Raw genomic sequence first — 72089 nt, 5'->3', positions numbered from 1 at the left:
TACCGGAATGTCCGTTTAACATTATTGATAATAGAAAAATAATAAAATTACTCAACTTCTTATCAGTGGTAAAGTAGATAAATTAATAATGATATATTTATACAAAGACTACTATACAACAATGAGAATGAATGTATTGCAACTGCTTGCGACAATATGGATGGATTTCAGAAGCATGTTTTTACATGAAACAGTGCATACTCTAGGCATCCCGTTACATATGGTTCAAAAAGTATAAAAGTAATCTATCATGATAAAAACTCAAAAAAGTATTCACTCCACGAAGGTAAAACTTTAGTGACCTAGAAGGGATCATACAAAAGGCTTTGTTGATGCTGGTAATGCTCTATTTCTTGGTCTGAGTCCTGGTTACAGGGGTAATTTTTGAATTTATCTACTTGTACAATTATCATAAATATTCTTTCTATATATTCATATATAGAGACATGTTCTTTTCTTTTTCTTTTCACATCAAGAGTATTTTCCAAAAGTAGATTGTAAGAAACTAGATTATAAGAAACTTCAGAATTCTATTATTATAAGTTTTTATCCCTCGAAATTCATTATACACAATAAAGTCCAGCATATTTTTATAAAATAAATTGTGCAACTTTCATAGAATATTTCAGTGAACAATTATTTGTTTTGCTATTAAAAAAGCAAAGATGGCTTATTCAATCCATGACCACTCTTAATATTGTTTCCAGCAACAAGGAGACTTAGTGAACCTTGTTGTCCTCGGCACCATTATTACGCACTGAAATTACTCATAATGAACCAAGGCTCAGGGCCTTCCAACTATTTTCTAAAAGAAAGAGTTTATAAGTAAACAGTTGCTTATGTAGTATTACATTTAGATTCAGTGTGGCACAAGGGAAGTTATCAGACACAGATTTTTTTTCTCACTTGCTTTTTTCTGATGTCTTAAATTCTAACTAAGTCATTTTCTTCCATGATAAAAGAAAGTCAGCTTCAATTAAATACAAATTACTTTGGGATATTAATTATCAAATTTTTAATAATAATGGAGCCACTGAGGCTCAGGTTTTAAGGAAAGTGTTGGAGGGATGTTATACCAAATTGTCTTCAGGGGAAGTCATGTTTAGGAAGCTAAATTTTGGTCTTGCCTTGACAAAGTGAAATCTTCAGAGATTTGCCAACCCTGGAGACAGAGAAGCCCCTGATGGGAAAAAGAGTTTAGAAAGGAATAAGAATAAAATGACCAAGGACAATTCCCATTCCTTCAAAGATGTATCAGAGAAGTAGATGATGGTAGGAAAGCTCTTGAGTAGCACAAATGCATTAGTGTCTTCAGTTGAATAGGTGGCAAATTATTACAATTACTTAGTTTGAGCTTTGTCTCCTTAATATCTCATGCAACCGTAAAGTATGTTTGCATGAACATCATCACACAAATAATTACAGTAAAATACATAAAGACATTGAAATATGTCTCTAAGGTGTCTCTTACCCCAAATCAAGAATATTTTAACAATTTTAGCCTAAAGTGTGTTCTAGCTTTATAGGACCCTGAAAAATCTATGTCTCTGTCTAGTTTACAGTGTGGTTTCAGAAGAAATGAATTACCTGGAATATTTGTATGTATACTCTGGTTCATACTTATCATTCAGTAAATTACTTTGTGTACACACAAGTGTTGTATTTACTTGTGTTATGGTAAAGAAACGTTAACCACCATGAGGCAGAGTGTACAGCAGGTGTACATTATTGTACTTAATCAGCAGTAAGATTCAGTGAACACATGGAAATTTGCGCTTGTCAGCATCCTGAAATGATTCATGCATTTTAAAATGTCACTCAGAACATGGCCAATACAGAGATTATCCCCAAGGCTGCCATGCTGCACTACTTCAAGGGCACCGTTCTACTTATTTTCTTGTGCTTCTAGGAATTGTGCAATACAGTCTTTAATTGAAACATGTATATATTAGAATATTGTTACCACCATATCATCAGCTAGCACCTGCTCCACATCAGATAATTAGTATTTCACTTTTGTGGTGAGAACATTTAAGATCTATTTTGTTAGCAACTTTGAAGTATATAATACATTATTGTAACTATAATCACAGTGCTGTGCATTAGATCTCCAGAACTTAGTCCTCTTATAGCTGCAAGTTTATAACCTTCAACCAACATTTCCCCAACTCCCCCACCCTGAGCCCCAGGTAACCACCATTCTACACTCTGTTTCTGTAAGTCAACTTCTTTAGATTCCACCTATAGGTGAGCTCATACAGTATGTGTCTTTCTTTGTCTTACTTATCTCACTTAGCATAATTCTCTGATGTTGCTTACACTATAGTAGGAACCTATTAAGAGCAAGTACTTTGAGTCATAAAACCATAATGCCTATGAAACTCCAGAAGTTTACTGATTACTTCTGGATCTCACTTTCACTATCTGTATAATGAGTTTGCTAGAGACAGCTCAGGAAACACAAGATAATATTTGAAATGTATGATGATATATATGGAAGAAAGTTAAATAATATAGGAAAAACATAAAACAATGGGTAAGATACCTGCAATGGTCTATATCCAAATCCCTACCTTTTGCCTCACAAATCTAGTGCTGAATGAAGAAGTTCTTAAAATGCATATTTATAGATGAGAAAGTGGAGATATTTTATGGGGCAGAATAATGAGAACACAGGATTTATCTCTCTGTCCCAATGAAGGAATGCAATCAAGGCGGGGACGAATGTGGTTGACCAAGATTCAGGGAGGTGGAGCATTATACTTGTAGCTTTACAGGAGGGACATAGGTAGACACAAAATTCACATTTCCAGTTCCTCCCAATTTCAAAGTACTACAATGAATAAAAGCACACAAAACGTACTTTGGCAATAAGCAGATCTTGGCTTTTTTCTTTTGAAAGCATTATCCCAAAACACATTTTTTTAAATAAAAGATCATTCTTGACCATATGAACTATATTAGTAGAAAAAGGCTTCAAAAGCTGTTTATTTCTACCACTTGTTCAACATCCACCAGCCTAACAACAGGAAAATATTTAAAGATACACATTTACTGAGCCATTACTCATGTATATCCTATGCTAATGATGGGAGAATGTAGAAAGACTCATATATAAATAGATGAAATACATAATTCCATAAAGAATGTAGTGGGGCTGGCCCCATGCTGAATGGTTGGGTTCGCGTGCTCCACTGCAGGCGGCCCAGTGTTTTGTTGGTTCGAATCCTGGGTGCGGACGTGGCACTGCTCATCAGACCATGCTGAGGCGGCGTCCCACATGCTACAACCAGAAGGACCCACAATGAAGAATATACAACTATGTACCAGGGGGCTTTGGGGAGAAAAAGGAAAAAAATAAAATCTTTAAAAAGAAAAAAAGAATGTAGTAGGTGTAGTAGATATTATACAGTTGAGGGAGAGCAGAATATGCCACCTTAAAATAAGCAATTTTGGCATATTGATTATTTTGAATTAAAGTTACTTAAGAAACAGTCAATGCAAGAAGGTACTCTGATCCTCCTTTGTCCCTCTAAAAGCAGGAAATAAACCTCTCATGTGAAAGTTATGCCTGCAGTACCAGGAGATATCAGGAATCTTTATCACCAGAGGTAGGGAATTTGGCGAAGAAGGCTACATAAACAAGCCTTGTTTCTCCTACGCTAATGTATTATCCCAAGCCAAAACCCCTTACTCTGGTCAATTCTTGACAAATTTACTGTCTCTTTGTCTAAAAGGTATAACAGTTGCCTGCTTTGGTCACTACTTTGAGTTTCATATTTTTTGATGGGCCTCCTGTACAAATGAAATTAAATTTTTCTCCTGTTAATCTGTCTGATTATTAAATCAGTTTAATTATTAAGGCAGTCAAAAAATCTAAAGGGAAGAAGGCAAAAGTTTTCTGCCCCTACATAGCCAACAAATTATAGAAATGAGGGTAATTGACATGTACCTGGGGAAAAAATCAGACAATGACTAATGAAAACTCAACATATAAGATTACCTTATTTCTAAATGGAAGGCAAAGGAGATGTTTCACAAATGGAAGAAACGGTATAAATCGTGAAAAAGAGATGGAAATCATTAAGTAGAGGATCTATCTGAATTTCATTAGATATCTGGTTCACTTGAAGAGGGTATTGACTCATGGTCGCCATGGAAAATAGCATTAAATAAATCCTGGTAAATTTCTGACATTTATCAATTTGGCGAATAGACCGAAGAATTAGAAGTGTAGGCTTTGTTAAAGTTGTTGTAACATTCACAGTGGAAAATACAGAATTAGAAAGCTAATTAATCATGTTCTCATAACACAGAAGACAGAAACTTTAGAGACTTCATTCCCAACAGTCACTCAGCCAAAATAAAACGGAATCTGCCTGTTGTTCCTGTACCAGAGATAAGGACAGAATGACTTGCTCTATTCAAGTAGGTCTCTAAATGGTTACATTTAAAGAATGTAATGAGGAAAAACTTTACACGTTTGGAAAATGGGAAATCAAGTACTGAGGAGTTTGTAAATGAATCATTTTGCGCTTAATTATTCAGTTAAATAAACTCTGTAATATAAGGCCCAGACATGATATTTCTTTACTAGACCTGTGTGAATTCGACTGACCTCATTTGCTGTTTGTATAAGGATAGTAAATATTTTTACTTATTAACATTTTAATTAAGACTGATAAGTAAATCATTACTTTTTTATCATTGTGCAAATGATATCATATTACACTTAAATTTAATATTTTCTTTTATCTTCTTCGAATAATAATATAGATAACACACTATAAACATCAATATATGTAAATCCAAGTGCATATGGACCACATACCACAATACTTAAGTCTAGAAAAAATAAAAATCAGACTACCACGCACATTCAAATTTTCTTGTATCAACAGACACACACACATACATAATACATATATAAATACAAGACAGGAGCCTATATCTCTTGGGAGCACTTATATTTCCTCTTCCTATTTTCATTTTAATTGCGAAGTCCATTTATAATCCTAAAATATGCAAATTTACAACTTACAGTCTGCTGTTTCCACTTATTTTCATCACTGTGTTTGGCTTGTGGAGGGAACTGTCATTTGGCAAAGATCAGTCAAACAAACAGATTATAAACACTATAGCAAACCAATGAGGAAGAGTGATAGAAGAGTTCTATAAAACGTGCTTTGTGTCTCAGTCAACACTAAAGACGCTGTATGCAAAAAGCAGTACTATGATAATTTCTATTTGTTAACTTGTACACAATATCATGTCAGTGATAAAATCAATTCTTTTTGTTTAAGGAAACAATGACTGTGATCCTTCTTTCTGATTTCCATCTTAGTGTACCAACTTTTCACTTGCTCGATGTTTCTTTTATGTATTATTTTAATTATCCTAAAAGTTATTAGTGTTTAGAATGTACCTTTTGTGTTTCTAGCTGTTTTGCATTTAATGGTGAAGCAAGTAGTTTCTTTACTCATGAATCCTATAAAGAAGTGGAAATCAGAAACATTAATTAGCTAATCCTACAAATAACTTGTCATAAATTATATATCGCCTTGAAGTAAAAGTTCAAGATACTCTAAGTTCAAGCAAAATTTCTCAATCTAGAGTGCAGAGAAGAAAAGATCCTTTGGAATTCAGTTTCAAAAATAAACGATGAATAGAGATACAAAAGATGGAGGGGAGAGGAAAGGATTCTAGACTGAAAGGCTTGGAATTAGAGATCCTGAGGTGGGCAGACAATGCATTCTTAGAGGATATGAAGTTCAACATGGGAAGGATAGAGAACAAGGAGGAAGGTTCTGGTAAAGTACATCCTTGCTCTGAAATTCTCAACCCAGTCACTTCCAGTCAGTTCTTCTCTTCTTCCCTCTTCTCAGTCCTGGTTGAATTCCATCTTTGTGGTTTGCTAATAATACTTTACTCAAGACATCATTTTATCTGTCACTCTGTTGATTAAACTGTTAACTCTAATATGAGACTGTGAGCATTTTTTTTTTTTGAGGAAGATTAGCTCTGAGCTAACTGCTGCTAGTCCTCCTCTTTTTGCTGAAGAAGACTGGCCCTGAGCTAACATCCATGCCCACCTTCCTCTACTTTGTATTTGGGACGCCTAGCACAGCATGGCATGCCAATTGGTGCCGTGTCCACACCTGGGATCCAAACCTGCGAACCCTGGGCCACCAAGCAGAACGTGCGTGCTTTACCGTTGCACCACTGGGCCAGCCCCGTGAGCATTCTTTACTCAAGGACTGCGTGTTCTATCCCTATCATTCCAGGACCTGTGTTGTTTCTGGGACACAAAAAAGAAAAACAAATAATAAAAATCAACATACTCAATAACACTTTCGAGTGTTTCTTAGACATTGGTCAAAATAAATTAAATGAGGATATGATATGTGCCTTGTATATATATTTTATAACTTTTAAGGAAGTGCATAGAATGATTGTTAATTAATGAAGTTAATTAAGCTGTAAAGACATTCATATTAATTACACAGGAAGTGAAAAGCAATCATCTGTGTACTTTGTTTTTTTTAAGATTGGCACCTGGGCTAACAACTGTTTCCAATCTTCCTTTTTTTATTTTTTTAAGGATTGGCACTTGGGCTAACAACTGTTACCAATTTTTTTTTTATGCTTTATTTCCCAAACCCCCCAGTACATAGTTGTATATCTTAGTTGCAGGTCCTTCTAGTTGTGGGATGTGGGATGCCGCCTCAACGTGGCCTGACGAGCGGTGTCATGTCCGCGCCCAGGATCTGAACCCTGGGCCGCCACAGCAGAGCACGCGAACTTAATCACTCGGCCATGGAGCCGGCCCCATCTGTGTACTTTCTTGATGTACACTAGATCATCTGGCTTTGCTCAAACTTTCTGGTGTTAAACACTGGTGAAGCTTGTTGAGAAAACTTGGATATGGCTATATATTTGAAGGACCATGCAAGATTCATTGGCATTCTTAATTATCCACTGCAATTGTACCCTTTAAGTAATTGTAAATATCTTATGTGAAAGAATTTCAGAATGGAAGTAAAAATTCAGAGGCTCCTTTGCTAGAGAAGGTGGCATTTGTGAGACCCAGTTACAGATTAGCAAAAAATGTGATGATGGAAAAAAAGATCTATGATTAATGCTTTTTTGAGGAAAAGTTTTAAGGGTTTTCCCTTTTATCATATTTTCTCAACTTACCCATATTCTTTTGTTAATCTTTCTTGACAACAGCAATATAGCAGAAAACATTGAAATATATTAAAATCCAATCAATCAGAGTCAGTGGGTTGCCACTATTCAGAAGTTATACACATGCCATCTTCTTTCCATGTGACATATGACACTAATATCATTTAAAGATTGTTTTTATCTGTATATTAGCTCCTTTAATCGTATATAAAGAGTGAAAAGTACCAAGGGAATTTTATTCTAATAAATGAGGTATCTTAAGCTCAATTAATATGTCTAAAAATGGAAGACACCTAATTGATCAATTGTTCACTTCATCTCCCTGAATTTATGCAATTTGAGTTTCAAAAATCATTTACTAGGAATATTGTATGGTAGTTTCATGGAGGGGCAAAAAAATTCACTTTATTCCTTCTAGGTTCTTTGGCACTTCTAATAATTTAATTGACATAAGACAGATTAACAGGAGAAAAAGAAATTTCATTTGTATGGGAAGCCCAAAAATGCAAGACCCAAAGAGAGGCAATTATCTATATGTGATCCAGAACTAAAGAGAAGGGGTAGGGGGGCTGGCCCCGTGGCCGAGTGGTTAGGTTTGTGCACTCCGCTGCAGGCGGCCCAGTGTTTCGTTGGTTCGAATCCTGGGCGCGGACATGGCACTGATCATCAAGCCATGCTGAAGCAGCATCCTACATGCCACAACTAGAAGGACCCACAACGAAGAATATACAACTATGTACTGGGGGGCTTTGGGGAGAAAAAAAGGAAAAAGATAAAATCTTTAAAAAAAAAAAAAGAGAAGGGGTAGGAGTCTGGGGCTTCAAAGGGGAAGAAGACAATTTACAGGGAGATGAGAAGAGGAAATGTTTAGTAAATGAACGTTTGCCATGCCATACAGAGAAGCCTTTCTGATCAATATCTTTGGTATTAGCTCTCTCGTGGTGCATAAATTCTTTTAGGCAGTTAAGTGGAAGGTCAACAGCTCTTCCTGAGTGTGTTGGGCCTTGCTTGTCATCAGGTGGAAATAATCTGCACTGCAAAGTGGTGTATTTTGGGGTCACATATTCCATTCCCCCTCATTCATGAGTAAATAGAAACTTGCGGTCAATGGCCTAAACTAACACTTCCATGTTGATATTCTACAGAAATAGAGTAAATCTTTGGTCTACCCTAACTCATCTACTTCAATCCATACCCATACCTTCCACCGTCTGCATCATTAATAACACTGTTATCACACATCCACCAGGGATGGATGGAAAATATTTTTGTTCAAATAGGATATTACCAAAGACTGCGTAAAGTGGGTAATGTTTAAGCGTATTTCTGTATCTGGACTCCCTTCCTATTGGCTTGGCACTGAAATCTCTAAAGATAATAATGACATGGTGATGGGAGATTAGGGCCATATGCCTAAATATAACAGCATGTGACACAGTGAACGGATAGATACATACTGGTGACAGGCTATATAACTGCATTTATTGGAATACAGCAGCAGCAAGCTATATAACCCAGTATATGGGAAGTTGTGTTAAAGGTAGAGGCAGAAAATTTAACCTCTCTGGAAATTCATCTGCAGAAATATGTGCTGAACCAGGCACCCAATGCAACTGTAAAGACTTTTGTGTTTCACAAACACTCTTCCTCACTAGGCCTCAGTCCCCTCCTCTCTGTAAAGGAGAGTTGCACACTACAGCGTATGTAGGTTTTTTCCAGTTGCCGCAATCCATCTCTATATATCTGTGGTTCTAATGCTGTGTAAACCTATCCCCATTTTATTGGAGATATTTACAAACAAACAAACAAAACAAAACAAAGAGTGGCTTCATCTTCATCCAAAGAACTGAATTGTATCTCTAGGCTGATTTGACCTCAATGGCAATACTGATAGCAGCTAGAGTGTGAATTGTGGAATTTCAAATACTTTTAAACACAGCTCTTTTAACTGGTCATCCATTCTGCATTCAGATTTTAACAGACACTACACAGAAATGGTTATACAGTTTATTAGGGTTCAGGAAAATAAAAATTAAAATCACAGCCCAGTACTATGACTCACCTAAAGTGCAGCTGAAATGAAAATGGTTCACAATGTTAATATCAAGTACTTGTGTGGATGTGGAACAACCACAGCTCTCACATATTGACAGTAAAAGTCAGAATTGACATTCAGCTTTGGAAAACTGTATGGCAGTATCTATTATGGCTGGTTCTAAAATTAAATTCTTAGTTTCATATACCATAGAAATGAGTGAGTATGTACACCCAAAGCTTGTGCAAAAAATCATCAATGTATTATTATTTGGAATTTGACAAATAATCTATAGTATGTTTGTTCATTGGGATACTATACAGCAAAGAAAAAGAATGAATTATCTTCACATGCAACAGAGAGGAGCAATCTCATATAGGCTGAATAAGTATCAGAGACAGGGATCATTTGATGTACAGAACTTCTCAAATCCTCTATTCCTCATCATTCTATCATTCTGTCCCAATTATATTAGCCGACCTTCCCAGGATAAGTAGCTCTAGATTCGTTCTGCAACTCTCAAACTTCACATCAGGTTGTGGATTTCCCTTCTTGCCCTCACCCTGGAGGACAGATGATGTGTTATTGAAAACTGCGTAGAAACTTCATGAATGGAATTTTGGGGGTAAAGGGCTTGGATATCCTCAAAGGCCACTGGAAAAGAGGACTCTATCTCCATTCATATCGGTCTTTCTCTGCCTGACTTATCTCACTTAGCATAATGTCCTCAAGGTCATTCCACTCTAGACGGAACCTGTTAAGAGCAAGATCTTTGGAGTCAGCAAAACATAATGCCTATGAAACTCCAGAAGTTTAATGCTTACTTTGATCTCACCTTTAATATCTCTATAATGAAGTTGCTAGAGAAGGTTTAGAAAACACAAGACAATATTAGAAATATGTTATGATATATATGGAGACAAGTTAAATAATGTAAGAAAAAGAAAAGATATTTGGTTGAACTCCACAATGCCCTCACAAATCTAGTGCTGAAAAAAGAAGTGCTTAAAATACACATTTATAGACAGAGAGCATTTTATAGGCAGAATGATGGGAAGACAGGATCTAAATTCCTGTCCCAGTGAAGGAGTCCAATCATGTCAGGGACCAACATGGTTGACCAATATTCCAGAAGGGTGGAGTATTTTCTTGGTAGCTGTATGGGAGGCATTTCAGCAAAGGCAAAATGCACCCTTTCAGTACCTTCCAATTTTTGAAGTACTACCACTAATTATAACACACAAAAGTTATTTTGGAACTAAAGAAACTTTGCCTTTTTTCTTTAAAGCATAATCTCATCACATGTTTTTAATAAAAGATCACTTTTGTACATATTACTGTATTAGTAGAAACAGCCTTCAAAGAGTGTTTACTACTCTTTGTTGAACATCCACCAGTTTAACAATGGGCAAGTATTTACCAACACAAATGTACTGAGTCATAACTCATGTAAATATTTATACTAAGAATTGTGGGAATGTAGAGTCACATACATACATAAATAAAAGGCATAATTCAATAAAGAGTGTATGAAGTGTAGTGGATGTAATTGTAGAGGAGGAAGACATTTCCTCTACCCACTCTGGGTTCTTCTGGCCACAGAATGAATTAAATTCACATGAGACAGAATAACAGGAGAAAATTAAACAAAGCTTTATAACATGTATACACGGGAGAGGCTCAGGCAACCTGAGCAACTTGACAAAATGGCTGAAGACACCACCTTAAATATCATCTTCAGCTAAAGACAAAGGAGGATATTGGGGGTGAGGGGAGTCAGTTACGGGAGATTACCGGACAAGTACAGTAAACAAGGGTTGGGTTATTATGCACATTTAAGTTCTTGCCTTCTGCGTTGATAAGAGTTTCCAGAGATAAGGTCATCCCCCTTCTACCTGTACAGAGAAGGAGACATCTTTGCAGATGGAGATTTCCTTTACAACGTAAATGTCTCTTAACAAAGGGTAAGGAAATTGTACTTTTCAGAGTTTCTTTCCTGTCTGCACTTTTTAAAAGAAACCAGCCCTAAATAATCCTCATGCCACAGAGACATATCTTTAGGGGGCCAATTCCAGTCCCCCACATAATACAGTAAAAAGAAATCATTGAAATGAGGGTGATGGACATATACTTGAAGGAAAAGAATCAGACAATTACTAATGAAAGAAGTAATACATAAGTTTACCATATTTCTTAATGGGTGATGAAGGAAACTGTTTCAGAAATGGAAGAAACAGTATGACAAACAAAAGGGGATGAAAATCATATAAATATAGGATCTTTGATTATCATTAGACATCTAGTTTTACTGGTGGAGGGTGTAGACTTGTGGTAGGCATGAAATATTGCATTGTTAACCTGAAAATAAAGAGCCAAATGAGAAGCAGAGAGGCAGTTACTTTGGAATAAAAAAATTGCAATTCAAGGAGCACAGATTCAGGTAGAAACTCAAATAATGCTCTGATTACAGGATACGTGTTCAGCGTTTTTATGGGAAGAAGGGAAGAAGATGAAGTAAGGTGTATTAAAGAAGAGTTCCTTGGAGCTAGATGAGTGAGGCTAGCCTTGTATGTCATTGATTGGTTAGCAATTTGGTCATCAGCAAAATCCAATTTGATCAGTAGTGACAAGCAGAATATTTTTGCCCTTACTGACTTCTTGGAATGTTAGGAAATTGTTCCAGTTTTGAAGATAAAGAATATAAAATGTACAAGGCAATTCCTCTGAAATTCCTGCTCAGGCTTTATTCTAATATGGTTCCACTCATTTCCTCTTTCACAGAATTATAATAAATCCTGATAAATTTCTGACGTTGATCAATTTGCTGACAAAAATGAAGAAGTAAAAGTTCAATCTTTTCTAATTTTCTGCACTGTTCACAGGAGAAAATACAGAACAAGAAATCTAACTGATGATACTCTCCTAACACAGAAGAGTGAAGGCAGGGGGTTTAAAGATTTAAGTCTCAACCATCATTAGGTAGAAATAAAATGCAATCTGCCTATTGTTCATTTACCAGAGATAAGAACAGAAAGTCTTACTCATTTCAGGTAAGTTTCCAAATGGATAAATTTAAAGAATATGGAAGGAAAGCCTTATTTTTTGGAAAAATGAGTAAATAAGTATTAAAGAATTTGGAAATGAAACATTTTATACCTGCTTACTCTGCTAAATAAACTCTGTAATCGAACAGCCAATCAATAATAGTTTTTAGACCTGCATGAAATTTACTGACCTCGTTTATCATTTGATAAGGATAAAAATTTTTCTTATTAATATTTTAGTTAAGATTTATAAGGAAATCGTTATCTTGTAACACTGTGCAAGTGATATTGTATATGTAAATTTAAGATTTGTTCTTTTCTTTTTCAAATAATAATGGAGAAAACACATTATGAAAACTAGTACATGTAAATCCAGGTCCATATGGACTACAAGCCATAATATTTAAGTCTAGAAAAAAAATCAAATCACCATCTACACTCAGATTTTCATATATCAACATACACACACACTAACATAATGCATACATAAAGAAAAGATGGAACCCTACTTATAAGGAACATTTATTTTTCCTGTTCCCATTATTATTTTAATGGAAAGGTCAACTTAAAATCCAAAGAGATGCAAATTTATGCATTATAGTCTGTTGTTTCCACTTCTTTTTATCACTTCTCTTTGACTTGTCAAAGGATTTGTCTTTTGGCAAAGGTCAGTCATACAAATGGGTTATAAATGCTCTAGCAAACAGCTGGGGAAGAGTGATAGAATAGTTTGATAAAATGTCTTTCATGTCTGCGTAAACACTAAAGATGCCATGCACCAGAAACAATACCAAAAAAAATTTTAATTTGTTAACTCACATTCAATATCATTGTCAGTGATAAAAGCAATTCTATTTCCTGAGCAATGCAACAAATGTTATCTTTTTAGTCAAACATATATTGCCCAGTATCTTCTGGCCATTTGCTGGGAGCCGTGGCTACATCATTTGATCGGCTGTTTGACAGGGTCCAGCCGATTAACGCCGAGGGGTGCAGGGTCGCCCCTTAGTGAAGAATAACCGGCCAGCCCCTCACATAGTTCTGAAACCTGTGCTGCTTCTAATTGCCCTTCATTCCTTTTCCTTTCTTAACCTCCAGTTTTCGCTCCTTTGGGTGGCTGCTTGGGAGGCACTACCTCCTGGGAAAATTAGATATAGTAAGAGAATGTGACCACCTGCAGGTAACTTTCAAGATATTTTTCAGTTCATTATTGGAGGAGCACACAGTCCCATTTGAGACAAGCAGAAAGGAATCCTGCCCAGATAAGATGTCGAATTAGGTTTATGGCCTCCGTCTGGTTAATGTTTCCTTCTCCCTCCAGTTCTTTGTCTAAATATATATATGCATCATCCTTCTAAGTTTGCTGGTTAATTGGATGATCAAGAAGTATCTATATATTATTCTTGACCTTCAGCTTTCTGTTAAAATGTTATAGAGGTTTTCTCCTAAAAGCAATAAATAATAAATAATTGATGAGTAGAAGGGCCGAGGGGTGCAGGGATGCCCCTCAGTGAAGAATGGCCGGCTGACACCCCTGATATTTTCTGGATTATATGCATGCTTTCTATCAAGGTTATGTCTATACTTATTTCTGTTTTTTATTCTTGAAGATATACAGTTTAGCTTAGCTTTTCAGCCCTTTACTAACAAAGTGATACTTTCTCCAGCAGTGTACTTAAGGGACTGTTAGCTCTACAATCTAAAAGACAAAGGAATGCTTCCACCTCCTAAAGGGCGCGCAAAAGAAAAGATGTTTAACTGCCCGCTGAGAATGCAGATAGCCCTGGGGATAAGACACCCTGGAGTCGCCTTTTGTTCCCATTAACCATCTACACTAATGACGTAAATGATTGAGGGAGGCAGGGATGGCTCCACCAGGATGTAACCAGACAGACTGCTGTCCTGTCCGGAGGCCTGGACCTTCTCTCTTTGATTTAACTTTACCAGGAATTACAACAGATGCCTAGGTACCTATCTCCTTTAGGTTAGAGACAACGAACACTAGTTAATTGCGGAGAAGACTACCATTAACCTTATGCTCTATAGAATAGAATGCTAATAAATATTCTTGTGCTCGTTTTTTATTTCCTTATCTCTCTGAGAATATTTGTAGAACTATTTCGGTACTAATCCTGAAAAATATATAAACGACACTTGTGCACAGTAAAGTCGGACTTGCTAACACCAACCCAAGTCTCACGTCCCCCTTATTTTCCCCCTCCCTCATTGCGCCGACGCCGTCCATCCCTCAGGAACCTGGACTCCGCCGGGGCGGGACCCCGGCAGCCATTTCTAACTAACTTTCTTTTTTCTTATATATTACTTTGGATCTAAAATGAGCTTTCACTTTATTCAAATCTACTACTTGACATTGAGTGACAGATGCCAAGATGAAACACATGTTTCAGGAATGACATATATAGTTAGAATCAAAGATTATCAACACTCTATCCCAGACACTTTTGCTTTTTTCATAAGACAATACCTCTTTAGAGTGACATGTTGTATTGTCTGATGGTAAGAAAGACAATTTACAGAAACAGATCAGGTTCTGTATTACAGAAATTTCTTTGATCTATCACTTCCCGGATCATTTTTGTAGCATTTTAGAACAGAAACAAAGAAGAATGGCCAAGAGAAATCGCTCCTCCTTGACTGAATTCCCTCTCTTGGGAATTACCAATAACCTTCGTATCAAAGTGACCCTATTTTCCAGGTTTCTGGTTGTTTATTTCATTAATCTCTGAGTAAAACTTGGTCTGGCCATTTTAACTAGAATGAGTTGTCAGCTACGCACATCTGTGTACTTTTTCCTCAGCCACCTCTCTTTGTGTGACATCTACTATTCCACAACAATTGGGCCCCACCAAGCTGGTGGACCTATTTGACAAGAAAATCAATTCCCATCATTGGCTGTTCTCTGCAATTCTCCATCTTCTGTATCTTTGCAGATTCTGAGTGTCTACTCCTGGCAATAATGGCATTTCATAGGTACAAGGTGATTAGCAACAACTCACTCTGTATAGTGAACATGTTCAGCAGATTGTGCTCCCTGTTCACAGCTGGGATTTATCTGGTGGAATGGCAGATACCTTGATAAACACAAACATTAACATTCTACTTATGTTTTTGTGGGTCAAACGAGATTAACTGTTTCTTCCGTTATATCCCTCATCTCCTATTGCTCTCTTGCTCAGATACACAGGTCAATGAATTAACTTTCTTGGCTTCATTGAACTGAGTACCATTTTAGGAGTTCTTGTCTCTTATTGATATACTAACCTATCAGTCTTTAAGATCTACTCTGTTAATGGAAGGTTCAAAGCTTTCTCCACCTGCAAATCCCACTTAACTGCTGTTGTAATTTTCCAGAAAACTGTGTTCTTCCTTCTCCCTAGATCAGTACAAAATGACCTCATTGTTTCACACTCTTGTGATTCTCATGTTAAATACATTGATTTATAATCTACAGAACAAGGATGTGAAAGAGTTCCTGGGAAAACTATAATATAAAGTTTGTTTTTTAAGTAAATAGGTGTATACTATTAATAAACATCTGTTTATATACATATAGATATACAAACATGTTCTTGTGTTTTTTAAATAATTTGTTATACTATAACTTTGTTTCAAATACCTTAATAAATACAATAAGTATTTTACTAAGCCATAGTGATACCAATATTTTGGAGATTCCTAAATATGCTATAATTTATCATATGCCTTCAATTTAAATAAGGTGCTCTCTATTTTTGGAAAACTTTCCAATTTTCATTTTAGTGTGCCAATTTTGTATTTGTTTGATGCTTATTTTATGCATTAATTATATAAGAGCTATTAGAATTTAGAATGCACCTGTTATGCTACTAGGTGATCTGCATTTGATGGTGAATCTAGTAATCTTTTTTACTAATAATATTATAATACAGTGGAACTGGAAAACATTAATTATTTAATCTTACAAATAATTTGCAATAAACTATGCATGACCCAGAAGTAAAAAGGCAAGATACTCTAAGATCAAGCAAAATATCTCAATCTAGGGTGCAGAGAAGGAAAGAGTCTTTGAAATTCAGTTTCAGATCTAAACAATGTATAAAAACACAATGGATGCTGGGGGAAGAAAGGATTCTAGACAGAGAGGCTGGGAATCAGAGATCCTGAGGTGGGCAGACAACGCCTTTTTAGAGCATGTGAAGTCCACCATAGGAAGGATAGAGAGCAAAGGGGATGGTCCTGGTGAAATGCATCCTTGAGCTGAAACTCTCAACTCAGTCACTTCCACTCAGCTTTCCTTCCCTCTTCCCCCTCCTCAGTCCTGCTGAAATGTTCTCTTTGTGGTTTCTTAGTAATACTTACCTCAAAGTATCATTGTTTCTCTCATTCTGTTGATTAGAGCATTGACTCCAATATGAGACTGTGAGCATTCTTTGCTCAAGGTTGAGTGAATCATTCTTGTTAATCCACTAACCACAATGTATCTGGAACACAAAATGGAAAAACAGATAATAAAAGTTACATACCAAAAAACATTTTTGAGTGGTTATTAGATATCATTCAAAACAAATTAGATAAGCATATGATATGTGTCCTGTATACATAGTTTATAGCCTTTAAGAAAGTACCCAAAATAGTTGTGGATGCTAAAGTAATAAATCTATAAAGACATTTTAATTACCCAGGAAGTAAAAAGCATTCATCTGCCTACTTCTTGATATGCTCTGCTTCATCTGTCTTTCCTCAAGTTTTCTGATGTCAAAGCACTGAAGGAAGCTTGTGAAGAAAATATAGCTATCTATCTGAAGGATCACACAAGACAATGGCATTTGTAATTATCTATCAGAATTGCAGCCCTTAAAGAAATCTAAATGTCCTATGTGAAAGCACTTCAAAATGGAAGTAAAGACCAAGAAGCTCCTCTGCTATTCAAGGATTCAAGGTGGCATTTGTGTGATACAGTGACAGATTCGGGGAAAACATAGTTGTTGAAAAATTTATAGTTAATGCTTTTATGTAAAACATGTTGTAAGGGTTTCTACCTGGGCCATGCTTATTCAATTGACTGATACATTTTTGTGAATCTTTCTTAATAGCAGCAACGTGGTAGAAAACGTTGTTTGAAATATACTAAAGTCCAAACAAAAGGTCAGTGGACTGCCACTGATTCAGAAGCTATATACACAACATCTTTGATTCATATGATGGATGACAATTGTATCATGTAAAGATCGATTTGATCTGCTTATTTGCCCCTTTAATCATATATAATGAGTTCAAACAAACAAGAAGTAAATTTTAAAATCAATAAATGTGGTATCAAAAGCTCAATAAAACAGGAAAAAGCAATTTGATTAATTGCAGGCTTTATCTCCCTGAATTTATGCAGTTAGAGGGTGAAAAGTCACTTATTGGAATGTTGCACAGTACATCCATGGAGTGACAGAAAACTCTTCCCTTCTTCCATTCTAGGCTCTTTGGCTGACGTAACAATTAAATTGACATAAAACAGATTAACTGGAGAAAAACAAATCTCATACCTACTGAAGCCCCAAAGACAGTCAGGCAATTGAGATGCCACCCTGAGATAAGGAGAAGTGGGTAGGTGCCTTGGGCGTCAAAGGGGAGGAGGACAATTCACAGGAAAATGGGAAGAGCAAGTGCTTTGTAAACTAATATTTGCCATGCCATTCAGAGAAGTCTCTCTGATAAAATGTTATCTTTGGAATTAGCTCTTTCTTGGTGCAGGCCCTCTATCTAGATTCTTTTAGGCAGCTAAAGGGAAGGTAAACAGCACTTCCTAGTGTGTCGAGACTTGCTTGTCTTCAGGTTGAAATAATCCACACTCCAAAGTGACATGTTTTGGGGTCATGTATTCTACTCCCCCTCATTCATGACTAAAGAGAAACTTGGGACCAATGGGCTGAACTAACCTTTCCATGCTGGGATTCTACAGTGTGGGGGACTGGAATTGGCCACCCCAAGATACGTCTCTTTGGCATGAGGATTGTTTGGGCCTGGTTACTTTTAATAAACTGAAGACACGAAAGGAGCTCTGAAAAACAGAGTTTACTTACCCTTTGTTAAGAAACATTTACATTGTAAAGGAAATCTCCATCTGCAAAGGTGTCTCCCTCTCTGTACCAGGAAGAAGGAGGATGAACTTATCTCTAGAAACTCTTATCAATGCAGAAGGCAAGGACTTAAATCTGCATAATAATCTTATTCCTGTTTACTGTACTTGTCTGGTGACTTCCTGTAACTGACTCCCCTCACCCCCAACATCCTCCTTTGTCATTAGCTGAAGATGGTATTTAAGGTGGTGGCTTCAGCCATTTTGGCGAGTTGCTCAGGTTGCCTGAGCCTCTCCCATGTATACATCTTATAAAGCTTTGTTTAATTTTCTCCTGTTATTCTGTCTCATGTTAATTTAATTTGTTCTCTGGCCAGAAGAACCCATAGAGGGTAGAGGAAATGTCTTCCTCCCCCACAAAAGAAATAGGGAAAAATAGAATATCAAAACCTTTGGTCTATTCTATCTCATCTACTTCAATTCCAACCATTTTCATCCACTCTCTGCATCATTATATCATACCATTCTCACACTTCCATCAGGGACTGAGGGAAACTATTATTGTCCAAATAGAATATTACCAATGAATGTATGAAGTGGGTTGATAGAATATGCATGTTTCTATATCTGGACTGCTTTCTTTAAGACTTGGCACTGAAATCTGTCTTTAAAGATAATAATGACATAGTGATGATACACTAGGTTCATACACCCAAATATAACATCATGTAATACTGTGGACAGATAGATGCATCCTGGTGGTAGGCTGTATAGCTACATTCGTTAGAATACAGCAGTAGTAAACTCAATAACCTACTATATGGGAGGCTGCATGTTGAATCCAGAGGCAGTAACTTTTAACCTCTCTGGAAATTCCTGTCTAGAAATATGCTATGAACCAGGTACCCTGTGCAAGTGTAAATACTGTGTTGTTTCACAAATCGCTCTTCCTTGATAGACCTCAGTCCCCTCTTTGTAAAGGAAGGCCTCACACTACAGTGTCTCTTAAGTTTCTTTCCAGTTGCCCAAATCCATCTTTACATCTGGGATTCTACTCCTGTGTAAACTTAGCCCCACTATTGGAGATATTTAAAAACAAACAAACAAAACAAAGAGTGACTTCATCTTCATACGAAAGAATCGCATTGTATCTCTAGGCTCATTTGATCTGAATGGTAATAATTGATGAGGATTTTTAGGCTGCTTAATTTTAAAACGGTTTATGACGAGGATTTTTAGGCTGGTTACTTTTAAAACTACAGATAAAAAGCAGGCTCCGAGGAGTGGAATTTGTTTGCCCTTTGATCAGAGACAGTTGCACTTGTGAAGGAAATCTCCATGCCTCCCTCTCTGCACCAGGAGGAAGGGGGGATGGCCTTATCTCTGGAAACTCTTAATGGGGAAGGCAAGAACTTAAGTTGTTTACTGTCTGGCAACCTCATGTAACTGACCCCCCACCCCAAAATCCTCCTTTGTCTTTAGTTGAAGATAATATTTGAGCAGTGACTTCTGCCATTTACTCAATCCAGTTTGATTCTTATCTAAAAGTTGTGGGACCGCCCAATGGTAGGGCCTACCTACCGGCACTGGTACCATTTTAACTTTTTTTTCTTTGTCTTGTAAAGAGATGACTCACATACCCATGCCTTAAAGTTAGCCCTAACCCTCAACTCGGGGCAGCAGCAGGAGCTCTGACTGCCCGTGGGTCCTGTCCCCACGCACCAGCTCTGCCTGCCCATGGGTCCTGGCCCCATGCCAGAGGGGGCAGCAGCAGTGGCTCTGCCTGCCCATGGGCCCTGTCCCCATGCCAGCGGGGGCAGCAGAAGTGGCAGCAGCAGAAACTCTGACTGCCCATGGGTCCTGTCCCCATGCTATTCTACTCTCTAAATAAAAGGGCACTACTGCCAGATCTTAAGAGTCTAAGAAATCTTTCTTTTGACTCCTCGGCTCACCGACCCCACATCAATAATGATATTAGACACAGGTTGTGAGCTGTGAAAGATGAAATGCTTTTAAACACAGCTCCTCTAACTGGCCCCCCATCTGCAATAGGACTTTTTAACAGACACTTCAGAGAAATCATCATACACTTTATTAACATTCAGGTAAAAAGAAATTAAAATCAAAATGCTACACCATTGCACATCTAAAGAGTAGCTAAAATGAAGAAGATTTACAATATTAATACGGAGTACTTGTGTGAATGTGGAACAAATGCAGCTCTCACACATTGTCATAGAAGTCAGAATTGGTGTTCAACTTTGTAAAACTATATGGCAGTATCTATTACAGATGGCCCTAAAATTCCATTTCTAGTTTTATATCCAATAGAAATGAGTGAGTATGCACACCCAAAGCTTGTGCAAAAGTATAGCATTATCTGGAATTTGACAAATTATTGTATGCTTGTTAATTAGGACACTACACAGCAAATAGAATGAATGAACTATCACCATATGCAATGGCATGGATGGATTTCTTATATAGAATATTGAGTGAAAGAATCCAGACATAAAAATGTTGATGAAAATAATCCATAATCAATTTATAAGCCAAAATTGGGGTGAGTTTATTGTGACCCAATTTGAGCACTGTAACCAGGGACAACTTTTTCAACAAAGAAGGAAGTTCTCTGAAGAAGAGTGTACAGAATGGTTATATACCGCCTTAGAAAAGAGAACACAAATCACATATTCACAAATATCTGTTTTACTACTGTCACAAGAAGCTTTGCTAGCACAGCAGGTCTGTGGTCACAAGATGACTTAAGCAAGTCGGTAATTAATCCTTAGCTTCTGGGAAGAGATGCTTACCCCTGGAGAAGTGCCAATCTTGGGGGAAGCTACATCCCTTCTTTAAGGCAATCATTCTTGCATTTGGGACATTGTAAATGTTTAAAGCAGATATATAAAGCATGCTCAACAAGCCACATGAGGCTTTTCTGTAAAACAACGGTCAGGCCAAATTAGTTAAACCAAGTGCCTTCCTCAAATACTCCAGTGGATCCTATTGCTTGCAATTTATTCACCAAACGGACAAAAATGGGATGATTTCACCTCCACATAGTTTTTAAAAACACACAGAGCAATCTATCATGATGGACATCAGTTTGTGTTAGGGCCCATGGGCAGTCTCTGCAATGCTCATTGTGTTTTGTTTTTTGGTAGGTTTCAAAAATTCATTTGCTTTAAAAAATTATATACATGTATAAAATTTTAAAGATTTTTTTAAAAAAATAAAGGCTGTCAGTTTGCAGGCAGCTGCAGGATTTTATTTATTTTAAATCTTTAGCAGTTTCTTGTATACAATATATTTTCAAGATATTCTTGTAAAATTAATAAAGCATACAACTTTCGTAGAATACTTGTTTAAATGATTATCCTTCGTACTCCTAAAAAGTGCTGCCTTACTTACAAAACAAAGATGTTAATAACCCACAGGCACTGCTTTTTGTGTTTCCTGTAGTGCAGACTTAGTGAAGGTGGTTTTGCTGGTCGCATGATCCTGCACTGAATTTATAATGGCGTGCCATAGGGCCAGACAACCATTTTCTGGAAGGAGTTTAGAAGTAGACAGTTGTCCACATAGTATTATGTTTATGGGCATAAGTGATACCAGAAAAGCCATGTAAATACAGATTTTTTTCTTACTTATCTGTCTTTGATGTCTTAAATTCTACTTTAAGTCCCTTCACCCCAACGTTAAAGAAGGCCATTCTCTAGTAACACACAAACCCTTGGGGAAGTAATGTAGATTATTCAAATTTTCAGCAAGATATTGTTAACCATGCTCCAGATTTAATGGGGTGTGTGAGTTATAGTTCATGGTCTGGAGGGGATGCCATGTTTATGAAGATAAACTCTGGAAGCTGCCTAACCAGACTGTAGCCTGAGGAAATATGCACCTTTGGAGACAGGAAAGACCTGAGGGAAAGTGAGTATGAAAAGGAACAGAAGAAGGTGACCAAAGGTGACTGTGCCTCCTTCAAATGTGCACTAGAGAAGTAAACAATGGTAGTAAAGCTCTTAGGTATCATAAATATATCATTTTCTTATGTTCACTCGATGGAAAATTACTAGCAATTACTTAGATGCTTTGAGATTTACCTCAACAATATCTCCCACAGGAGTCGCTTTGGTGTTTTAGTGTTGGGATCATTACACAAACAACAACAATGCATTTTGAAAAGTGATTAAAAATTATCACTCAAATCTTTGCCAAAAATTGAAAAGATAGTAATTTAAATGAATTTAGCTGAAGAGTATTCTAGCTGTATAGAAAGCAAGGACAAACTCCATAAAAGCAAAGACAAATAAGTAAACAAAACTAACTGTAAAACCTATGTTTCTGTTGATCAAGGTGATTTTTTCAGAAGAAATATGAAGTGTTTCAGAAGAAATGCCTGAAGTGCTAGAATGCATAAACTGATACATGCCCCGCATATCTTAGTTTTTGCTTGGTTGTTTACAAAAATCTTTCATCTATGGGTTTGTGGCAATCAAATTAGCTGCATTAAGACTCAAGATGTACAGAAAATATACGAGATTATCGTACAGTTTTTAGATCATTACTCAACTTTAGGCATTTAAAGAACACACAGCAGCCTATGCTTGTGACTGTGCAGCAGTGACTCACAGACATGATAAAATTTTACTCAATAAATGAATAATACAGAGACCATCCCCCTAAACTGTCAGATTGCACAACATCAAAGGACATCGATTTCTTTATTTTCTATTTACTTCCTGATACTGTGCAATATAACCGCTCTCCACATCATTTTCTCTTCACACCAACATTAATTATGTTCCACTGCACAGGTAATATTAATAAAACAGATTCCCTCCCAGTATGACAACCTTCTGCCCTCAATACTACATATTGTTACCTGTGCACTGACTTTAATGGGGAGTGGGAATTAGACTATATGGTCTAGGGGGAAGCCATTATTTATGAAGATTAAGTTTGGATCCTGTGTAAACAGAGTGTAGCCTGAGGAATTTGGCATCCCAAGAGACAGGAAGGACCTGAGGGATAATGAGTATGGAAAGGAATCAGAAGAAGGTGACCAAGGAAGACTCCTCCTCCTCCAAATATGCACCAGAGAAGCAGAGAATGGTAGTAAAGTTCGTAGGTACCACAAATATAGAATTTTCTTGAGGTTACCTGGTGGGGAATTACTAGCAATTACTTAGATGGTTTGAGAATCACATCAACACTGTCTCCCACAGGAGTCCACTTCGTATTTTGTGTTTGCATCATCACATAGAGAATAGCAAAACACTATGAAAAGGCATTAAAAATTGTGACTAAAATCAGTTTACCAAACCTTATAAAAATACTCCTTTAAATGAAATTTGCCTGAGGAGTATTCCAGCTTTCTTAAAAGCAGGGATAAACTCCATAACAATAAACAAAACAAATAAGTAAACAAAAATAACTGCAAACCTATGCTTTTCTTTACTCCAGGTGATGGTTCAGAAGAAATGCAAAACTACCTGAGCTGTTAGGATGTGTAATGTGGTACATGCCTTGCCTATCTTACTGTTATTGTTGTCTGTTTACACAAATTTTTCACTCACATATTTGTAGAAATTAAATTAATTGCATTAAGACTCAAGATGTACAGCTAAGGTAAGCGATTATTGCACATTTTTTCGAACATTAATCAACTGTAGGCATTTAAAGAACACACAACAACCTATGCCCGTGCAGCAATGATTCTCACACATGATAAAATACTACTCAATAAATGGGTAATACAGAGACTGTCCCCCTAAGCTGCCGGGTTGCACAATGTCAGGGGCACTAATTTCTTTATTTTCTGTTTGATTCCTCGAATGGTGCATCACTCTCACTTCACATCAACTTTATAAGGTTCAAGTGCCCAGCTGATATAAATAAAACAGATTACTTCCCAATGTAGCAACTTTTCCAATTATTTGCTCCCTTCTGCCCTAAGTCACTGTTGAGGTCCTGCCATGGTTTAGAAGTGGGACTTGAGTGGTGTCTCAGAAATACAGGGGTCTATGGGAATTTTCAAATGCCACTTTAACATGAACTCACCATAACATTCCATAAGGGTATTTGAGAGAATTATCTTTTCAGACAAATTTGTTTCATTGCACTATATTCAGGAATCTATTGTGAGAAATTTCTATGGATTCAATGAAACAGTGTCTATGGGACTGTACAAGTTTACTTATCACCACTGGTTTTCAGTTTCTGTATAATAGTGTGAGGTTATTAGAGAAAAATCAGGACATATGTGATAATATATGAAATATATGATAATATGTGGTGATAATTAGATAATATGAAATCTGACTCTGATAAAAATGCCAAATTGACCTTATTTAAAGTTAAATCTCTTTGCTCTTCAAGGCCATTTCTCGGAATTTATTTTAAAGAAAACCCTGGCTATGGAAAATCACATATGTAAATTTTTTCTTATTTTTTTTAGTTTTTAAAGATTGGCACCTGAGCTAACAACTGTTGCCAATCTCTTTTTTTTTCTGCTTTTTTTCTCCCTGAGTCCCCCCAGTACATAGTTGTATATTTTAGTTGTGGGTCCTTCTAGTTGTAGCATGTGGGACACCGCCTGAAGGTGGCCTGGCAAGTGGTGCCATGTCCTCGCACAGGATCCGAACTGGTGAAACCCTGGGCTGCAGAAGCGGAGCACGCGAACTTAACCACTCGGCCACGGGGCCGGCCCCATGTATGTAAAATTTTACTTCTAGAGAAAAAAAGAAGAAGATTGGCAACACGTTAGCTCAGGTGCCAATCGTTAAAAATAAATTTGCTTCTATTAGAGCCTATGTGATGCAAAGAATTGTATATAAACCAAGTGGCCACTAGCAGAGTATAGATTGAATCAATTAATATACATTAATAGATAGGAATCATACCTCTTATTTATATATATAAAGTATGTGTACTCCGACATATTTTTTGTTTAAAAATTAAACAATTATCCCTATGCAATGTGATTATCACTAGTTTTTCCTGTCTTTACAAAAATCATTGTTTGTAAATATGTTTAATGGGATAGCGTTTGTGTATGTTAATCTGTATAAGTGAGTGAGTGTATTTATTTTATAAATAATAGAAATGAAACCTAATGCCTATATGGGAATTGCTGAACTGGAAATAAGAATACTCTTTGACTGGATTCATTGGACTGGATTTGTTACCATGGGTGAATAGGTACAATATTGGGCGGAAAGGTAGATAGTAATAACAGGAAAATTTTTAAAAAGGTCTGTATTTTTCTCATTCACCCTGCCTGTGTGAAATATCAGATGATAAACCATATTATTACATCTGTCACTTATTCCTCAGAGAACAAACGTTCAACACCCAGGGACCTGACACAGAGATACATAATCCAGGTCAGTCGGGAGACAACGCTGAACCCTCCTGCGGATGGAACTGCATGTAACAAAGAATTCAGCAGTTCTGGGTCAGGTACCAATATTTTTTGTGGTTCCTCTGATTTATATTTTAGATTTCTTCAGTCCTTTTCTCCTTTTTTGACTGAAAGCATATTATAAAGCCAAAGGAAGATATGAAATATAATACAAGCTTTTATTTAAATTACTTCCATTGATCCATTTATTTATTTTTAAAATATATATACATAGGCAGGGCTTACAATAATTTGCAATCATGGATTGTGGAGGTGATTGGAAAGTTTTAAGATTCTTACCTGTACTTTTATTACTTTAGAAATATTTTTATTTTTTAAGGAAAATATTTGTTTAAAGATGTATCTACAAGGACTGGTATTTTAATGAGCTCAGACCAAGTTTTTGGAGACCTGAACATTGATCACTAGATCAATATTCAGATGTTCTTTTTCTGTCCTTCATCTCCCTTCAAATCCACTTTTCTTATGTTCTCACAGAACAGAGGAGGTCATGAGTGACATTATATATAATGTAACTGGTTTGTGTAAAATATAACAGTAGGACAAAATTCAATTAGCCCCGCAAGGACAACAAACTCATTTAAAACAAAGGAAACAGATTTCAGAGATATTCAAAAGAAATAGCGATCTCAGAAAAGAGTAAAACATTACTACGATTTTTAGAGTTAGGACGGTGCACCGTGCAGACTCTCTCTGATGTCATGGGACTGTGGACACAGGAGGACTTTTATCACCTGTCTTACACATCCGACCTGCTGGTGAATAAATCATGTGGATTCCACTAGATTAGGGCAGCAGGACTCACACAGTAACCATACTCCCTTCTTGCCTCTCTGTCATCTGTGCCACCAGCATCCCTACAGTTAGGTCTCAAACATTCTTCATAATCTCCCCTGAGTGACAGCAGCTGGCAGAGGGAGGCTGGTTAGCCCTGCCACATTCAGGTCTGTGCACTCTAGTGCCTCACTCACGGAGACGCTTCCACCCTCTTCTCCAGCAACCACCACCCTCTTTACTCCAGTGGGCCCTGGATCACAGATTATCTCTGTCTCTTGTTAATTGAGGCTGGATAGGACCAGAGGGATTAATGGGGAAGGGTGGGTGTGTTTTATCCAGGAACCTTTCATAACTCTGCTGCTCCATGATTTTGGATGATGAGGGAAAAACAAAGAAATATTTCATTACCTCCCTCTGTCACTTAACTATGCTTCCCTGTTACAGGATATAAACACATTTCTAGATCTTTGAAAACAAACACTGTCATGTCATAAGATGTGGGCTATCTAGACCAACTAATTGAACTATTGCCATGACTCTGAGGAATTCGAGTTCTTAATTTATAAGATAGATTTAGCAAAACTTATCATAAATACTACATAGGTTGGTGTAGAAATAACATGTTTAATTTGGATGAAAGTGTCTACAAACTTTTTACAATGCTATACAAATGTAAGTGGTATTGTTATCCTTATTATTTTATCAGTTTATATGTAACTGTATATTTCCAGGAGATCAGTTTACCTGAAGCAGACTTAGCATTGTCTATCTCTTTTTCTAATTACTGAAAAATAGAAAGGACTGGCAGTTTAACTCTTAAGAAATTAAGGTGATGTTACCCTCCACTTTCATTTCTTTCTTAACCAGGGATTTCCAGACCTGAGTGATGGCTGTTGAGAACTGCACTATGTTTACTGACTTCATATTCCTAGGACTTTCTGACAGAAAGGATGTGCAGCAGGGGCTCTTTGTGCTCTTTCTGCTGGTCTATGGCATAACTGTGGTTGCCAATCTAGGCATGATCCTGCTGATCAAGATGGACTCCAGACTCCACACGCCTATGTATTATTTCCTGAGCAATCTGTCATTCTGTGATGTTGGCTACTCCTCTACTATCACTCTCAAGATGCTGGCTGATTTCTTATCTAAGCAAAAGACAATTCCATATAATTTATGTGCCATTCAGATGTATTTCTTTGGGGCATTTGCAGATGTGGAATGTCTCATGTTGGCTGTCATGGCATATGACCTTTATGTAGCCATTTGTAATCCACTTCTTTATACAATTACCATGTCCAGGAGAGTTTGTACCCAGCTAGTGGCCATTGTGTACATTGAAGGTTTGGTCGATTCAGTAATCCATACCTGTTGCACATTTCAATTGTCATTCTGCAATTCCAATGTCATTAATCACTTTTTCTGTGACATCCCACCCTTACTAGCCCTGTCCACCTCAGACACAACCATCAATGAGATTGTGTTGTTCACTTTTGGTAGCTGTGTTCTGGGATGCAGCATCATCACTGTCCTTCTGTCCTACAGCTACATCATAACTACCATCCTTAGAATGAACTCAGCTGAGGGAAGACACAAAGCTTTCTCTACATGCACCTCCCACTTAACCACTGTGGCTATATTTCATCTTACACTCCTGTTCACGTATTTGTGACCCAGCTCAAGTTACTCCATGGACACAGACAAAATGGCCTCTGTTTTCTACACAGTTGTTATCCCTATGTTAAACCCACTGATCTACAGCTTAAGGAATAATGATGTGAAAAGTGCCCTGAAAAAAGCAATTAGCACGAAATCATCTTCTGGGCGAAATTGTCTTTGACAAAAAATATTTTTTAAAGACACTGAGAGCTAAAATTCAGTTACTTTGACATAGATTCCTGTAGTGTCACCAATGTGTCTTTCAGATATTTTGCATTAATTATCTTTGTGCTTAAATTGAGTGTGGGGAGCAGTCATTTCTCATCTTAATCTTCTCTCCAAGCTAAGGAAGAGTAGTAATACATTAACTTGCAAAGAGGATCTTTTTATACCTCCCTTCTCTGTTCACGGTTGTACCCCAGTGAGATATCATTGGCAGAGCAATCCCACCATCCATGTCAATTCAACTTACCCTCCTAAAGTTCCAATTATTTTTTTAACAATGAGTTTAATAAACTTGCTCATACAGAAGGGAGCATTAGTGGATTAAGCTAGGTTTGTTTGTATCCTTCCTAAGTATTAATATCACCCTATGAATGTTCCATCATAACACTAAGAAGTATACAAGTAGTAAACTAATACATGTAAATAAATGAAAAATTCCTGCCTTAACTCAAAGATCCACAAATGCAAGGCCCTTGTCTGTCTTGTTCACTCATGTTTTTACTTTGTTAGTTACAATGCTTGACTCCAGGATGCCATTCAAAGTATTGACTAAATGAATGAGCGTCGCTTACAAAATTTATGCAAAAAGCCCTTTGTAAATTTACTAAAAAATAAAAAAGCCTCCTTATATTTCATTCTAGTGTGTTCATCTTTGATGATATCCATCTGTGCTTCCTGTCTTTTGGCCAGGCTGGATAAGTATCAGCAACAGGGATCATTTAACGTAGGGAACTTCTTGGATCCTCTATTCCTCATCATTCTGCCCCACTTATATCAGCGGACATCCCCAGGATCAGCCACTCTAGATATATATTGCACCTTACAGACTTCACATGATGTTGTAGATTTCCTTCTTGCCCTCACCCTAGAGAACAGAAATGGTGCAATTGACAACTGTACAGAAACTTCATGAATGGAAGTTAGGGGTACGTATCTGGACCTTCTTTCTCAAAAGGCACTGGAGAAGAGGACTGTATCTCCCTTGGAGTGTTCCTAGCATTATACTGGTTAAAATTAAAAAAAAAAAAAAACTGTAATGGTCAATTGATACAATTTAAGTTGAAAGGAACAGTTATTAACTTATATATGTGTTTAACAAAAACGAAAGAATAAAGTTGTACCTATATTAGTATTCCATGCAATTATTTATGTTCGCTCTCTGTATCTGTGAAATTCACTGTAATCCTATTCTAAAACAATTTTAACAGTGGTCTTTGCTGAGTATCTGGATGTTAGATTATCTTAGTATTTGTTCCAGTGACTTAATTGCTTATATTTTTCTCACTGTAACCAACTAACAAGTAATCTAAATATGAAACACATAACATTATTTCAGGTTGTCAAGTTATTCATTTTATTTTAGGTTCTTGTCAAGAAAAGAACATGGAGTCGCTCTTTTTGGTTCTGGGAGGAGAGAGTAATGTGTTATATAGGTTTTTCATTTAGATCCTCTTCTGTAATTTTATATATTGCTCTCGTGTATAAAATGTGCTGTGTTATGTACATCAAACATCATAAGAATGAAACACAATAAAAACTACCTAGGGCGGGGTGTGCGTGCTTCTACTCTCATCTTGATTTCTGCCCATTTGGAGTTGTCACAGCTCATAATAAGCCAATGTGAAGTGACTTCTGGCTCCAGCTTCTGAACACTACCGAAGACTTTCACCACAATTAGATGGTTTAATTTCAAAGTAGAATTGTCTTATTTCAGAGGAAATATTATTGCATGCTATCTCTCCAAAACCATGGACAGAAATGATATCTATTCAATTAGTTGGATTGCAGGTGAATGATCAATGTCATATTTTAATTAGCATGAGTAAACACACGCTCTCCCAGCTTTAGGGGTTTTTGTGGGTTAATACTTAACAGCTGATAGAGACGTTTCCGGAGGGGCTATAGAGAGAAGGGGAAGTTGGGGAAAACAAGAAATCAGTGGTGTCAGAGAAATCAATGAAGCCCAGCTCCAATCTACACAATTAACCTTTCATCGCTTCCTTATGTGAGTCACAGGTGAAGCTTATCGATGTAAAAGAGACATCGGGACATAGTCAATCAAAAGGGGCATAGCACTTGAAGACTTTCAACTTATCTACATAGGAGAATGTATCTTTGTGGGGTTCAAAGTCGCTATATAACCTCGAGAACAATCTCCACTGATTGCCTCTGTTTTCTGCATATAAACTCACTCTCACTGCAGTATTAAAGAGTCAAATACAGAAAGTACACTGTTTAGTTTTTGCAGACTATTTATTTTACCTTAATATCACATTAATATACCAACATTTGAGGATATTTTTATCTATACTAGTGTATTTTACAAATGATTATTGTTCTATTTAACTACTTTTTATTATTTGTGTAAAAGATAAACTGAAAATTCTTTCAACCCAGTAAAAAAAAATGCAATTTTCAGCAAGTTAAATATCTTCAATTAATAATTGAACAGTTTTAAGACAAATAAAAATATTTATTACCCTTAGATAACTTTTTTTATAATCTCAAATAATTTGTTGTTCATAAAATATTTCATACATTAGGGCCTCTATGTCATTGTTCAAACCCCTTCCACACTTAAGCTACTTTATTAAAATATACTAAATATATTCATATCTATAAAATTATACCTATTCATGTTATGTAAAATTGGATTCACTGGCCGTCTTTCATGTAGATGTTTAAGGAAAAAGATATCTCACTGTTTTTTCTATAGCTTTTCCTTTAAAAACATGGACTTAATAGCCTTTAACTAGGTCAGAACAGCAGGATATTTTTGTTTTTGCTTCTCTTTTGTTTTTGTTTAAGAAAATGATCAAGAAAATAAGAACTTGACTTCAAAGTCAGACAGACTTCAGTCCAAATCCATATACGTTTCCACTGTGATCTGGAGTGTCCCTATAAAATTTTTGTAAGCTGAAATGGTATAAATAGAACAAGTAATTATCATTAACATATATGGGAAAATTTTTTGAACATTCCCACACTCCAAAAATAACCCAACAAAATAAATCGAGATAAAGCCCAGATGCTCACAGACACAATTCAAAGCGATTGAGCTTGATGCTGACATGCTGAGCGTAGTTCCTGGGGAAGGAGCTTGGCGGTGCCACTCTCGATGCTCTGGGTGCCTGCTGCCTCCATAAGGGCTCCCTGCAAATCAAGTGCTGACGCTGTTTTTGCTTTTTGCCTTTTTTCATTAAAGCAAAAATCTCCTTCAATTTCCTTCCAGTTTGTGAAAACAGGTGCTAATGTAGGTCTTTCTTAAAAGCAAATTGGCCTAAAGTGCATTTTTGGATAGCAGGGGAAACATGCACTAGCATTTACTTGTTAGCTAGGTGACCTTAGATTACTAAATCTTGTTAAACCTGTTTCCTCATTTCTTTAACATGGGTTTAACATATGCATTATAAGGATCCATATGCATTATATATGTGCATTATGAGTATATATATGAAGTTGGTAAAGAAAGCTTTAAGATCATGCAAAGCCTATTCCCCATCAGGCACAAAATCCTTAGTGCTGAAAAAAAATAGTATTGTTCATGGCATCATGTCATGAAAACGAGTCTCCAGGATCAATCTTTATTGACTTTAGCGTCCGCTCACCCAGTCTGTCAGATTCCAGTGGCAGATCCTAGCCTCAGGTCATGTTAGGAGCTCTCTGCCCAGCCACCTTAGGACTTATTTTTCCTGACCCTGCCTTCACTCTTGGTTAGAGTTGACTAGAGGTTTCTTCACAGCCACCCATGCCGGCCACACCATTCTCGTGTCCAAGCCAGATGCCTGAAACTGCTCTACTGATCTAAGTCCCATAACCCACATTGCCAAAAGATAAGTTTAGATAATGAATCCCAAAGTATCCCACTTTATTTTATTCTGTGTGTCCCTATCGCAAGGCCATGGCTGAAATGGCACACTTAGCTACAGAGGAACAAATATCTATGTGTTGTGATGAACCCGTGCACTTTGGAGAACATTACTTGCTCAGTATTTGGGAAGAAACATTTGGTCTCGTTACCCTCAGGCTGCCATTCCATTCTTCCCTATTGAAAGCCTACATCCGCCAGAGCCCTACCTCACCGCTGATCTGTATGGACAAAACTCTCCTTTAAAGATAGTTTTCACTGCAGTAAATGGAGCTGTGATTTCAATTTATAATCCAGCATATAATTTTGCTATTGGAAGGTCTTCCTCACTAGTTTATCCTGTCTCATGACTCAACCTCACCTTCATTCAGATTTGGCAGTTTCTCCAGACTTTACAGCCATATATTCCTCATGGGTAAGGCCCCAGCCACTGACCAAACTATCATCCCACCTTTTGTAGGTTCCGTTTCCCATCTCTGGCTCCAAGTGCATCGTTTCCTTCAGTAATTTGTGTAATGGGTCAGTGCTATAGATCAATTTTTTACCATAGTTCCTTATTTCTGCTCAGGCCTTGGTATCCCTAAACATAAATGCAACCAGTGATGACAATTAGGGTCTATGTATAATGATACAAACAACTAGCTCCATACTGATGAAGGCTGGTTGGCAAAATTTTTAAAATAAAACAGTAACAATTCCCACTATATGAATAAGTGTGTGGCTGTTTCTTATGTAGCAGTAAATTTAACCTAGCTTGAAATCTTCTGTAGAAAAGTGCTGTCAACAGGTGATGACAACAGAGTGGATCTGAATCGCTACTCTCAACTCACTATAACTGTGGCCTTCAACAAATCTCTTTTCCTCTTTGGGCCTCAGTTTCCAGTTTGTCAAAACAGGGGCTTAAAATGAATATTCTATATTAAAAATCCAGCTATTGCATTTTATATCTATATTAGTATAAATGTATCAATGCATTTAGTCATTTCTATTTGGGGTGATTAAAAAATAGCATATGGGAGGGAATATATTCATATCAATGGAAAACATTACATCTCTATGCCATTTGACCCCAAATGGAGTTGTCAATGATGACAGATTGATAGCGTGAGTTGCAGGACCCTCAACACCATCAAACTTAACCCATTTAACTTCCTTTCTATTCTGCATTTTGACATTAAGAAACACCTCATAAAAGTGGATATCCAGCTTTATCAGTCATCAGGGAAATAAAATACTCTACATAATGGCTAAAATTAAAATGAAAGACAACATTAAGTATTGGCGAGGATGTTTAAAAGACAAAAGACTCACACACTGAAAATTTGATAATGGACGTGTAGATTGGCATCCTTCACAGAAAACTGTATGACAATGTTTACTAAATCTAAATTTTGTATACACTGACACTCACAAATAATTTCAGCTCCTGATTTTATATGCAAGATAAACGAGTGTCTATTTCTACCAAAAGACATGCACAAGAATGCTTACATTAATATTATTGGTAATAGAAAAAGGAAAAACAACTGCCTATCAGCATGAAAGTAGATAAATAAATAACAATATATTTGTACAAAACAATACTAAACAGCAATGAGATCGAATCTGCTGCAATTGCATCCATCCAACCTGGATGGATTGCACAAGTATGTTGTGAAATGAAACAGTGCATACTATAGGCATCCACTTATGTGTGCTTAAAAAAATAGAAGCTAACATATCATGTTAAAAGTCAAAAAAGTAATTGCTTCTTGAGGGTAAGAGATTAGTGACAAGAGAGATCATGTAGAAGGCTTTGATGATTGTGGTAATGTTCTCTTTCTTGGTCTGGGTCCTGGTTACAGTGTTATTTATTTATTTTTTTGAAAATTTATCTAGCTGCATACTTATTTAAGTATTCTCTATATGTGCATTATATATCGTTTTCCAAAAGCAAAATGTATACACTATTAGTTTATAAGAAACTTCAGATCTTTATAATTATAAATTTTTATCTCTAGTAATGCCTCATATTAAAGTTCAGCATACTTTTGTAAAACAAATGGTGCAACTTTCATAGAATGTATCATAGAATATTTATCTCTTTTTTTATTAAACCTTGCTGCCTTTTTTTTTTTCCAAAGCAAAGACGTCTTATGCACTTCTAACATTGTTTCCAGGAATAAGCAGATTTTTTGAACCTGGTTTTCTTTGGAACCATTATCATGCCCTGAAGTTATTCATAATGGTTCATAACTCAGGGTTTTACAACTATTTTCCAAAAGAAAGAGTTTATACATAGATAGTTGCCTATGTGCTATTCTGTTTAGAGGCACCAGTGACACCAGCTATTCTCTATTAACGCAGAAGCCCTTTGGGAAGTAATTTAGATTATCCACTTTTCATCAGTATATCGCTACTCATGCTCCAGATTTCACGGGGAGTGGGAGTTAGACCACATGGTCTGGAGGTGAAGCCATGTTTATGAAAATAAAGTCTGGATACTGCCTACACAGTCTGTAGCCTGAGGAAATTTGGCATCCCTGGAGACAGGGAAGACCTGAGGGAAAATGCGTGTGGAAAGCAATTAGAAGAAGGTGACCAAAGATGACTCTGCCTCCTTCTCCAAATATGCACCAGAGAAGCAGAGAATGGCAGTAAAGCTCTTAGGTACGACGAATCTATCATTTTCTTTTGTTTACCTGATGGAAAATTACTGGCAATTGCTTAGGTGTTTTGAGATTTGCATCAACAATATCTCCCACAGGATTACATTTGGTATTTTAGTATTGGAATAATCACACAAATAGCAGCAACACGTTATGAAAAGACATTAACAATTATCCCTAAAATCACTTTTCCCAAAATTAAAAATATATGAATTTCATTGGATTTTGCCTGAAGAGTAATCCAGATTTATAGAGAGCGTGGGGAAACTCGATAACAACAAATTAGGCAAACACATTATTTGGAGACAAAAATAACTGCAAAATCTATGTGTGTATTTACGCCACCTGAGGTTTGAGAAGAAAAAGGAACCAACTGAAACGTTTAAATACACACCCTGTTACATGCCTTGCACATCTTTCTTTTGTTGTTTTTTTTTACACAAATTTTGTATTTATGGATTTTGTACTAATAAATTAACTGCATTGAGACTCAAGTTGTACGGCTTAATGTACATGATTATTATACATTTTCCTGGAATATCAATCAACTGTAGGCACTTAAAGAACACATACAACCTATGCTGGTAACAGTAGAGCAATGATTCACAAACGGGATAAAATATTATTCAAAAAACGGACAATACAGAGATTATCCCCAAAGCTGTCAGGTTGCAAGACAGAAAAGGGTACCAATTTCAGTATTTTCTATTTGGTTTCTGGAAATGTGCAATGCAGCTGCCCTCTTCACTTTTTCATACCAACATTATTTTCAAATGTCCAGCTGAAAAAAATAAAATAGGTTAACTCCCAACGTCACAACTCTTTGACCGTCAATCACTTGAGATGCTTGATTTAGAAGTGGCAATTGAGTGCTCTCTCAAATCTTGCAGAAATCTAGGAGCTCATGAGTCACTAATTTTGTTAATTTTCATATGTCACTTTAACATAAACACACTTGAACACTGCATGAGAGTATTTAAGAGAGTTGTCTTTTAAGATAAATTGTTTCATTGCACTGTATTCAGGAACCTGTTGTGGGCAATTGGAATGGATTCAAGGAAACTTTACCAGACTGTAGAAGTTTATTTATCATACTGCATTCCAACTTCGGTTTCATAGTATAAGGTTGTTAGAGACACCTCAGAACACATGTGATAATATATAAAACATATGATACTGTGTGGTGATAGATAATATAAAACAACTGAGAATGGGAAAAAGGTCAAAAATGCCTTTATTTAAAGTCAAATCTCTTTGTTCTGAAAGGCCTTTTGTTAGAATTCACTTTAAATAAATACCTGGCTATGATAAATTATTGAGGTAGAATTAGACATATACCAGAATTTTTATGATATGAAGAATTCTATATAAATCAAGTGGCCATTAGTAGAGAATATATTTTTTCTGGAATCATTCTTATTTAAAAATTAAAAATCAAATAATATGGGAGAAAACTGAGTCATCTCCAGGCAGGGTGAATATGGTTTTTTGCTGTTTTTATAAAAGTATTTATTTTTGTAAAAAAATTATTTACAGTGTAAATTTTATTTACAAAAATCTGTATTTTGTGTTTAAAGGAGAGTGTTTGTGCGTGTGTGTCTGTAAGTCTATGAACATGAGTGGGTGTGTATTTGTTTTGTAACTTATGGAATCAAAACAAAATGCTTATAAAGGAGTTGGTGAACTGGAAATAAATTGTATCATTGACTGGAATAAGTTTACTATTGGAAAATAAGCACAATGTTGGACTTTTTTGGTAGAGAAGGACAGAAGAAAAAATTTTTTAAGTGTTCTGTATGTCTTTCATGATACCCTAACTGTATGATAGATCAAATGATGTTATATTATTATATCTGACACTTATTCCTGACAGACAAAGTGTTCAACACCCAGGGACCGATCAAAGATGGTTCATAACCCAGGTCAGGCAGGAGACAATGCTGAACCCTCCCATACACAGAACGGCAGGCAACAAAAGAGTATTTCTGGTCCAGGCACTAATATTTTTTGCTGTTTCTCTGATGTATATTTTATAGTTCTTTAGTTCTTTTACCCTTCTTTGACTGTAAGCATGTTATAAAAGGAAAAGAGGGCACGAAATATTCTACATTTATTTTAATTACTTTTCTTGATCTATTTGTTTTAAACTCATAAACACAGAGATGAGGGAAGATAATAAAATGCAAGGATGGTTTCTGCAGGTAGTTGGATATGTTTTCTTATTTTAAATCTTGCACTTTTAGATATTTTTACAAATATTTTTAGTTCTAAAGGAATATATTTTTTTTAATGCTGTTTCTCTGGGCACAGGTATTTAAGTGAGTTTAGGCCAAATGTTTGGAGACGTGCACATTGATCACTAGATCATTATTCATATTTTCTTTTTCTGTTTTTCATCTACCCTCAACTCCACTTTACTTATATCCTCACAGAAAAGAGGAGGTCATATGTGACACTATATATAAGATAACCAGTTTGGGTAAAAAACAGCAGTGGAACATAGAATTCAATTGGCCTCCCAAGGACCAGTATCTCTTTTAAATCAAGGGAAGGCAGATTTCAGAGATCCTCAAGAGAAACAGGATTAAAGAAAACAATAAAACAAAATTTTAATTTCTGGATATTGGGATGGGGGCACAGTTCTGACATGACTCACTCTGATATGATGGGACTATGCACACGAGGACTTTTTGGTGAATAGATCCGCTGAGTCCTTGATCACAGAGTATCTCTATCCCTTGTTTATTGAGACTGGATGAGACCTGAGTGGTTAATAGAGAAGTGGAGGCATATCCATATCCAGGAAACTACCGTAGCTCTGCCTACTCTACAGTATTGGATTATGAGGGAATAGCAAAGGAATATGTTAACTACCTGCACCTCTCACTTAAATATGTTTCACTATTACAGAAAATAACAACATTCCTACAACACTGAAAAAACAAACAAACTTGTCAGAAGATGGGGGCTATCTGGACTGACTAATAGCAAGAACTATTGCCTGACTCCGAGGACATCAAACCTTAGTATTAGATATAACATACTAGATATAAGTAGCAAAAATGATAATAAATACTACTTAGGTTGGTATGGAAATAACATGATTTAATTTTCATGAAATGGTCCTACAAACTTTCTACAGTGGTATACAGATGTAGGCAATATTATCATCACTATCATTTTATTGACATATTAAATTGGATATATTTCCAGGAGAGTCAGTTTACCTAAAGCAGACTTAGCATTGTTTATCTCTTTTTCTAGTTACTGAAAAATAGAAAGGACCAGCAGTTTATTAAGCTAGGAAGATGTTACCCTCCAATTCCATTTTCTCCTTCTACAACCAGGGATTTCCAGACCTGAGTGATGACTGTTGAGAACTGCAGTGTGTGTAGTGACTTCATATTCCCAGGACTTTCTGACAGACAGGATGTGCAACAGCGGCCCCTTGTGCTCTTTCTGCTGGTCTATGGCATAACTCTGATTGCCAATCTAGGCATGATCCTGCTGATCAAGATGGACTCTAAACTCCACAAGGCTATGTATTATTTCCAGAGCAATCTGCCATTCTGTGATGTCTGCTACTCCACTGTCTCTCCAAAGATGCTGGCTGATTTCTTATCTGAGCAAAAGAGAATTCCGTATAGCTTTTTTGCCATTCAGATATATTCTCTTGGGGGCTTTGCAGATGTGGAATGTCTCATGTTGGCTGTCATGGCATATGTCCATTATGTAGCCATTTGCAATCCACTTCTTCATACAATTACTATGCCCAGGAGAATCTGTATCCAGCTAGTGGTTATTGCCTACATTGTTGGTTTGGTAGATTCAGCAATCCACACCTGCTGCTAGTTTCAATTGTTATTCTGCAACTCCAATATCATCAAGCACTTTTTCTGTGACATCCCACCCTTACTAGCCCTGTCCACCTCAGATATATCCATCAATAAGATAATGACGTTCACTTTCATTGGCTGTGCTGTGGTGTCCAGCATTGTCACTGTCCTCCTGTCCTACAGCTACATCATAACTACCATCCTTAGAATGAAATCAGCTGAAGAGAGACAAAAAGGCTCGTCTACATGTGCCTCCCACTTAGCTGCTGTGGCTGTATTTCATGGCACATTCCTGTTCATGCATTTCCGACCTAGTGCAAGCTACTCCATGGACGTAGAAAAAATGGCCTCTGTTTTCTACTTTCTACGTTAAACCAACTGATCTACAGCTTAAGGAGCAAAGATGTGACAGGTGCCCTGACAAAAGCAATTGACATTAAAGTATGTTCTGGGTGAAATCGTGTTTTCATCCAAAAGTGTTTATTTACAGATTTTGAGAGCTAAAGTTCAGGTACTTCAACATACATTCCTGTGATCTCACCAATACACTCTAGATATTATTCTTAGTTATCATTGTTCCTAAATTGAGTGTAGGGAGCAGTTGTTATTTATCTTAATCTTTTCTCAGAACTAAGGAATGGTGCAAATAAGTTCACTTTGCTGTTTTGCAAAGAGGGTCCTTTTATATTTCCCTTCTATGTTCATGGATATGCCCTAATGAGACAGAATGGGCATAGAACCACAACCCTCATGTCAATTCAACTTACCCTCCTTAAGGCCCCAATTTTTTTTAAACAAAGAGTTGAATAAACTTGCTTAGCCAGAAGGGAGTGTTAGTGGGTTAATTTAGGTTTGTTTGTATCTTCCCTCTGTACTAGTATCAACCTAAAAATGTTCCATCATAATACTTAGAAGTCGAAAATTAGTACATGAATAAATAGGAGTAAAAGAAAGCCCCTTCCCTAAACTGAACGTTCCATAAAGACACAGCCCTTGGCTGCCTTGTGTACCATTTATTTTGCATTGCTATTTACAGTGCTCAGCTCCAGAATGCCATTCAAAACTATTTATTGAATTAACAAATGAGTGTATCCTGAAAAACTGATGCAGAGAAGCACCTATGTAAATGTACCCAAAAGGAGCTCTCTTCTTTAATTTATTTAAGTATATTCATTTTAGATGAAACTCATCTGCAATCGTTGTCTTTTGGCCTAGGCTGAAATGAGAATCTGGGGCAGGGATTATGTGATGTAAAAATATTCTCAGACTATTCCTCAACATTCTGCCTCAATTATATCAGCAGACATCCCCAGGATCAGCAGTTCTAAATTTATGTTGCACCCCGCAGTTTTCACTTCCAACTGTGGATTTCCCTTCTCGCCATCACCCTGTAGAACAGATATTTTGCTATTGACAATGGTACAGAAACTGCATGAATGGAAGTTGGGGATAAAGGACTTGAAACTTCTCCAAAAGCCACTGAAAAAAAGGACTCCAATTCCCTGATGTGTTCAAAGCATTATACAAATTTAAAAAAACAAAACACTGAAATGCCCTATTGATACAGTTTAAGTTGTAAAGGAAGACTTATTTATGTAAATAAATTACTGATATAAACACGTGTTCCTTGGGGGAAAAATGAAAAGTGGTATTTTATTAGACTTCTAGCTGTAATGATTTGTATTGATTCTCTGTGTATCTGTGAAATAAACTGGAACTATATTCTAAACAAAATTTTAATAGTGGTCATTGTGAGTGGTATTGTTCAGACAAATTGAAATATTGTCAAAATTAGTTTTATCTTTTCTTAAGCAAACAATTTTTGGCTAATCACTTTCCTAAAGGCATTTTTGACTTCTTTGTTCCTTAGACTGTAAATTAGGGGGTTCAACATAGGTTCAATCAATGTATAGAACACAGAGGCCACTTTGTCCATATTCAGGGAATGGTCAGTCCTGGGGCACAGATAAATGAAGATCAGAGTACCATGGTAAATGGTGACCACAGTCAGGTGGGAAGCACAAGTGGAGAACCCTTTTCTTCTTCCCTCAGCAGAACCTGTTTTAAGAATAGCTGCTATGATGCGGACATAAGAGAGAAGAACTGTTAGAAGGCAGATAGCCTCCACCAAACCAGCAAAGATCACCAGAACAATGTCATGCTTGTAAGTGTCAGTGCAGGACAGAGAGAAGAGTGGGGAGACATCACAAAAGAAATGGTTAATTTCTTTGGAGCAGAAAGACAGATGGAAGGTATTAGTGGTGTGAATAATTGAGCTCATGGTGCCCCCCAAAAATGCTCCAATTGCAAGCTGACAGCAAATCCTCTTGGACATAATAATAGTATAAAGCAGTGGGTTGCAGATTGCTACGTACCGGTCATAAGCCATGGCAGCCAAGAGGAAAGATTCCGTGTCAATCAAAGAGCAGAAAAAATATAACTGTGTAGCACAGCCATTGTAAGAAATAGTCTTCTTATTGGAAACCAAGTCCACAAGTAATTTGGGGGCAATGACAGAAGAGGAGCATGCATCTATAAAGGACAATATGCAGAGGAAAAAGTACATAGGGATGTGCAAGTGGGAACTGATTGTGATTAATAAAACCATCCCAAGGTTCCAGGTCAGGGTAACAGAATAGATGAAAAAAACACAGCAAAAAGAACACTCTGAAGTTCTGGATGGTCACTAAATCCCAAGAGAAAGAACTCAGCCTTCACAGTGCCATTCTTCACCTCCATTCTCTGCAGTGCTCCTGGATTTCTAAAGTTGTGGCAGAGTAAAGGTGGCAATGTTAATAATAACCTCAACATTAGCAGAAAAATAAAAAAGAAAATGCTCTAAATAAGTAAAACATTACATTTAAATCCACTTGGGCATCCTGTTAGCACCTAGGCATATCTATGGTTAGTGCAGTATAAGGCATAGGTTTTCACTTTTTCATTGAATTGATAACTCTCCACTTCTATTCCTTAAAGCTATTGTTTTTCACCTTAAATGGCACCACCATCAAATCAATTGCTGAACTCTAAGCCTGAGCTTCACTCTTACTTTCTTCAACTCTCTCATCTCCCCTCAATGTCAAGTGATTGTAGTTAACCACAGTGCTAAATAGCAAACTCTCAATAGCCTCTGTTCCCATTTGTATTGTTTTTATTTATACAACAGATAAAAGCATTGTTGTTCCAGGTGAAGTCTTGTATAGATAGAGGAGGAGAAGTTCTGAATTTCTCATCTTGCTTCTGAGGAACAAGGAACTCATTAGAGGTGTTTGAAATTCACTGATAAAATAGAAAGAAGAAAGATTCTGATTTAGTTATATAAGTGATTGAATCCTAGCTATGCTACTAAGTAATTGTGAAACCTTGGACAGGCTAATTAACCTCTGAGTTTCAGTTTCATCACCTATAATGTGAGAATGAAACTACCTTTTTCATCAGATTAAAAGCGTTCATGAATTTCCTTCTGCAGCCTCAATATCCACACAATCTTGTTCCTTCGCTGTTTTAAGCTTGGCAACATAGCAATTCTGAGTCAATCCAGAAATCTATTTTATCTAGAATCCAAGCTATGGAATACAACTAGAGGAAGCCTCATGTTTACAATTTATTAAATTCAATGCAGGCAATATGATAATGATATCCAGGAATGTTTCCATGCCCTCTGTAGTGAAAAATTGTAAAAGATGTTGAAAAAGGCTCACCTACCTACTTGTCTGAGTTATCTCTGCTTTTTATTGTCCTTGCCCTTTTTTACAAATCTATATCGTGTAGATACCTGATCCAATGCAAGTGATACTTGTCCATAGACATGCACATTTTGTCCAATGTACAGACAATTGATTACCCTGTGGAAAAAGTGTTTTATATATATTTGTATATTTATTTGTGAATACCTGATCTATTAGTCTTTGAATTATCTTTTATACCATTTATAACAGCTTCATCAATTAATTGATTAAATAAAATCTTTGACACATGTTCATTTTATAGTTCTACAAAAGTTACAATTTAAAATTATATACATATGTACATATGTTATATATATATATATTTTATATTACACACAGCTATTTCCTTCATTTAATAGCTATTGCAAATCTTCATATTTATTTTTAGCTTTCATTCTATAAGCTTCTTCTTACTGCCAGAAAATGATTTTTATTTTGTGAAGAAAAATATAGAATAGAAAATAAGTATATCCTAAACTACGTCACTGAGTCATAATATAAGCATTTGGATTCCTCAGTGACTCCCTCTCTCTCCATTTTCCTTTTCTGGGAAAAATGTGCCCGTTCTCTCTGAGGTTAATCCCTTTGACTGTGCACTCAATTCCATCTGTGTCAATTAAGATACTTATAGTATTACTGCTAATCTTTCTTTCATAAACGTACAGCACATAACAAAGTTCAAGTCAATTTCTTCTTTAAAAATATTACCCTGTATTTACTTCCATTTGTTTTCCTTCATTTCATTGCCATATTTTCTTACAGGCATCTACACTGGTTTCCATTTTTTCACTTCAGCCTACCGAGATAGACTTTTGTCCCAACAAAGGGGTGAACCATTTTTGTTCCACATTCCAAATTACATCCTAGCTGTAAAATCCAAAGGTTTTTTTTTTTTTTACATCCTAGCTGTAAAATCCAAGGGTTTTTTAATATGTAATAAACTTTATTTCTCTACTCCAGATGATGGCTTTGACGACTTCTTTTTTCTTACAATCCCCTCCTTTGTTGGCTTCTAGACACCTCTCCTGACTTTACTCCTAATCTCAATATGCCCCTAGCCAGCTTCCTTCACATACAATGGCATTTTCCTTAAGCTTTGTTCTTGACCTACTTCTTTCCTTACCTTATACACTCTCCCTACATGATTCTATGTATTTTTTTAAGTACCATCTATACAGTGATAACTTTCTTATACCCCTTCTGAAACCATCTGTCCAAGCTCAAAATTATCTATCAAACAGCCACATGTATGTTTCAGCATGCCTAAAACAAAATTTAATTAGTATCGATTCCTACAATTAAGCCTATTCTGTGATCCCTAACTTGGTATATGTCTCTGCCACTTACATTGATGGTCCATATAAGAAACCTCTCTTGCCTAAAAACAAACCAAGAACCACTGATTCAATCTTGGAAATGGAGCAGATATGCAGCACTTCCTCTTTATCATTACTGACATTTCAATATTTAATACCATCCATCTTTTTCCTCAATTGAATCTCTTAAATGTCCTCATTGGCTCAAGTCAATTCCAACTCTACTTTCAAATATGCTACAAAATATGTCCATAAACTTCTGTGAGAGTTACCTGTATAAAGGAGATTTTGTGTTATGTTTTCCTCTTGCTTAAACCCTTAAATGATTCCCTGTCCTCTACAAACTCAACATTTAGATACCTTCAGATTTGGCATATATTTCCATTTTTATCTCACGTCCTCCACTTGGAACCTGATCTAACTGCATCACCAAAATCTTACCTTCCCACTCTTTCCTCAGTTTCATCCAGGTTTTTAATAAAACTAAATGTCTCTACTAAAACTTTGTATACATTTAGAGTTAATGAGCAGAATGTAACTATCCGGGAAGTTACTCCCTGGTACAGAGAATGAAATATAGATACAATAATGATTGTGGATTTCAGATTATTACTGAAAGTTTATTTTCTGCCTTTATTCTATTTCCAGCTAAATTAGGTAATTTGGGGTAGATGTGCATATAGGGCATTAACATACTTTCCTCTTGTAATTTTCAAAGTACTTTAACATCTAATTTAGTTCTCTGAGATTTTTAAAACGTGTTAGGAATTTATTGCCTCTCAATCGTATTGAAAAGGATCTGATAATTTCAGGCCAATTAACCAGTCGATAGATGCAAAGCACTGCAATCAAAGTGCCAGGACCAGAGATTGGAGATTCTGTATCATTGCGTTAGAGCACTCTCCAATAAACATTACCTTCCCAGAGATGGAAATGTGTCAGATACGGTGGAATTTAGGAAGGAGATTGGAGCAAACACTATTTTCCAAAAACTTAATGTGCTAAATTTGATATAGAGATATTAGTTTAAAACTAACTTAAAATTTCATTTAGAGTATGTGGTAGAATAGGCAGGTCTGCTTCTTTTGACACACTAACAGAGACAGTATGTTGTGGTGATTAAAAGCATGGACCCTGGAGCCAGACTGCCTGGCTTTAAATCCAGCTCTACCACTTAATGTTTTTAGGACTTTGGCAAAATTTTAGTAGCTCTATGGTTTGATTTTCTGATATGTAAGTTGCATATTATAGGAACACTTGTCTTCAGGGTAAAGGTGAGGAGTAAATGAGCTATTACATGTAAAGTTTTTTTTTTTTTTGAGGAAGATGAGCCCTGAGTTAACTACTGCCAGTCCTCCTCTTTTTGCTGAGGAAGCCTGGCTCTGAGCTAACATCTGTGCCCATCTTCCTCTACTTTATATGTGTGACGCCTACCACAGCATGGCTTACCAAGTGGTGCCATGTCAGCACCTGGGATCCAAACCAGCAAACTCCGGGCCGCTGAGAAGCAGAATGTGCGAACTTAACCGCTGCGCCACCTGGCCAGCCCCTCATGTAAAGTATTTTGAAGAGTGTTTTTCACATAGCAAACATTAATAAATATTAGCTATTTATATTCAACCATTGAGGCAAGTTGGAACTTCATTAGATATTAATATTCATTATTTTATTATCAACGAGGATTCCCCTTTTGCTCTAAACAAAGGATAAAGTGGAGAAAAAAAAGCATCATTGAGCTACTAGTCAATTCTTCAGAGTTCCCTTTTCCCGAAATAGGTGTGGTTTTCTCATTAGAAAATGTCAGCCTTCATTGAGTGACAGCCCATCTATATCTGTCTGCAAACATGAGAGACAAGTGTGTCAATTGCCCTAGGAGTGAAGCAATGACAGCTGCTGTGAAGGCAAGGGAAAAATAAAGTTATATCCAGTGGATAGTAAGGGAAGGGTGGGTGGAAATGTTTCTTTGTTGTGCCATCGTCTCTTTCGGTAATTATGAAGAATGACTGTTAGAAAGTAGGTATCAAAGAAAGAGCCTTATCTTTAGGGACAATGCTTAAATAAGCTTGGGTTATGAGCCATGGGGAATAATCACTTCTTTGCTGAAGTTGTTTTCTATTAAACCCCTTATTTTCAATCACAGAATTAAAAGTAATGAAGAAATCAATTTATATAGAAAATATTTACCTGTAATCATCTTTCAAGGATGTTACATGCTTCAATAATGAAAGAAGCTTGCAGAATTCAAAGATAAAATATAAAAGCTAGATGGAACAATGGAAGGATAAAAGAATACAAGAAACAAAAAATTAAGAGGAGTATAAGGTGAGACAAATCATTTGTAATTCTATGCAATTGACGGGTGAAAATGAAAATGGAGATTTCTGAAAGAGTTCAGCAAACATTATTCCTGCAGTAAGTTCCCTATATTGAGCCCTGGTTAGTCCTTTTGTAAACTTGCTTTCTATTCCCTTAAATCCCAACCCCCAACCTCACTCCAGACATTTTACGTGCATATTGACAACTGTTGATTCTAATGTGTTAGCATAGGTGAGAATAAATAACATAATATACAGATTGAGTCAGATTTAATTTATATCTAAGCCTACTCAGCTTTTAAAAAGAAATAATAGATAATGAGAATTGTGTTTATATTTATATTCTGAATCAGAGTCCAGTAATGCTGAGGATTGTCTTAAGAATATCATGTGTCAATTGTGTTTTTGTTGTTGTTATTTCTGTTGTTTTTGTTGGAAATACCTTGAGAACTTAAAAAGTGTTATTCTAGGCATATTTATTCTCAAAACATCAATTTCCTAGGTGTAAAATTAGCGACTATAAGATGAGCACTTAAAATCCCATCCGGCTCTAATATCCTCAGATTATATTAAGAACGCTTCCCAGATCACTATCTTTCTTTCACTCACTTTCTTACTACACTGTTGTTAGCATCATTTCATATTCATTGGAAAAATCAATTTTGGCAGTTAAAGATTAAAAAAACACTGACCCATTGCAATATTTTCCATAATCCATTTAGGCAGGCTGTCTGTCTTCATAGACGAAATTTGTGCCTCCCTTAGGAAGGCTGTGGTTCCTAAGGATAATGCGAGATGTTTTATATTTTGCTTTGAGGTTTTTGAGATTAGTTTTTGATCTCACATTAGATCCCAGAACACACACACCCTGACATCCAAATCCCAGTGGGAAAAGACACTTGAGCAATTAAGCAGCTCCACTGAATTTTAAAAAAGGAAATGATGTAATGTGTTTTTCTAGATTCCAAGAATGTCTCAAAGAAAAATATATTTGGCTTTCAAAATGGTAGATTATTATATATAAAACTGGATAATGATATTTGCTATTTAATTTGATTTAGCTAGATCAAAGCAATTTATCAAACAACTATCAAATTGTTCTACAGGATAGGATCATGGAATAAATTGGAAAAGGCAAAAATGTATCTATCTAGCTATTGAGAATTAGAAGATCTTGAAAATCCACATGTAGATTGAATGCCAATTATGAATGAAGTTAATGACTCTGATAAGTGCTATATGTGCATTTATTTTCAAATGAAATTCTGGCCATTCAAGGCCAGAATAGATCAGAGAGTTTTCATGCGGTAAATACATTTGCTCTGTAAATATGTTGTGCCAGGTAGTGTTCTAGGTAAAAAACAGGGAAAAGCGGGATAACTTAGACTTGACTCTAAGAATTTTGTCAAGTATAGAATAATGAATGAGAGATGGTAGAGGAAACAGCATGAGCAATTACATGGAGCTTGGAAAGTTCATGGCATGATTGGAGACCTGGGAATGAGATTTATAGAGAATATGTTGCCTAATGAAGAAAGATAATACTTGAAATACATATACGTGGCTATGTTTGTGTGTATATATATATATATATATCACCCTGGCAAAGGGTGATATGAGAAGTTATGAGCTTCTATCTGTGCAGAGGATTAATCTCAGCAGAAAGAAACACTTCTTTTTCAATAATTCCAGCAAAATCTCATAGTTAAGTCATTGGCTTTCTAGTGTCCACCCAGAAACCAATCACTGGGTCTCTTGATGATTAGCCATGAACACTTCCCCAGTTCCCATTAGGTGCAAAGACAGAGACCGAGAACAATAGGAAAAGCTGGGTCCCCACCAGAAAGTTGAGATGCTACTAGTTAGAGAATGAGAAAAACGTATTGACCCCCATCTTGATTTTGGCCCATTGATATAGATTTCAAACCTCTGACCTCAAGAACTTTAAGAGAATAAAAGTCTATTGTTTTAAGCCACTAAACTTTTAGTAATTTTTTTTTCAGGAACCATGGGAAACTAAAGCTATTGGTTTAAAATATAAGAGGTTTAGAAAATATAGTGAATGCTTACAATAGTATTAGATAGAGCAAAAAAAATTAACAAGAGCATGGAAACGTAAAAAGGTATGGCATCAAATAGATGATCTACTTATTTAATCAAGACTTAAGGTAAAATAGAGGACAAAGGATAAAAGTAAAAACAACAACAGCAATAACAGCAGAAAATTTATTAACCAGCTATAATATACCATATATAGTGCTAAGAACTTAAGATGTTCATTTAATTTTCACAAGAGTTGTATTATAAAATTAGAATACTATTATAACTATTTTGCATAAGAGAAGATTTTAAAAGTTCTAAAATTATTACTTTGCAATTGGAAAAGTAATAAAAGAGAAATTAACCAAAAAACTAAAAAATAATACTCGGAAATATGCATAAACATATATGAAATTAACTTCAAATTTTCAAGAAAAATCAGAGAATATGAGACAAATGTATACTCATTCCATGTAGAAAAAATGATGTCAATTTAATAAGAATGGTTGCATGCATTAAGGATAAGGAAAAGATATATCTCTTTATGTGCACTTTGTGAGAAATATATTGATGTTATCTCACACCAAGAAATGGAGTCTAGCAATATCACGCCAAAAACCCATTCAAGGCAGTTAGAGATTGGAGAAGAGCGGTAAAGGTAGCAGATGCATTTGAACTCTTCAATAAATGGGATAAGATTTCTCTTAATAAGATAGGCAACTGAAAACAAAAAAGCATGCATTGTCCCCTAGCTCAAAAAATACTTCCTTATTTTACTTTTTGTTCACATCCACCCAAAAGAAGTCCCTCATTAAAGATCTCTAATAAAACCCCGAGTCTAGCTAACAAAATAGCTTTTCAAGAGGCCATTTGGATCTCAACACTTTCTTGAGATCTTCTTTCACATCCTTCTTCCTCAGTTAGATCAGGGCTTTCAGCATGAGAGTCACTACAGTATAGAACACTGTGACTGCTTTCGCAGTATCCATACTGTTGCCAAAACTGGGCTGGCATTTAATGAAAAAGATTGTTCCCTGCAAGACAGTAAGGGCTGTGAGGTGGGAGGCACAGGTGAAACGGATTTACACCTTCCCTCTGCAGAGCTTATCCTCAGGATGGTCATGAGAATAACAAGTAGGAGGTGAGGATGATCATGATGGTGACAATCTCATTGAAAGTGAGCACAGTGAACACCGTGAGTTCATTAATAGAGATCTCATAGCAAGTAAGAGTAAAGAGAGGGGGTAAATCACAAAAGAAGCAGTTAACTACCTTCAGCATATAGGATGGGATTTCAAGAGCCAAACACAAGTGAACCAGAGAACACACAGTTCCACCGAGGCAGCAGCCAGAAAGAAGCACCATATAAAGTTTCCGGGACATGCAGACCATGTACAGCAGTGGGCTACAGATGGCCAAGAAGTGGTCAAAACCATCACAGCCAGCAGGAAGATCTCAATGACTACACATGTGCAAAACAAGTAGAATTGCACCATGCATCCCAGGAGGGAAATGGCTTTTTTCTTGTTTAAGGTATTGGACAGCATCTTTGGCATGATGATCATGGAATAGCAAAAATCCAAAGGACAAGTGGCTGAAGAAAATTACATGGGAGTGTGAAGTCGAGAGATGATTTGGCTCAGTGCAATCATGCCCAGCTTGATCCACAATATTGTAAAATAAGCATGAAGATAGGAACTGAAAGACAAAGTAAAAAAGGAGGTGTAAGTCAGAAATGCTGCTACTCATACCACTGGTTATTAACTGATTGCAAATATATATAAATATACTATATGTAATAAAACATATTATATGAGAGAGACAGTGATGCAGAGAGAGACGCAGACAGAGATGCAGAGACAGAGAACTAATTATACTCAAGGATTATTCTAAGCCCTTTGTGCACAACATGTAATTTAATTTTTCCAAGATTTCTGCGAAATAATTATTACTAATGTCTCCATTTTTCAGATGATACTATCTGAAGTTCCAAAAACACTGGGCATAGCTATAACAAAAAAAATCATAAAGGAAGCAAGAAATAAATAACAAATAGGATATGTATACATATGGGAATCTCATTCTGTGTATAGAATGAGAATGGTGTGTTCTTCATTGTAAAATAATAAGAATTCAATTTGGAACTGAATCATATTTTCCATAACGGAAGCTGAAATAAAATGTGACGTGATTTCTTCATTAAACTTATGAACGTTTTACAGTAAACTAAATGTGTGTTTTAACAGTCCATTAACCGTAATCATGTACTCATTTAAATCATTTTAGAGTAAATAAAAGCAACGAAGTAGGCTGCAAACTTTAATATGCTAAATCCTACCCTTGTACATGGAAGAGGCAGAAAGAGAATTGAATCAAAAAACTCACCCACAACTGCCTACCGCTTGACTGTTATTTCCACTTAAACACTGAAGACAATCAATGTACCCTTTCACCAGCCTCCATTCTGAGACTCTGAGTTCTGTTAAGAAAATGTTCTCTAGGAAAATATTTTGGCACCCATCACTTTTCTGAGAGCTTCTTGCACATCCTTGTTTTTCGAGCTATACATCAGAGGATTCAGCATGAGAATCACTACGGTGTGGAATACCATGTCTACTTTGTCAGTATCCACACTGTTGCCAGAACTGGACCAGCAATAAACAAAAATGATTGTTCCATGGAAGACAGCAACGGCTGGGAGGCACAGGTGAAAAAGGCTTTGCATCTTCCCTCTGTAGAGCGTGTCTTCAGGATGGTGATGAGAATAAACAAGTAGGAGGTGAGGATGATCATGATGGTGATGATTCCATTGAAAGTGGCCACAATGTATAGCAGCAGTTCACTCATAGTGACATGAGAACAAGCAAGAAATAAGAGAGGGAGTAGATCGCAAAAGAAGTGGTTAATCACATTTGACCTATAAGACAGGGTCTCAAGAGCCAAACACAAGTGAATCGGAGAAAATACAGTCCCTCAGAGATAGCAGCAAGACATCAGCTCCACATAGAGATTCCGGGACATGGTGATCATGTACAGCAGTAGGCTACAGATGGCCACAAAATGGTCATAGACCATCACAGCCAGCAGGATGACCTCAGTTGCCACACATGTACAAAACAAGTAGAATTGTACAGGATATCCCAGGAAGGAAATGGCTTTGTCTTCATTTAAGACGTTAGCTAGCATCTTTAGCACAATGATTGTGGGGTAACAGAAATCCACAAAGGACAAGTGCCTGAGGATAAAGTACATGGGAGTGTGAAGTCGAGAGTTGACCTGAATCAGTGCAATCATGTCCAGGTTACACAAAACTGTGACATCATCTCTGAGAAGAAACACCAGGAAGAGGAAGACCCCCAACTCAGGGACATCTACTAATCCAAGGAGAATGAACTCTGCCACAGCAGTGCAATTCTCCTTGCCCATGTCCCCACTTTATTGGGATTGGAGAAAAATATTAGTAGTTATTCTCCATTATATGATCCCAAATTCAGTTTTGACTGTCTCTTAAAAAAGACATGACAATAAGTAGGATAGTTAACTTTTTGCAGCAAAGAAATAGGATATTACTTTTGTGAAGTTTAGGAAAAGTTCAGACATTGTCGCATACAAATGTATAGAGCTCACAGTAATTCACAGACCACACAAAAGCATTCACATCCTTAAGAGCCTGTATTATTCCTTAAACTAGTCCTATACAACTGAGAGCTTGAAACTGAATCATTAGAAAGACAGAACATATTGTTTAATTAGCTATATTATTTTATGAAGTTCAAGTCTCTTTTTCCCTTTAATCAGTACTAGAAACATTGGGATTCCAGGAAATAATTTTTTTTTTTATAATACATAGTACCCTTTCCTGTTTTCCACTGAAATGATAAAAAATATGCTTATTTAAGTGTTAACCAAGTGTTAATTTTTTTCAATATGTTTTAGATGGAGAAAGCAGCTTTTGTACTCTGTATTAGCATTTTTCTATAAAATTAGCATAGTGATTTTACTAATTATGAAATTCAATGTCAACCATTGTTCATGGAATTGATACTGGGATTCAAACCTCTGTAACTATGACCCTGAAGGCTTACAAGGACCTATTTGACAAATGAATCCACTGCTTTAAATCTATTTGTAGAAGTAATCAAAGATGTGAATATGAAATTATTAATACAAATGCTTGCTGCTGCATTGCAGCATTATTTATGATAGTAAAACTTAGAAATAAAGTGTCAAATAGGAAAAAGGTTAAAGTTATGGTTCATATGTATTATGGAAAATCATGCAGCTAAAGTGATATTTTTGAAGAACTTTTAATGACCTACAAAATGACTATGGTAAAATGGCAAGTTAAGAAATAGTAAGCCAGATTGCACAGACGTAATATTATACATGTTTACGCAAGTTGAATTGTATATATAATCCTCACAACGTCCATGACACATAGATATCTTACTCCAATCATTTTTTTAAAGCAATGTAGAAACTTGCCTGAATTCTCACAAAACATAAGGTTTATGGAATAGAGTGGGGAAGGAGGGTGTGATTTTTTTAATAAGGGAAGGATTCATTCAAGACCTTTGACATACAGAAAATGCCCACAAAGGGGGAAAACATTCTCATTTATCCTGTCCATCTTGACTCTGAGTAGATATGTGTGAGACTCTAGAGGTACTGGTTGGTTACTCCTGGAGGATAGAGAATCTGGACTAAAACCCAATGCAGTCAGGCATTTTCCTAATTCTTCAAATGATTTCAAAGAGGTGAAAGATATGTGCATTAAGAAATCCCAGTTTGAAACCAAATAATTATTCTGATGATATGTTTTTTCTCTGTTCAACAGCCAGTAAAAGTGAGTTATTTGTCTTTTTCTGAGTTCAGTAGGACGTAATTTTAAAAACCTTTTCCTGTTTTCAAGTCTAAAGATGAAAAATCAAGCTATTGATTACTTGTAGAGCAGTGGTTCTTAACCAGGAGTTGTTTTGATGCCAATGGGACATTTGGCAAAGTCTGGGGACATTTTTAGTTGTCACAATAGGGAGGGCTGCTACTGATATGTAGTGGGTAGAGACTAGGGATGCTGCTAAACACTCTACCATGCACGTGACAGTCCCCCCACACATACACACATATCAACAGCACAATGCAAACACCAAAATATGATCTGGCCCAAATTGTCAATAGTAGCAAGGTCAAGAAACTTTTCAAGGTGTTTTGCACAAGGCCAAAATAATTCCTCTCGTTTCTGCTCCAGAGGTGGTTTCCATGTCTGTTTCCCCACATGAGCAATCCTGAGGACCCCTTACTGCCACTCTCAGCATCAGAGTGACTGTCAGGAGAATTTCCATGCGGTCTTTATAAGATTCCATAGATTGAGTTAGTGTGAGAAAGGAGGAAGAGAGAAGAGAGAAATCAAGCATTCTTCCCAGTTCGCTTACACTCTTTTCCCTTTCACACTATTAGCTGTTACAAGATACCTGATTCTGCAGATTAAATTCTTCCCATTTCACATTGAGCTTGTTTTTGAATTAAAAAAAGGGAAAATATTTTCATAAAGGAGTGCTTAGAACATGGCACTTCTTAAAACACTCTCTAATTAAGAGAAGGCTAAACACAGGTATTTAAAAATATTTCTAATACCACTGCCCTCATTTACAATTTCTCCTTCCCTTACACATGGTTATAACAAATACTCACATGAGGAAAACAACAACAACAACAAAAACCAAGCATCCAGATCCCAGGAAATACCATTCATATCCATTCCCAAAAACCAGAGTGTAGTCCAATAAGCCAATCTGGGGGAGAGATATTGCTTCCCCTGTTTCTGAAGATGCCAAGATGGAAAACGTTTCAGGTTTTATGATTTTGTGATCTCTGTGAGACACCAACAAGATAACAACAAAACAGCACTACCTTGAGACTCAAACAGTTAATGACTTCTATGAGATATAACCAGGAGGAAATATTATCACAACATGGTACATTTTATTATAATTCAGCATTATTCCTTCCAGAGTTGATGATGAATATTAGAGCATTGTATGCTGCATCTAATCATTGCTCTGTTAGCGAAGGATCACATTACCATTGTGAAATATATGAATATTCTTATAAACTTTACTTGTTTTATAGTCAAAAGCTCCTTCCTGGAGGGCATAAAGTCTGAAGTCACAACAGAGTTCTTCCTAATACCAGAAAGAGGTGAGGATAATGAACTTCTTTTACTGAGAATAATAATAATTGCTCACATTTATTGATCAAATCCTGTATGCTAGGTACTATTCTGAATACAACTAATAAGATATTTCATCTTTATAAAAATAAATGAGATTGGTACAGTTATGTAACCTTATGAATGAGGTGACTGAGGCACAGTTAGGTCCAACTTGTCCAAAGTCACACACAGAATCACTGATAGAATGAGACCATATGCTGCTCTTCGGGTTGGGCCACACATATGACCCTATGAGGAGAACAGAGCTACTGAACAGGGCTGGGATGGCATACTTACTCAATGCCAGAGACCATTAAACAGCATCACCTCAGGGAACTCTCCCAAATCTGCTCATTTTCTCACCATATAATGCCTCCATGAACAACAGTGTTCAAACCACTATCTGTGGTTTGTGCTATCTGTGGTTTGTGCCCTTGGATAGACCAAACATTTCAAGAATCCCACAGATATGATTAGTTATAGGTAAAAAGTTTCCAAATTCTCAACAACCTATATAAATTTTATTAAAATCGATCCATCTGATAATTTTCTGAGTTTGAAGAGTGTTTCTGGGTCTCCTTTCCACTTAGCACTCTCATGACACCATTCTGTCATTTTTCGAAAGTGAGGATTCCTCTTATCCATTCACATATTTGCTGTGTGAATTACCCCAATTAGAATAATAAAAGCAACCTTCCAAAACCTAAAATATAAGAACACTTTGAAATATTGTTTTCATGAAATGTGAAGCTTTTCTTTTAATCAAGACACTTCAAACTCATGGTATACCTTTTTGTCATGACTCTGGCATATAGTACACATTTCTTTTAATGGAAAATGATGGCATTAGACATGTATTTTAGCCAACACAGTGATGTTTTGAAATCAGATATATAGTAAATTGATGACAATATTTTTTTAACATCTATTCTTTCTGTTATTAATGCACCCTGAAACTATTGTCACAAATTGTATCCTCCTGAAGGAGACAGTCCCATGACTGAAAAACTAAAAGACTATCTATAAAGAGTATCATTGACAGTCATGTTTTATATCATCTGGGCAACTCACTCAAAGGAAAGCTACATTGCTTATCTATTTGTCTTAGACTTAAAGACATGCAGGTGTTTTTAAAAATTAATTTAAGGGGCCTAGCCTGGTGGTACAGTGGTTGAATTTGCACGTTGTGTTTCACTGGCCTGGGCTTCACAGGTTCAGATTCCAGGCACAAACCAATCTCTGGCTGCATCCCACATAATATACAGAAAGATTGGTACAGATTTTAGCTCAGCGACAATCTTCTTCAAGCAAAAAGAGGAGGATTGGCAACTGATGTTAGCTCAGGGCCAATCTTCCTCCCAAACACACAAAATTTAAGTGTAAAAATTGTATTGAAATTGATTTCGTGGTCATCATCCATAAATTTAATAACATTAATATGAAGTTCTTTTTTTTTTGAGGAATATTAGCCCTGAGCTAATATTCATGCCCATCTTCCTCTACTTTATATATGGGACACCTGCCACGGTATGGCTTAACAACTGATGCATAGGTCCCTACCCAGGATCCTAATCGGTGGACCACAAACCACTGAAGAGGAATGTTGGAAATTAACTGCTGCACCACCGTGCCGGCCCCTGAAGCTCTAAGTTTTTGATTAAATGTCTTTAAAACACATACGAAAATACCATTCTAGTAAAATGTTGTATTGGCAAGGTTCAATGAAATCAACGGTATGTTAAATTTTGTAACTTTTTAATTCAATTTTGTAATCAAATGCTTCTAGGTGGAAGAATAACAGATATGCTTAATTATTATATGATAAGGCTTGGAAGGTCTTTGTGGTAACATTTTCAGAAATTAAGAAAGTGAGTGGTTCTAACGATTGCATAACAAACCATTCCAAAATATATTAGTTAAAAACAACAACTACTTATTTTACTGGTCACTATTGCAAGAGTCAGTAACTTAGTACTGCTGATCTAATCCTGACATGGATGATCTTGTTTTGGTTTGCTATGCATACGATCTTAGCTTCACAGGTTAGATTCAAGTCTGACGGTTTGGCTAAATGCCAGCACTTGTGATGGGGGTGTGGGCTCTGTTTCTTATTATCCAATATTCCAGTCTGTGGTTGTTCACGTAACAGTTTTTCTGAGACTGTGAAAATTCCAAAAGATTGTGAAAAAGTCACAAGGACTCTCAAGAGGCTTGAAACTGACACAATGTCGCTTCAGCTACTTTCTGTTAGCCAAAGCTAGTCATGAGAGCAGCCTACATTCCAGGAGTGGAGAAGCTGCTTCTACCATTTGATCAGAAAAGTTGCAAACAGTCAAGGATATGGGGAGGACTGGAGAATCTGAACTACATTTGCCATCTACCACACTGGGTAATAAATTCTTTTGAAAGATATGATTTCCAAAATTTTGGACTTCAACAAAATTGGAAGGCAATCTAATTTTATTTAATGCATTATTATCTAAAAAATAAAATTTGATGAAAAATCATTGTAAGAAATTAGCACATAACCTGGTTGGATTTGAAAGAGTTGATTGACATTACTATTACAGCACAATTTCTGACAAAGTTTCTGCTCCCGTTTACCTTTAATATGACCAAATAGTGTCAGGTGAAAATAGATTGTCATCTATTAAAAAGCAGAAATAGAAATGATTCTCAACCCTCTTGCTTTCTAACATTAAGTGATGTCTTTAGATGGATACAGTAATTAATTGAAACAAAAAATCCAAACACCTACTCATAATATTTCTCATAAAAAGAAATATTTCCAAAAACAATTTTTTAAATTTTGATTAATTATGTTTTATCCAAATTTACAATGCAATTATATTTTTAATTAGTGGTTTAATTATTATTACATCATTACAAGGTTAACTTGATCCAGAAAGAAAAACTTTTGATTTTACCAAAAGCATTATGATCATAAGAAATAAAAAGTACATATGTGAATAATAAAGTTATAATGTTCAACGGAGGGAGTAGAATGGAATATAAGTTAAGGCAAAGGAAAGGCACAAATCTGACTATTACAGATGTTCTTACGTACTTTAAATGAACTATGCTATGCAAAGGAAATTACATTTTTTGCTGCTATTTAAATCAATGATGAAATATTTTATATGTAAAATTAAATTCTTGAGTTATATACCTCTTCAAAATTAAGAAGCATATGACCAAAAATGTGAAAACTACTAATACGAGTCAAATTTGTCAACAATGACTTTTAAAGCATTGGCCAGGTCACTTAAATGTTATGAACCTTGGTTTCCTCAAAGGAAAAGCTAAATGGGTTGTGTTAGTTCTACCACAAAACATGATCATCCTTGGTCCAAGCTGGGCAGAAGTAAAACAAAATCTCTATAAGGAGGCATTACCTCTAATTGATTCAATTTAACATTAATATAAATAATTTCCTAATTTCAAAGAAAATTAGAAACTGTATAATTGCCAGTTGTGTAGTGAAAGGTAAATTTGTGAACACCCAGAGAAAAGTAAGTCAATAGAAGAAATATCATTCCCTCGTGGGAGATCCAATATCTAAGACACTTTTTTCTTACATATTTTAATCCTTATACATACAATGGTTGTTTAATTGATCCTTATCAAGTAATATATATATATAAATGAAACACTTTAATAATGACAGTAAATTCAAAATAATATGAACAATCCAGATAACTTTACTGAGCCCAAATAAAATTTTTCCCCAGGTTGGTTTTTTCTCCCATACCAAAACACTTGGAAATTTATTTCTTCTATTATGTTAATGATTTGTTTGGAATGTTATATAGAAATACAAAGTAAAGTGAAGGAAAAGGGTATACAAATTTTTCAAGCAAAAGTGAGTTATTAATGTTGGAGAGATCTGTTATTTTAAATTTGCCAGATTAGATATGTCTTGATGTTAATAACTGGTTTTAATTTTATTTTGATTAAGGTTATATAGGCAATTAGTTTTCAACACTTACAGCAACTTCAAAAACTTTTTTAAAGGAGTTCAGTTGAAAAGGATTCATAAATTAGATTTATTTTCAGAAAAAAACACAAAGAATTGGTCAAGTTTTGACATCTTTATAGGCGGAATGATAGCATGAAATACTGGTTGAGTAGACACATGCTTACTTTTTGCATATAAGACAGTCTGAGATCTGATCTAGCATTTCTAAGCCTTTGGTGGAGGCTGTATAGTTTATACTGCCACACTGGAGTTCCTTTGAAAATACACTCAGGATATAGACTGTCTTATCCACCTTTCATTCATGCCACATAACGTGTATACACAACAAAACACACCTACCCACACACATATGCAAACACCCTCACATACATGTAATATAGTATTTGCTCAACAAAAAATTTGTTGGCTCATTGACTCAATATTACATTCTGACCTCCTTGATTTTGCCATGCTTTTGTCTCTGGAATAAAACTCCTTGTTGATATGAATCTCCTAAAATTCTGTCAATTCTCTTATCTAAGGAAAAGCTCAAACAACACTTATATTATGAAGGCATCTCTCTGAAGTCTCTACATGGATTTGAACTTTTTTTTCCTCTCAAATCCTCTATGATACTTATTATTTTCTACCTTATACAATGGGCACCTTTTTACTGCCGTGCTGTCAACACTGGATTTTTCATTCCTTGAAGGATGAAGACTAGTTAATTTAACTGCTCTTAGCGCTTTTATAAGAGAAATTTTTGTGTTGATTGAAAGTTTAGTCTACACCAGGTATGTTATAAGAAACGAGATGAAATTGTTTATTGAGTTTATACAAGGTTTTACACATGACATCTATATAGTCTCTTAATGTTCACAATCAGATTAGGAACTAGTTTATGTTATCTCAATTTTATACATGAAAAATCAAAGATGAGAGAGATTGCTGTTTCATTTCCCAGTAAGACACAGCACCAAGTTTAGTCTCTTTGAACCAAAGTCCATGACTTTCCATTGTACAACATTAACTCTTCATAACTTTCAAAGTATCTTTAAAGTCAAAATTTATGGACATAATTTATTGACATTTCTGGGACAAACTCTACTAAAACAATATGCTCAATAAGAAAAGACTTTAGTGTCCATTATTTTACTAACTGTATCCTTGACATCTTTATTTCTCAGACTGTATATCAGAGGATTCAACATGGGGATCACCACAGTGTAAAACACAGAGGCCACTTTAACTGTATGCCTAGAGTTTTTGGAGTTGGGCACACAGTAGAGGAAGAGGATGGTGCCATGGAAGATGGCAATGGTGGTCAGGTGGGAGGCACAGGTGGAGAAGGCTTTGCGACATCCACTGGCTGAACACATCTTGAGAATGGTAACAATGATAAATAGGTAAGACATGAGAATGGTGAGTAGTGTGCTGACCACATTAAAGGTGGCAAAAATGAAAAGCAGCAACTGGTTGACATAAGTATCAGAGCAAGAGAGGGACAGTAATGAGGAGAATTCACAGAAGAAATGATTAATTGTATTGAAACCCCGAAATGATGATTTGATAGCAGAACATGTGAGTATCAAGGCACAAGCTACTCCCCATGCATATGATCCAACCACGAGCACAGCACAGAGTTTCTGGGACATGCCAACTGTGTACAGCAGAGGGTTACGAATGGCCACAAAGTGGTCATAGGCCATCCCACCTAATAAACAAGATTCAGTTACTGCAAACGTAGAAAAGAAAAAGAATTGTACTACACATCCTGTAAATGAAATGATTCTGTCTTCTATAACTAGGTTCATCAAGGTCTTGGGAACAATGATGGAGAAATAGCAGAAATCCACAAGTGAGAGGTGGCTGAGGAAAAAGTACATAGGGGTGTGCAGTTTGGGGTTATTTTTGATTATTATAATCATCCCAGTATTCCCTACAACAGTGACACTGTAGATGGCCAGAAAAGTCAAGAAGAAGGGTATTTACAGTTCTGGGAAATCTGAGAAGCCCAAGAGAGTGAAGGTAGCCCCACTTTTGTTTCTCTCTGACATGATTTCTGTTTGCCAATCTGAATCAGTCCTGAAAACAAAAATATTAAGGAGAGTGAGAATATAAAGAAGCTTGGTTAGCTATCCCTTCCCAAGACTGGAAGACAAGAAAAATATCTCTTTCAGAATTTCCCTCTGTAACTTTTAGGCAAGATATGCTAAATGTCTAAAATTTTAAAACATGATAACTATTTAAAAATTTTTGCTAAGTAAAACCAATACAATTATTGAATTATTTTTTAGTTCTCTTTTAATATTTACAAATAAAAATATGAAATCAAGGGATTTATGGTTATTTTAAATCTAATCCTCCCATAACGCTTTCAGCTCTCCTTGGATATTATAAGTTTATAAAAGAGAAGCCTAGAACAATATGGTTACTGATTATGTCAGCCCTATAATCAGTAACAAAAATGACAAATTTCTGAACAAATTGATTTTTGCATCATATATTCATACTGTGACATTAAGAATGAACACCCCTAACACTTTACTTTTGTGTCTTTATTGGCAATTCCATGCAGCACTTTAATCTTTGTTTTCCACTCTGACCCAGTAAATCTATTATCAAAATTAATCTTAATTTTTTTCAGAGAGTATGCTCCTCAGCTCAGGGAGTCCTAAATGTCAATCCTTCCTCACTGCTTGAGGCATAATAAAATTGAAACAGATGATAAAGATAATCCAGTCTACTTCTAGAGGTGACAAAGCAGAAGCTGGAGAACTTTAGTTTTCCTAATGACATTCAAATAAGAACTAATCTACACTTCTGTGACTGGATCCCAGATCCCCAGACTCCTAGCCCTGGACTCATTTTATTACACCAGACTCTGACCCATTTTCTAGCCTAGTTACTAACATATTTCCGTTATTAAATCATCACACTTTTAATTGACAAACTAGAGACACTAGAACTATGGGAAAAAGTCCAATGACAGTGTATGTGCCACAGAATTATACTAGAAAGCAGCATCAAGATAAAATGAGAATGGAATTTAGGGACATTTTCTCTCCCCTGAATAACTAACTATAGTAAAGACTCTGACTTAAAAACTTCCTGTTCCTAGGTCTCTCTCTCTCTCTTTCTCTCTTTATACTCCTTCTTTAAGACATATAAGGCACATATTCATTCTATCATTTATTACCTGTGAGGGAGAGGGATTGTAAATTTGAGGTACTTCTGCACTATACATACATTTCATGAGAAAACAGTAATACAAAAGAATTATATTTCTCTAAATGGTTGCCAACACTTCTAACATCCTACCATTCCAGAAAACTCTTTATCATTTCTGGTAAGATTATCTCTGGTCCCACAGAAATGGACTTTAGACGGCTCATCAATAAATACGTCAGATCATATGCAGAACTGAGGCACACAAGGTCCCTATCTGTTCCTGTACTCATAAATCTGGGTATTAAAGACACCCTCAAAAGACAATCCATCACAAAGTCAGATATTTGAATTATCAGACTTTTTTCTTAATACAACATTTAATTGAGCTAAGGCATTTAAAAATTTTTAAAGCAGCATTGTATTTAATATAATGACTCTTGTGTCCCAAATGCCTTATAGAAAATATAACAGCTGAAATCTTCTTTCCTATAATTCTTTTCCCGATTTTGTTGTAATTTTTGCACTCAGGGGACACATGTTTCCTGCCTTATAATCTTAATTAAATCTCACCCCTTTTAAGTTTTTTCAATAGAGGGTCCATTTAATTTCTGATTGTTTCATTTTATTTAAATATTTGTCTATTCTGCCTCGACTTTCCTTCCAAAAATGTATAGAAGCAAGACAAGGCACGTTCCCTCAAATTCTCAGAGCTCTTCTCTCTCAACCACCACAGTACCTGTTGTTTGTGGCTGTTAATGAGCAGTTCAGCTGAGTCAGGCTCTCTGATAGAAAGCTCTGTAGAATAAGGGCTTATCCTCTTCCTTGCATGTTCAGATATGTAACTTTTGCAGTGACTAAATATTTCTGGAGAACTATCTGGATCCAAAGAGTAAATTCCCCTCCTCATATTATTTTCTACACACCCCTCATTGAGATTAATTTCAATCTGTCTTTAGAATCCTAAACCTGCTGATGTCAAAGGGAGGACATATCTGGCTTGGGAGTGATGCATGTGTTCTTACAGCTGTAGTCACTACCTTTGAGACACGAACCCTAGAGGCCACCTATGGCCCCATTCTCTTGAGGTCATTAATTAAACAACTAACATTAATCACCTGTCTCTCGTGTAATTCTTGTGTACTAGAAAACCTGGGGCAGCATGAGGGGCATTTCATATGAAAAGTTATAAAGTCACTTCCCCCAGCCCCTGATCACTCCAATATCTTCCTACAATTATCAAAATTATGTAATTATAAAAGTCATTATCAAGTATTAATTGAGTGACTACTGTATTCAGGGCATAACCCTCTTCCTCCATACCATCCACTCTCACCATATTGGAGAAGTGTGAAGATCCACTGAGAATTAAAGCAGAAATATTTACAATGTTAAATATTAAGTTGTGAAAATTATCTAGGCCCTGTAAATCTCTGTCCTATTCTATTACTCTTTCTTCCCTCTGCTTTCTCCTGCTACTCTGACCTCCTTGCTTTTCCTTCTTGCTTTTTGTTTCTCAAAAAATATTGCACACTCCTTCCTTAAGGTCTTATCTACCACTTTTTTCTCTACTCTGGAATGCTTTCCCTTAAAGTTTTTGCTCAAATGTACTTTTCCAGTGAAAGCGTCCATGAACATGCTATTGTGGGGACCTGAAATTGGCCACCCCAAGATATGTCTCTTTGGCATCAGGATGATTTGAGGCTGATTGCTTTTGATAAACTGGGACAGGGAAGGAGGCTCTGAGGAATGGAACTTGCCCTTTGTTAGGACACGTTTACATTTGTAAGGCAAATCTCTATCTGTAAAAGGTGCCTCCCTCTCTGTACCAGGAAGAAGAAAGGAGATGACCTTCTCTCTAGAAACTCTTAATCAATACCAAATGCAAGGACTTAAATCTGCATTTTATTGTGCTTGTCTGGTAACCTCCTGTAAGTGACTTCCCTCCCCCTCCCAACGTTGGCATTTCTTTAAGGATTAAGCATCTTTCCTTAGGGAAGGAACTGATTGCTGCCCTCACCTGTGACCGCCCAGCTCGAGACAATAGACTTGCCTCCTGTGACACCCACCGAGATAACAGACCTTTACCTGCTGTGTCCATCAAGCAATGTGCTGACAGGGCAATCTTGTGACTATTGTGGGAGAGACTTTTCAGTCACATGTGAAACACCCTGTTTGGGGGTATATAACCACCATGTGCACCCCACTTCTTCAGTGCCCTTTCTTCCTTCGGGAAGAAAGGCCCCGGGCCATGGTTCCTCATAAGGCTTTGTTTAATTTTCTCTTGCTATTCTGTCTCATGTGAATTTAATTCATTCTCCGGCCAGATGAACCCACATTTGGGAAGAGGAAATGTCTTCCTCCCCTACACTATTATACTGCAGGGACTACTCCATTACCCAGCTTAGTGTTTCAAGTACTTAACATGGTTCAAATATATTTTTAATCTTTATTGCATTCCTTCATACTGCTTGTTTCCCTCTGCTAGAATAAAAGTTTCAGGAAAGCAAAGAATATATTCACTGATACATTCTAAGCTACTAGATCAGTGATGAGCATAAAGCAAGTGTACCATGAATTTTTATTGAATGATCCATATGACCTTCCAAGGAACTGGCAGTAGAGCCAAACCTGCTGGAACTATGAGGAATTTGAGTGTAGAGAGGAGGCAGTTCACAAAGAACAATAAGCATGTATTAGAAGTGATTATTGAAACTGTGCAGTCAAAATGAAACAAAAGAAAAACAAACCAAAGCAAATGTCCACTCTGCTGAATTTTCTCTCTCTAGTCAGAAACCAGGGAAAGAAGGTTGAGTACATAATGAAGACATATAATCACTCATTTTTTCATTCATTCATTCGTTCATTAAATATTTATTACGGATTTACTCTGCACTAGGTACTATCCTAAGTATTGGGGAAAAAGAAAAAGAATGTTCCTTTGTCAATAAATTTATATTTAATAGAGGATACAGAAAAACAAATAAACACATAATAATTTTACAGTAATTATAAATGACAAAACATAAAATTGAACTGTCATTTTAAATAGGGAGATCAGAGAAGACCATAGTGACAAATAGAAATGGCAAGCAATAGGATATATTAGAGTATATGAGGAAGCCATTTGGTGTAAACCTAATTCGGCCTGACTTTGTTTTTTCCAAAACGACCTGACCATGGCAGCTGAGCATGCATTGTATCTCTGCTTTAAACATTTACTATGGTAAGAACAAATGGCTTTAAGATAAAGGTGCAACTTCCCCCCACATTAGCATTTCCTTAGGGATAAGCATCTTTCCTTAGGCTAGGAACTGATTGCTGCACTCACCTTTGACCACCCAGCTCACCTGTGATCACCCAGCTCTAGACAACAGACCTGCCACCCTGCTGTGTTCACCTAGACAGCAGACCTACCTGCTGTTTCCATCAATCGCTGTGCCGACAAAGCAGTCTTGTGACTATTGTGGGAGGGACATTTCAGTCATATGTGAAACATCCTGTTTTGGGGTATATAACCACTCTGTGTACCTCACTTTTTTGGTACCCTCTTCCTTCAGGAAGAAAGGCCCCAGGCCATGGTCCTCACATTTTAGCTCAGAATAAACTGTCCCAAATTTTCATTTATAGATTGGTTATGGATTATTTTCGTTGACAATAGTAAGGTGCTATTTGAGCATGGACCATTATAAAGTGAGAAAGCAAATTATGCAAATAAATGGGGGAAGGGTGCTGATTTGGGGCAAAGGGAACAGCAAATACAATTGAGTTTCAAACAGACAGGTTTTTTTTTATGCTTCTCAATAATTCTGCAGTTTGTGATGTTTCATGCTTTTTAAATCTGTTTTGTAAAAATCTAACTTGAATATTTCAGGATGACACTATGGCAGAATGAAAAAGAGGGGAGCCTATCTGGGTATATTGATTGGTGTTCTTTAAAGCTGTATTTATGCCACTATGTTGATATTTCTTAGAATAATGACAAAATATGGAATGACATTAGTGGAGTACTTTTGCAGTACATTTTCATTAATAATTTACTGTTAAATAATTTCAGGTCTGCAAAATAATCAGTCATGATAAAACTGAAAAAGGTTTACCAATGTAACTTTTAAACCAAGAGTTTTGAAGATACTGAGGAAAACAAAAAGTAGTTCAGCCAATGCTACAGGCCTCAAAACAAAGAACTACAGTAACTGCTTGCTACACTGAATTCTTTCTATCCCACATATATTTTTGGCCAAAAGTGCTGTGTGCAGCCTGGAAAACAAGACTATGTGTGGTGCTCTTCATCCTGAACGGTCAACACATTGTAGGGACAGTGAATCCCTGACTTCCAATATCACAAAATTGAGCTATTTAAAATGTAATTATATTTGTAGGATATTATATTTCTCTATAAATCCACTTGTTAAATAAGTCCTTAATAGGAGTTTATAAAAAGTGTAACCATCAGTAAAATAAACATTGGTTAACTACTCATGCCAAAATTGCACTTACCAAAAATAAGATATTCTTACATAATTTAATACCAAGTCCAAATTTAAATTTCCCCAATTGCCTGGAAGACATATTTTTACAGTTAGTTTGAGTCAAGAATCAAACAAATTTGGTTGGTATAACTGTTTTCTTTAAAATGTAACAGTTCCATGTATTATGTAACATTACGTTCTGTGTACTGTATAACAATACCTTGTGTGTTTGTGAGAGTGTGTATACACACATGTATGTTCAGGTAATTTTTTGGAAAATTCGACCATTTGTAGAATGCCGTATGTTCGGTATTTGGCATATTGCTTTATTTGGTGTAATTTGACTTGTTCCTGCACCAGTTCCTTTAAAGTCAGACTCACATTAATAAACTTTATTAATTCAAATTCTCTCTTTTAGTTTCTTGTGGGAAAGAATATGTCATAGGTGTTTTGACTACTGCCAGTCACATCAAATTATGAGGTACATGTTAACTAGTAGTCTGACTTTCAATGCTGCTTAGTCTTATCTATGGATTCAGTGTCATCTTGATGACACACTTTTAGCATTCCCCATCAACTTTTCACTTAGTAACTTTAATAGCTATTGAAATCATCACCTTGATCCATTTTTTATTAGGAGTTCGAAAATTGTGATTTTCTAATTTCATCATTTTTTCTGTTCTTATTTCTTCTGAATTTCCTATCATAAACTGATAACCCTGATATGCAATTCATAAAGGAAAGACAGAATATTTATCTCCTTATTTACCATTTTGCAGAGTAATAGCTTGATACCTCCAGTAACCTTTAATCATAACCAATGACGTTATTTCCTATTATCTATATTTAAATTTTGACATTTAAACATATATGATGCTTTTAAATTAATTGCAAGCAGTATTCGTTTTTTTAAAATAATTTTATCGGGATTATAATAGTTTATAATATTGTGTAATTTAGGGTGTACGTTATTGTTTATTAATTCCTGAATGCACTTCATCGTGCTCACCACCAGTAATCTAATTTTTATCCACCACCATACATATGTGCCTCTTTGTCCTTTTAGCCCACCCTTCCCACCCTCTTTCCCTCTAGTAACCACTAATCTGTTCTATTTATCATGTATTTCTTATCTTCCACATATGAGTGAAATCATGCAGTATTTATCTTTCTCTGTCTGGCTTATTTTGCTTATTATCACACTCTCCAGGTCCACCCATGTTGTTGCAAATGGGGCAATTTTGTCTTTTTTATGGCTGAGTAGTATTCCATTGTGTATATATACCACATCTTCTTTATCCATTCATCTGTAGAAGGGCACTTGGGTTGTTTCCACATCCCAGCTAATGTGAATTGTGCTGCAATGAACATCCGGGTGCATAAATCTCTTTGGATCATTGATTTCACATTCTTTGGATAAATATCCAGTAGTGGGATAGCTGGATCATGTGGTATTTCTATTTTTAATTTTTTGAGAAATCTCCATACTCTTCTCCATTTGCATTCCCATCGGCAGTGTATGAGTGTTCCCTTTTCTCCACATCCTCTCCTACATTTGTTGTTTTTTTTCTTGGTAATTGTAGCCACTAACTGGTGTAAGGTGATATCTCATTGTAGTTTGATTTGCATTTCCTTAATAATTAGTGATGCTGAGCACCAGTTCATGTGTCTGTTGGCCATCTGTACATCTTCCTTAGAAAAATGTATGTTCATTTCCTCTGCCTATTTTTTGACATTGGTCCTAGCAACATCTTTTTGAATACCATGTCTACTTGGGCAAGGGAAACAAAAGAAAAGGTTAACAAATGGGACTACATCAGACTAAAAACCTTCTGTAGAGCAAAGGAAACCATGAACAAAATGGAAAGCAATATTCATTTTTAATGTTAATCATAAGCCAGTGGGAGCCATTTCAAATTCCCTCCTGTGTCTCTTTGAAATGATCCAAAAAGACGTTAATAGCATTCTAGCCTTCTGGAAATTAAGTTGCTCAAGGCTCATTACATTTCTACCTCAGACTTCAAAACAGCTATTTCTCCAGAAAGTTCTGGTTCTGTTTAGAGAGTAAAAATGTACTTTCACAGAAAATTTTGAGAATAGGGAGGTTCACTGCTAATATCTCATCCTTACGAGTGGTACTATTTTTAGAGAAAAATATTGTTTGAAACTAAATTTCTATTTCAAACTAAGATGAAAAGGTTTTGCTTACTTTCTTTTACTTTAGAAATATAACTCTTCTTTTATGATTGCAATTTTAGTTTAATATTTCAATAATTACTTATATCCTTTATATTAAAATAAACATTGCCTAATGAGGAGGCACACTCAAAAAGCTGTTTTTAAAGTCCTTTAGGGAGAGGGGGCAGAGCAAAATGGTGGGGTGAGCTGACCCGGGATTCTCTCCCCTCCAAAATACAACAAAAGATTGGAAGAACTGAATTTCAGAGAATAAACATAATGCCAGCTCGTTAGAGACCTACAATACCAAGAAGGCGGAGATCATAACCTTGCTTACACCTTCGGAGGCACTGGAACGGTAGGAGAGAACATCGCTCCCTCCCCTAGAGTCTGTGATCGCTGCGGCGCCGGTCGGGAAGGAGCGGGGGAGGGGCCATACTACCAGGGGATCATCCAGGACTCCTGCCGCTGATTCAGTGGAGACCCGCTGATGTGGGGGGAAGCTTCCGTCTGCAGGGACCCTATAAATCAAGGGCCTTGGGAGACCAGAGAACAGAATTGATCTGAACCCAGACCGGCGCATGTGAGTAAAAGCCCCTCCCCCCCACTGAAGCCAGTGGGCGCAGCCATCTAGCCCCAAGGTGGAGAGCTCATAACACGCCGCTCTCGACCCCCATCTAGTGGTGACAGGCTGTAACTGCAACTGAATTCTACCACCGTGAGAAAAAACCGCTCCTCTACCATCCAGCAATTTATAAAAGCCCCAGACCAGAGGGAACACAATAAAAACACAGAATTAAGTCCTGAGGACTTGGAATTAGGTAAACTAAGTGATAATGAATTCAGAGCAGCTATAATCAAAAAACTCAATGAGGTAGAGAGAAAGATAGAGAAACAAGCCGAGTTCTGGAGTTACTTCACAAAAGAGATTGAAATCATAAAGAATTACTTGAGATGAAAAACACAATGGACCAGATAAAACAGAATACAGATTCCCTGAATGCCCATGTAGACAACATAGAGGAGAAAATTAGCATAATCGAGGACAGATAGGCTGAATGGCGCCAGACAGAGGAAGAAAGAGAACTAAGAATTAAAAAAAAATGAGGAAAATCTCCAAGAGATAATGGATTCAATGAGGCGTAAGAACATAAGGATTATAGGAATTCCCGAGAATATGGAAAAGGAAAATGGAGCAGAAAGTGTGCTTAACAAAATTATTGAAGAGAACTTCCCAAATCTAGGGATCAACGGAGAAATGTGTGTAGAGGAGGGTTTTAGATCTCCTAGATTTGTCAATGTAAAAAGACCTACTGCAAGGCACATAGTAGTAAAGTTGGCAAATAGGAATGATAAGGAGAGAATACTCAGGGAAGTAAGGAAAAAAAAGAGAATAACCTATAAAGGAGCCCCTATCAGACTGTCAGCGGATTTCTCTACAGAAGCCCTACAAGCTAGGAGAGAATGGAGTGATATATTCAAAGCTTTAAAGGATAAAAACCTTCGGCCAAGAATACTCTATCCAGCAAGAATTTCCTTCAGATATGAGGGAGAAATTAAATCTTTTCTAGACAAACAAAAGTTAAGGGAATTTGTAACTAAAAGCCCTCCATTACAAGAAATCCTCAAGAAGGCTCTCATAATTGAAAAAAGAAGAAAGGGAGAAAGGGGACACAATCCACAGACTAGGGAGACTGAAGGATAGAACCAGAACAGGATAGCAAATATTCAATTATAGCATTAGGGTAAAGGTAAGGAAACTACCAAAACAAGGACGACCTTAGCACTCTAACTACAAATTAATAAGACGAATTGGAATAAAAAATGAAAATAATTATTTAGGAGGGGAAGAGCAAAGGATCTAAATCAGTATTGGCCAAGTAGGTAAGAGACCACCAGAGAATAGACTATATTATACACGAGATTCTAAATACAAACTTCAAGGTAGACACTAAAATAAAGTACAGAACAGTCACAAATCATAAATAAGGAAAAATCTAAGAAACCCAGCATAAGAAATTGCAGTACTAAATGGGTAGTCTAAAACACACAGGAAAAGAAACACAGGAAAACAAGATAATGAGTGACAGATTGACAGCATTAAGTCCACATACATCAATAATCACTCTCAATGTGAACAGATTGAACTCTCCAATAAAAAGACATAGACTGGCAAAATGGATTAAAGAACACGATCCAACAATTTGTTGCCTCCAGGAAACACACCTCAGCCCCAAGGACAAACACAGACTCAGGGTGAAGGGGTGGAGGACAATACTTCAAGCAAATAGCAAGGAAAAAAAGGCAGGTGTTGCAATTCTCATATCAGACCAAGTGGATTTCAAAATAAGACAGGTAAAGAGAGACACAGAGGGACAATATATAATGATCAAAGGGACACTTCATCAAGAAAAAATAACGCTTATAAATAACTATGCACCCAACACAGGAGCACCAAGATTCATAAAGCAACTATTAACAGACGTAAAGGAAGATGTTAAAGACAACACAATAATAGTAGGGGACCTCAACACCCCACTCACATCAATGGACAGATCATCCAGACAGAAAATCAACAAGGAAATAGTGGAGCTGAATGAAAAACTAAAACAATTGGACTTAATAGACATACATAGATCACTCCACCCTGAAAGAGCTGAATACACATTCTTCTCAAGTGCACATGGAACATTCTCTAGGATAGATCTTATGGAAGTCAGCAAACAAACATGTCATGACCTTTTATGGTAGACAAAAGAAAATGAGAGGAAAGAGTTATTGGTCCTAGTTTCTTCCATATAGAACATGTCTCATGAAGGCAACTGTCTTGAATTTCCAAACCAAGCTGCGTCTCTGAAATGTCTTTACATTTCCATTGCAATTTGTGTTTCCATAAGCAATAGCATATTGTGGTGTGTATATCCTCACAGTAGTTAGTAGCATAACATGCACATAACTGATAGGAAATGTTTGCATAAATGCTTAAACTAGTGAAACCATCTGTGAAAAACTATGAAGTGTTTGCCTAAAGAACATAGACTTTGTATTTCTACTGTATATTGCCTGTATACACAAATAAATTAAAATCTTCAAGAAAATATGTTTCTATTATAAGGACAAAGTAAAATATTAGAGAAACCTAGGAAAGAATATATCAATCCCATTATAGCACCTTTTGTTCAGTAAAGGCTACTTCTCTTGTTGAATAGGTTAGCTAATGAGGGGTTGAGGAAGGCTTCTGAGTATAGTGTACACTTTATTAGCGTTTATGTTCTAAGAGTTAACTTCTATTACAGCCCAGACATCAAATAGATATCTCTTAAGGGTCTCAAGGTTTATCAGGTAAAAATTCCCTCAGAACTAATTAATTCTCCATCTTGTGAAAGTTTATATACCAATTTAAGGTATATCCACAAAGACGATGTGGATAAATATCCATTTCCAGGTGCAGACTTTAGTCTATTCTTTGTGAAATGGTTGTCAATGGACTTGAAGCCAAATACTTCTATGGGTGTTAACTTCTTCCTTTAATATTATTGGAGTCAGAACTGGGTAGCATTTACAATGACTTAACATAAAAAGAAAAATAAAAGAAGATCTCAGTTACCATATTAGGAAAATAATATCTTACCTGTTTCATAGTGTGAGGCCTTGCTTGCTCAGCAAAAGCCCACAAACCGGCACAACCATGTGTCCTTCTGGCTCTCTTCTGGGCAGGATGCCCAGCTGTTGAGATTTGTAACAATCCAGGGACTGGCCAGCCTGGATTCTACCTTATCTCACTTAAGGGACATCATGTCTTAAAGGGACACAGAGCTCCTCCATGTGCGCTACTGTTCCTGGGAACGCCAGTCGTACCGAGGACAGCCTCTTGTCAAGCATATAATCTTTGTGTCCTCTGCCTATATAAAAACTCCCTCCCTGCCT

General features: G+C 36.3%; 7 pseudogenes; 3 read left to right on the top strand and 4 right to left on the bottom strand.

The window, feature by feature from the left end:
- On the top strand, positions 14895 to 15784 carry OR5W69BP (olfactory receptor family 5 subfamily W member 69B, pseudogene; annotated as a pseudogene).
- On the top strand, positions 27430 to 28371 carry OR5W1JP (olfactory receptor family 5 subfamily W member 1J, pseudogene; annotated as a pseudogene).
- OR5W60CP (olfactory receptor family 5 subfamily W member 60C, pseudogene) lies at positions 38307 to 39232 on the top strand (annotated as a pseudogene).
- OR9M1IP (olfactory receptor family 9 subfamily M member 1I, pseudogene) lies at positions 40584 to 41515 on the bottom strand (annotated as a pseudogene).
- Positions 49018 to 49860, bottom strand: OR5L25CP (olfactory receptor family 5 subfamily L member 25C, pseudogene; annotated as a pseudogene).
- OR5L24CP (olfactory receptor family 5 subfamily L member 24C, pseudogene) lies at positions 50673 to 51601 on the bottom strand (annotated as a pseudogene).
- On the bottom strand, positions 59466 to 60401 carry OR5D18QP (olfactory receptor family 5 subfamily D member 18Q, pseudogene; annotated as a pseudogene).

This window comes from Equus caballus, chromosome 12, assembly GCF_041296265.1.
Source record: "Equus caballus isolate H_3958 breed thoroughbred chromosome 12, TB-T2T, whole genome shotgun sequence".
In the NCBI taxonomy this organism is placed as follows: Eukaryota; Metazoa; Chordata; class Mammalia; order Perissodactyla; family Equidae; genus Equus; species Equus caballus.
This window is presented reverse-complemented; position numbering and strand designations above follow the sequence as displayed.